Raw genomic sequence first — 61,403 nt, 5'->3', positions numbered from 1 at the left:
GTAAACTAGTTCAACCATTATGGAAAACAGTATGGCGATTCCTCAAGAATCTAGAACTAGATGTACCATATGACCCAGCCATCCCATTACTGGGGATATACCCAAAGGATTATAAATTATGCTGCTATAAAGACACATGCACACGTATGTTTATTGCAGCACTATTCACAATAGCAAAGACTTGGAATCAACCCAAATGTCCATCAGTGACAGATTGGATTAAGAAAATGTGGCACATATACCCCATGGAATACTATGCAGCCATAAAAAAGGATGAGTTTGTGTCCTTTGTAGGGACATGGATGCAGCTGGAAACCATCATTCTTAGCAAACTATCACAAGAACAGAAAACCAAACACCGCATGTTCTCACTCATAGGTGGGAACTGAACAATGAGATCACTTGGACTCAGGAAGGGGAACATCACACACCGGGGCCTATCATGGGGAGGGGGCAGGGGGGAGGGATTGCATTGGGAGTTATACCTGATGTAAATGACGAGTTGATGGGTGCAGCAGACCAACATGGCACAAGTATACATATGTAACAAACCTGCACGTTATGCACATGTACCCTACAACTTAAAGTATGATAATAATAAATAAATTTAAAAAAAATAATAATAATAATAATAAAGTTAACTTATACATAGCAACATGTATAAATTTTAAGATACAGCATTGATAAAAAAGAATAACATTAGATTTATAACCCAGTGACATTTGTATAAATTCAGTTTTAAAAGAATTTTTCCATAAATAAATATAGCCCTGTATAAGCATACCAAAAGTTAATTAGATAGATATATTTTAAATCCACTGGAGTTTTCACTTTTCTAAAGGGAAGAGAAATAGGAAGAATGTTGGAAAATACAGGAAAAAAAAATAAAACAAAAGAACGGCCTTGAAGAAACTTATGATGTTTGTTTCCATTAGTTGATAAGTGTGAATAATTCATATAAGGTTCAAAATGAGAATAAAGCCTAAAGGAAAAACATGGTTCCTAACTAACGTCGGATTATTTATAAATTCCATTTTTAAACCTCTCACCACAACAAAAATTAGTATAGATCTTTTCTCTCTGAATATCACATTGCATTTTCTCAGTAAGATTTTGTTCAGTTTTCTCTTGCATTTTTATCATAATACCTTGATAAAAGCCATGATAGATTAACACCAATCCATTCAATAGCATGGTTTGGGCAATGCCTATCAAACAAAACAAGCAGGAAGCCCACTAAAATTTCTATTCACTTATTGGATCCACAGAAGGTGTTCAGTGTGCATAGGCAAGTGAATATGAACACAGACGGATGTGGACATCAGATCCCTGTACCCAGGAGATGTACTTACTGCCTACAGGACATGCAGTCAATATAGCACTGGATTACCAGGGGTTCTTTGTCATGGGAAGAAAGAAAATCGTTTTCTTCTCCCATCTAACTGCCTGTTTATCCCAGGAGGACCTTTTGGTCCCAAGGGAAAAGGGATTAAGAAGTTCCCAGAGGTCAGAATTTCTGAGGCACTACAATTATAACTGCCCCAGATACTTCTGGAACTAACAAGAGCTCCAATATTAATGGAGTCAAACCCCATGCTTCACATTTTTTGTGAGTCTGGTTAGAGGATGTTAAAGGTGGCTATACCAAGATTAGCCAGAAGACTGGAGAGATCTCTGTCTTCAGTCCCTATCTGTGCTCTTTTCCATTCCTGGGTCAATACTGCTGAAGTAGTCTGTAAAGGGAATAGGTAACAACTGCAACCTGTCTCAGGTAAAGAGGCTTATATGCTCTGGGACCTTCTCTCTTTTGCCATCCTCTGGGTGCTTGGTGGTAGCAGAAATGCAGGAGAGTTGCAATTTGTCTGTAGAATATTAGCAGGAAGTATGAGAGCTAAAAAGTGCATATTTTGGAGCCAAGTTAAGAAAATTTGGAGTTTTCAACTCTGAATACAGAAATTTAGTGACTTTAAAACAAAGAATATGCCTACAATGCCTGAATTATAAAGTAAGAATGACATTAGTTTCTGTAACTTCAGAGGTTGAAGACAAAGACCACAGCTCAGGACCAGTGGAAGTCAGGAAGTAGTCTAAAAGATTTCGGATCAAAATTGCTAAAATCTACTTCTGATGAGAACAGAAAACTATGCCCAGAAGAGCAGCTAGCTATCTGTCACTGGATGCACTGAATAATATCTGAAACTACACCTGAGAGAGGTATCTTACAGGCTTGCCTGAATTTTATCAAGATAGAACCCTGGCAACTCTTTTACTTTTTAAAACAGGGCTTCTTTGGTACTATTCTGTGGGCCTATCTTGCAACCTGGGAAAGCCTAGGCTGATGGTCTCTCCTTTAGTATTTGAGCTTCAAGTTCTCTGGCTTTCTCATCTCATTCCTGGCTGGAACTGGAGACCATTAGCTCCAGTTCCTAAGCCCTAGTGTGCCACTGGCAAGTTTTGATTACAAACCAAGATAGAATGATGAAAGGAGAAAAGGAGCAAATGTGTTCCCAGATGCTTTACTTCTAGGGATGAGTACTTTATCGATGCTTGTTGAATGATTGAAAAACATGCAGAAATATTAGAGAAAATAGAAGGAAAAGGGAAGAGTCAGTGAGTTAGGAAAAAAAATAATCCTCCTATGTGATCCTCAGAAATTTCATCTTAAGGGTAAAAATAATTATCCCAAAGCTCTTAAAGAAACAGAAAATGTACTTTTTCCTCTAGGCTTCTCTACGATACTCATGCCTGAGTCACCAGATCTTCCATTTGGCTCTACTCTGCAAAGGTCATTTCGAGATTTTTTCTGCTTCCAAGCACAAAACATTTAATTCCCTATAGGAGTCCTTTGTGATCCCCGGAGAAGAAAAGCTACTTGGAAAGGTGAGATTTGGGGCTGTGATTTTTCTTTAAAAAAAAAACACCTTATTTGCTTCAGGTTTTTAAAAATAAAATAAGACATTACTGAAGTTTAAGTCCCCTTCATACTCTGCAAAAGGCTCCTAGAACAGATAAAGGACTTCAGTAAAGATCCAGGATATAAAATCAATGTACAAAACGGAGTAGCATTTCTGCACACCAATAAAGTTCAAGCTAAGAGCCAAATCAAGGAGGCAATCCCAGTTACAAGTGCCACAAAAAGAATAAAATACCTGAGAATACAACTAATCAAGAGGCTGTGATTTTTTCCTGAAAAAATTTTGCAGAAGGTAGGATCAGAGGATGCAATAAGCAAAGGAATAAATAACAAGAAAGTAATGCAGAAAATAGTGTTTAAAGGGAATATGTGGAATTTAATAGCCTGTAGTTGTACTTGCTATGGGTGTAAAGTTAATTGGGGTTGGGCCAATTGTGCCAAATTCTAGGCTTAGCAGGTCTTACTAGCTTTTGTTCCACACTTACAAGCTAATATATTCAAAGGCAAAGAGAGAAGGAAAGGCAGAAGTGAATGAAGATAGTGCCCAGGGCATGAAGAACGGTCGTTAGTCACCAACTCAAGGCTGGAAGTTTTGTTCTAAGGGTTATTATCTTGAGGACCTCCTGTAATTCCAGTATGTCTTATTCTCACTGAGCCAGTCTATCACGGAAAATGGCAAAAATATTAGAAAAGCGAAAGTAAGATTGGAGGGTGGCAGGTATGAAGTGCATAGAGAATGAATTTATAATCTTTATTTAACTGTGAAGGGGTTGTTCCTTAGGAGTCAAAACCAGGAATACAATAAAAGACACAATACAGAAGGGGAATAAGGAGGGAATTGGAGCCTAAGAGCTCTGGGAAGCAGGAGTCAGAGTTGCAAGAGGAAGGAAGAGGGAGAAGCTCCAGACTGCTGAAAAACAGCCCTTAGGAGAGCATGTGTATGCATGAGAGTGTGGGTGGATAAGAAAAACCTACAAAATATATAAAACAAAATCCCAAATAACATAGACAATTTATGCATCACTATGGTGACACAGGGCACAGGCGTATTCCTATTTTCACTGGCTTGGACCTGAATGAATTATTTAGACTTTTAATTTCTCCACAGTTGAACCCTGACAAACTGTAGGAAGACATGTAAAACCACAAAATTTGATTTGCCTATGTGACAGATAAATTGCTAAAATAATCAACTTACCTTACCTACTTCAAAGTATTATGAGTCACAGATAAAACTGTATGTTTAAAATTCATTTTGAACTTACCAAGGTCATTACTAATATACCCTATTATTTGTAGGAGAAAAGAATTGGAAGAATATCTAAATCTCTTCTTATATAAAGTGAAGGGCCATGCCTGGCAGACTACATGGGGAATCAGAGGATCAAGAGGAGTGAAGAGAGGATCCCTGGAGGGAATGCCTGTCCTCCCTCCACTGACAGCAGCCGCAGTTACTAACACGGTCTTTCTGATGAGGAGAATCTGACAGGACCCAGTTGAGCAAGGACTGGAACTGCATTTGGGGAATAGGAAGGACAACTGAAAACAAAAATACTATCTGAACCTCTTCCAAAAATATGTTTCCATCAATAGGAAAATATCATACAGTTTAGAGTTCACAGTTTTATTGTAACTTCCTTCTTTGTCACCCTGTCCCCACCCCCAAACCTTTTCTCCTCTGACAGATTCAGTTCTTAAAACTATCAATTGTATTTTGGGTAAAGTTTGTTTACTTTTTATAGGATCGATGGGGCAAATATGTATCATAGAACTATTTATTGGGTTTGGCCGGGCACGGTGGCTCACGCCTGTAATCCCAGCACTTTAGGAGGCTGAGGTAGGCAGGTCACCAGGTCAGGAGATCGAGACCATCCTGGCCAATATGGTGAAATCCTATCTCTACTAAAACCACAAAAACAAACAAAATTAACTAGGTGTGGTGGCGGATGCCTGCAATCCCAGCTACTCTGGAGGCTGAGGCAGGAGAATCACTTGAACCTGGGAGGCGGAGGTTGCAGTGAGCAGAGATTGCGCCACTGCACTCCAGCCTGGCAACAGAGCTAGACTCCATCTAAAAGACAAAACAAAACAAAACAAAGAATTATTTATTGGGTCTGAATGAACCCTAGAAATTAATCCAACCCAACCTCTATATTAGGTAAGATTATGGGTGGTTAAGAACCTGGATTTTGAGATATCACTTCCCTTGTTTGTAAGTGGTGATAATGAAACATATTTTACAGAACGTTGAATAACTAAATGGGAAGAAGTGCTAAAACATTAGAGCATAATTCCCAGTAAGTAGAAAGAATTGCAAAAATAACCATGTAATTTTGTTATATTAGTGAGCCAAAGTGGGAGAAACAGGACATTTCTTAAACATTTGATGAACAGGAATTTCACACACTTGATCTTAGCCAAAAGGCCAAGAAGCGACGAAAAGGAATTTTTAAATTTTTAAACTCACAAAATAACATCTGAACAGAAACCTCTGTCCCAGTAGACAGAAATATGCACAATAAAACTGCATGATTTGAAGAGCCCCCAAAAGACCTGACCTTCACCTTTGCCAAGCTACATATGTTCTTTCTATGGGCTGTCTTTCACAATGCAGGGGAGGGGAATCTTAGAATCCTTTACCTTTAATGTAAATGTGGGTACCACATCACTCTATTTATAATAGTTTTTTTCCAGCCTATCTCCTGTGTCACAGTCAACTCTCCTCTGCAGCCTCCTAATAATTTGTGTATATCTCTGACATTGCTAATATCTTTCATTCTTACTACACCCAACATCTCCCAGAGTGGTTATAGGTTTATTTTTGTAAAAGTAAGGACAGTTTCTTATTAAATTTTGTGATACTGGTACCTAACAGAATGCCAGGGAAAAGGGTTAAATGATAATGGATATTAGCCCTTTGTCAGATGAGTAGATTGCAAAAATTTTCTCCCATTCTGTAGGTTGCCTGTTCACTCTGATGGGAGTTTCTTTTGCTGTGCAGAAGCTCTTTAGTTTAAAGAGATCCCATTTGTCAATTCTGGCTTTTGCTGCTGTTGCTTTTGGTGTTTTAGACATGAAGTCTTTGCCCATGCCTATGTCCTGAATGGTACTACCTAGGTTTTCCTCTAGGGTTTTTATGGTATTAGGTCTAACATTTAAGTCTCTAATCCATCTTGAATTAATTTTCGTATAAGGAGTAAGGAAAGGATCCAGTTTCAGCTTTCTACTTATGGCTAGCCAATTTTCCCAGCATCATTTATTAAATAGGGAATCCTTTCCCCATTTCTTGTTTCTCTCAGGTTTATCAGATGGCTGTAGATGTGTGGTATTATTTCTGAGGACTCTGTTCTGTTCCATTGGTCTATATCTCTGTTTTGGTACCAGTACCATGCTGTTTTGGTTACTGTAGCCTTGTAGTACAGTTTGAAGTCAGGTAGCATGATGCCTCCAGCTTTGTTCTTTTGACTTAGGATTGTCTTGGCGATGCGGGCTCTTTTTTGGTTCCATATGAACTTTAAAGCAGTTTTTTCCAATTCTGTGAAGAAACTCATTGGTAGCCTGATGGGGATGGCATTGAATCTATAAATTACCTTGGGCAGTATGGCCATTTTCATGATATTGATTTTTCCTATCCATGAGCATGGTATGTTCTTCCATTTGTTTGTGTCCTCTTTTATTTCACTGAGCAGTGGTTTGTAGTTCTCCTTGAAGAGGTCCTTTACATCCCTTGTAAGTTGGATTCCTAGATATTTTATTCTCTTTGAAGCGATTGTGAATGGAAGTTCATTCATGATTTGGCTCTCTGTTTGTCTGTTACTGGTGTATAAGAATGCTTGTGATTTTTGCACATTAATTTTGTATCCTGAGACTTTGCTGAAGTTGCTTATCAGCTTAAGGAGATTTTGGGCTGAGACAATGGGGTTTTCTAAATATACAATCATGTCATCTGCAAAGAGGGACAATTTGACTTCTTCTTTTCCTAACTGAGTACCCTTGATTTCTTTCTCTTGCCTGATTGCCCTAGCCAGAACTTCCGACACTATGTTGAATAGGAGTGGTGAGAGAGGGCATCCCTGTCTTGTGCCAGTTTTCAAAGGGAATTTTTCCAGTTTTTGCCCATTCAGTATGATATTGTCTGTGGGTTTGTCATAAATAGCTCTTATTATTTTGAGGTATGTTCCATCAATACCAAATTTATTGAGCGTTTTTAGCATGAAGGCTGTTGAATTTTGTCAAAAGCCTTTTCTGCATCTATTGAGATAATCATGTGGTTCTTGTCTTTGGTTCTGTTTATATGCTGGATTATGTTTATTGATTTGCGAATGTTGAACCAGTCTTGCATCCCAGGGATGAAGCCCACTTGATCATGGTGGATAAGCTTTTGGATGTGCTGCTGAATCCGGTTTGCTAGTATTTTATTGAGGATTTTTGCACTGATGTTCATCAGGGATATTGGTCTAAAATTCTCTTTTTTTGTTGTGTCTCTGCCAGGCTTTGGTATCAGGATGATGTTGGCCTCATAAAATGAGTTAGGGAGGATTCCCTCTTTTCCTATTGATTGGAATAGTTTCAGAAGGAATGGTACCAGCTCCTCCTTGTACCTCTGGTAGAATTCGGCTGTGAATTCGTCTGGTCATGGACTTTTTTTGGTTGGTAGACTTATAATTATTGCCTTAATTTCGGGGGAGATGCGCTCTGATTTTTTGAATTTCCAGCTTTTCTGCACTGCTTTTTCCCCATCTTCGTGGTTTTATCTGCCTTTGGTCTTTGATGATGGTGATGTATTGATGGGGTTTTGGTGTGGGTGTCCTTTCTGTTTGTTAGTTTTCCTTCTAACAGTCAGGACCCTCAGCTGTAGGTCTGTTAGGGTTTGCTTGAGGTTCACTCCAGACCCTGTTTGCCTGAGTATCAGCAGCGGAGGCTGCAGAAGATAGAATATTGCTGAACAGAGAGTGTTGCTCTCTCTGATTCTTGCTCTGGAAGCTTCGTCTCAGGGGTGTACCCTGCCGTGTGAGATGTGAGGTGTCAGTCTGCATCTAGTGGAGGGTATCTCCCAGTTAGGCTACTCAGGGGTCAGGGACTCACTTAAGCAGGCAGTCTGTCCATTCTTAGATCTCAACCTTCATGCTGGGAGATCCACTGCTCTCTTCAAAGCTATCAGACAGGGGCATTTACCTCTGCTGAGGTTTCTGCTGCTTTTTGTTTAGCTATGCCCTGTCCCCAGAGGAATAGTCTACAGAGGGAGGCAGGTCTGCCTGAGCTGCGGTGGGCTCCACCCAGTTTGAGCTTCCCCAGTGGCTTTGTTTACCTACATTAGCCTCAGCAATGGTGGGCACCCCTCCCCCCCAGCCTCGCTGCCGCCTTGCAGTTAGATCTCTGACAGCTGTGCTAGCAATGAGGGAGGCTCCATGGGCAGGGCCCTTCGGGCCTGGTGTGGGATATAATCTCCTTGTGTGCCGTTTGCTAAGACCCTTGGTAAAGCACAGTATTAGGGTGGGAGTTACCCAATTTTCCAGGTGTTGTGTGTCTCAGTTTCCCTTGGCTAGGAAAAGGGATTCCCTTCTCCCTTGTGCTTCCCAGGTGAGGTGATGCCTCACCCTGCTTTAGCTCTCCCTGGTCGGGCTGCACCAGCTGACCAGTACCGATTGTCCAGCACTCCCCAGTGAGATGAACCTGGTACCTCAGTTGAAAATGCAGAAATCACCCGTCTTCTGTGTCACTCACGCTGGGAGATGGAGGCTGGAGCTGTTCCTATTTGGCCATTTTAGGTGCCACCTCCTGAGTATATTATTCTGCTTTCTCCTGGCCTGTAAGATTTTTGCTGAGAAGTCTTGCTAGACATATTGGAGCTTCTTTATATGTTATTTGTTTATTTATTTTCTCTTGCTGCTTTCAAGATCCCCTTTTTGTCTGAGCTTTGACAGTTTTATTATAATATGTCTTGGAGTAGTCTTAGGTGTATTGAATCTCATTCGTGATCTTGATCTTCTTTAACCTAGATATTTATATCTTTCCCTGGGTTTGGAAAGTATTTTGCTATTATTTCTTTAAATAATATTTCTACTCCCTTATCTTTCTCTACTCACTCTTGAATGCCAATAACTTGTGCATTGTACATTTTATCTTTTGATGCTATCCCCTAAATCCCATAAGCTTTCTCTATTCTTTTTAGTTCTTTTTTTCTCCTCTGTCTATGTATTTTTCAATAACCTGTCTTTCTGTCTACATATTCTTTCTTCTGCTTCAGCAATTCTGCTGTGGATGCTCTATTATATTTTTCATTTTATTCATTGTAATATTCAGCTCAGCATTTCTGTTTGATTTTTATATTATTCTTTCAATTTCTTTGTAATAGTTTTTATTTTGGTTAGTTATTATTTTCCTTATTTACTTGAATTGTTTCTGTGCATTTTATTAAAGTTTGTTAAGCTTCTTTAAAATAGTTGTTTTGTATTTGTTATCACTCAATTTATACATCTCCATCTCTTCAGGGGCAATTGCCAGCACCTTACTTTGTCCACTTGGTGATGTCATGCTTCCCTGATTGTTCTTGACCTTTATGGTTATAAGTTGACGTCTGCCCATTGAAAAGGTAGGTACTTATATCAGTCTTCACAGTATTGCTTTGTCTGGGAATATTTTTCAACAATAATCCTGTCCAGAAATTTTGAACCAGTCATCTGGTGTGTTTCCTAAACCTGTCGTTTTTAGGGGTTTCCTAACCCCTGCAGTCATTGAAGACCTGAGGGTACTCTAAGCCTATGACTTCTGTGGCCAGTGCAGCAGTGGGTTGGAATTCTATGGCTTCTGAGACTGGTATAGGGCCAGGCTAGAATTCAGTGATCCCTTCTGAGGCTGGCACAGCAGTGGGGTGCACCCAAAGCTCATGGCCATTGAGATCTGCATGTAGTTATGGGTTATTTGGAGTCCAAAGCTGCTATAGTCAGCCAGTGGTGATGCAGGCCAGAATTCAAGTCCATCTCATACATGTCTATGAGTTTCCATCTGGCACTGAGGCAGATCTAGAGGTTCAGCTTAGAGATATTGGCATGTAGGTCTGTCTGGTGCTGGGTTTTACTATGGCATGGCCCAGGATTGAGGTCCAAGCAAAGTCCAATGCTTACTTCTCTGTCTTTCCCTAAGATAGTATCTCTCTCTTTGCACTGTTCCCTGATGTTGGGGGATGGATAACATGTGTAAGGTAAAATTGTCCTTCCTACCCCCTTCAATGTCTCTTTTCTTATCATTATGTTATAACCAGAGGCTGTGATCACTCACCTGGTTTTCTTAGCTCTTGTAAAGATATTTAATGCACAGATAATTATTCAAATTATCCATTTCCTATGGGAGGAAAAAGTTATCCATTTCCCATGTTCTTATGGGAGAACGGTCATTGGAGAATCCTATTCCAATATTTTGCTCCACTTTCCTCCCAAATAAAAAGAAGACATTTGAGAAATCAATGTACATAAGAAAATAATAAAATGAGTTTCCACTTGTAAGTTAATAGCATGTTTTAGGCTCTGGTTAAAAAATGTTTTATAAATTAAGTCATCCAGTTTATCCAGCAAACAGAAAAATCAAATAGTAAGAGGGTAATTAATTATTACTCATCTTAAATGAGAAAATTAGAACTCATACTGAGATTGGTGAGTCAAAAGTCACACATCTTATCAGTGGCCAAATTAGTGTGCCTGGAACATAAATAAAAATCAGTCTCATCCCAATAAGCAGGCTTAAGTTCTATGGTAGATAAGATTACATTGAACTGTGAGTTATATAAGGCTTTTTGTAGGTATATTTGGAGAATACATTATATTAATAATTTGATTCTTTCCCTAAGAAGGGAAAATAAGAAAAAAAAAGAATCATAATGTGCACATAATGTTCACTTTTATTCCCCAAAATAACTAAATATGTAAAGCATCATATTAAAGCTATAGAATATATAAAGTTGAAAAGATGAATAAAACTCTTCACCAGACTCAAAGGAGTTTGTAATCTACTACCAAAGGGAGATATACACATGACTCAAGAAAGTCATATTAATTCCACTGGGGTAAATAAAGGAAGGGTTTGTGGAGTAGGTAGAGTTTAAACTGAGACTCACAAGATGGACATAGTTTTTCAAATGAAAAGAGTGGTGTTGTTTTTTATGTGGAAGAGGATACTGGAACACAGACTTTAAGAAAAACATATAGGAGGGGCATAATGTGAAAAAAAATGAGCTAGGAGCTGACTTGCATGATAGGTAAATAGAAGAGTGAAAACAATTGTATTTTGATTGGGATCAGTCTTTGAAGTTCAGAAGGAGGGAAGATAGAAATCAAAACTATTGTTTTGGTGAAATACAATACTATAGAAATAATAAATTGGGCCAGGCATGGTGACTCACACCTGTAATCACAGCATTCTGGGAGGCTGAGGAGGGTGGATGTCTTGAGCCCAGGAGTTCAAGACCAACCTCAGCAACATGGTGAAACCCCGTCTCTAAAAAAAAAAAAAAAAAAAAAAAAAACTAACCAGGCATAGTAGTGCACACCTGTAGTCCCAGCTACTTGGGAGGCTGAGGTGGGAGAATCACTTAAACCTGGGAGGCAGAGGTTGCAGTGAGCCAATATTGTGGCACTGCACTCCAGCCTGGGCTATAGAGTAAGACCCTATCTCTCTACATCAAAAAAAGAAAAAAGAAAAGAAAAGATAAACTGACTTATAAGTCTTCCAAGAATAATTTGATTATTATAGATTAGGAGACACTCTGAAATGATTCAAAAATAATATCTATGAAGTGCTATATTACTAAACAAAAAGGGGACTAGCTACTAAATGTCAATTAATCCCAGGAAATACTGGTCAGTATATAGGTCCCACCATTTTCAGAGCATGATGAGGATAAAAATTGCAAAGTGTAAAACATACTTATCCTTGTTCTAAAAGCTCACTAATTCAGATGTCTGGATCCTATGGGAAGCTATGCTGGCCCAGGGACAGGACATGAAGATTGAGACAAGAGGACTGAAAGTAGGATGAGAAAGACAGTTTAACTGTATGTCTAAGACAAGTAGGAAAGGGTAGGAATACAGATGGTGTCAGAAATATGATGGAAAATCAGGTAGGATAGTATGAAGTCAGAAGTTGGTAAAACATATCTTAAAAAAAGGTCACACAGATTCACTTAAAACACACACACACACACACACACACACACATAAATATGAGTCATCTTAAGATGTAAAAATCACTAGGAAAAAAACATAAGAAATTCGCACTCCAAATAAGTAGCATTAGATAAAAGTATCGACAAGATCTGTCAAGGATAGAGGAGGCAGTGAATGTCACATGTTATTCACTCTACATAAGAATCAAAGTTCTTGAGTCAACATCTATATGTCCATGAGAGATCCATTCATGGCAAAAAAAAAAAAAATTATTCATGTTGAGCTGAGTCAGGGAAAACCAAGACATCTAACACATATATATGTATTAAACAATATAGGAATTGAGAAACATTTAAAATAATTAGAATTATATTTCTCATTTATTTGAAAACCATACCATTCTATGCTCCAGTGATTATGGCTTGTCAATTTGTACTCACATAGATGAAGTCAGGAAAAACTTCCAAACAATTCTAGAATGCCAAAACACTAAGATTCCAGTCAGTGAAACAGAAAGCAGGAGCCAATGAGTAGATATCCCTATAATCAATTGAAACACTAAAGAAAGTCAACTCTAAACTTACTCTTACAGTAACAATTTAAATTTTCTATGTATCATAACAATTATTCTTCAATATCAATTTCTGTTTTCAAGATCAGGTCGCATTCATTTTATTTTTTATAACCTCCTCAGTAGGTTCTGGATTCCCTGCTTGATCTCCTTCGTTCTCACACCATAAACAATGGGGTTCAGAGCTGGGGGAATGAGGTGGTGCAGGATGTTGAGCAGGATGGGGACATCCAGAGGAATTGTCTTCCTGGCCAGGTTAGTGATGACCAGAACCAGCAGGACTGTGCTGAAGAAGAGGATTAGGATGAAGTGGGAACCACACGTGCTCAAGGCCTTGGCCATAGCACCCTCGGCCTTGATACTTAGCACAGTTTTCAAGATAAAAAAAAATAAGAGAACAATAAGGATGAGGTCAGAGCCCAGGAGGGTCCAACATGTAACAAACTGGTAGCGCTGATTCAAGTTGATGTAATCACAAGAGAGTTTAGAAACAGACACGTTAGTACAGATGCAGTTCTTGATGATGTGTCCTGCACAGTATCTGAATCGAGAAGAAAGTATGGGGATAGGCATAGTAAGAAGGCCATTCCTGACCACAACAAAGATGGCAGCCCTGGCGACAAATTGATCAGTGATGATGGATGAGTACTGTAGGGGCTTGCAGATGGACACATAGCAGTCATAGGCCATGATTATGAATGTACAGGACTCCATAGTCAGAAAATTGTTCATGATGAACATCTGAAGGAAGCAGGCAGGGAAGCTGATTGACCTGAGGTCAAACCAGAAGATGGCCAGAACCTTGGGGATGACGGTGAGGCAGAGTACAATGTCCAGCAGGGAGAGGAGGTTGAGCAGGTAGTATAGGGGCTGGTGCAGAGAGGTTTCCATACAGATAGTGGTCAGAAGGGTGGTATTGGCCCCCATGGCCAGGCGGAAGAGGAGGCTGAGGGGCAGAGACAGCCAGTGCTGCCAGCTCTGGAAACTGCGGAAACAAATGAGGAAGAATTCAAAGACTGGGGAAGTGGAGTTGTTGCTGGGTAATGTCATGAAATAAATTCTCAGCTGAGAAAATTTCACCTGAAATTGTGTTTGATAAGACATAGGAATTAGAAATAGAAAACAAAGCTGTTAAAATATTTGCTAACACTTTCTAATTTATAAAATGTATGAGATGCAGACGACCAATCCCAAATGAAGGCAAACTTTAGTAAATATTAACATAAGTAGTGAAAGGTTTAGTAAATTATTTCTGAAGTTAATTTAGAAAAAGCAAATAAAACAGACTAGATAAAGGTTTAGAAGGAAAATGATTTTTAAAAAGTCATTAAAACATGCTGTAAAATACAAAAAAAAATCAAAATTATACTGGCAAAGCAAACTGAATAGTTTATATATCCCGCGGGCTAGAAACACCCAAAAGTTTACAGAGTAATCTAGAATTAATAAATACGTCATAAAATAATTTAATTACAGGGTCCTTTCAGTAAGTAATGCATAATTTGTTAGATAGGGGGAAAATAATTATTCCTCTCTGTTTATTATACACCAAAGTACATTTGAGATGGAAAAGATGTATGATATACTCCCAACCCTATTATAAACTAGAGGAAAATAAAAGTAAATATTGATTAAATATATAGAGGAACTCCCAAGCTCCCTATCACTCTGACATATTGTACTGTGTCACAACCCATCCTAGACATACTTAATCCAAGCCTGCACAGGTGCAATTCAATGTTCCTATAGAAAGTTAGACTCAAAGGTTATGCTGTTTTCATTAACATTTATAACCACTAACCTAAAATGAGAACTTAGTACAAGTATTGATGACAATAACTTTCTCTGGTTAGTTCATTCCTCTGCCCACTTCAAGCAATTTTTCATATTTTCTGTTATTTTCAAATACTAAATCTCCTCTTCTCTCAGATAATCTCTCTAACTGCTTCGTAAAGGCAGTAGAAACATCAGATGCAAGTCCTCTACTTCCCATGATAGATTCATAAACTCATCAACATCTACATCCTTGCTCTCCTTATTGCATCAGCAGAATCAAGGATCTAGCCTTCCTCTGAATGGCAATCCTTGACCTCACAATTTGGTTCTATTCACCTTGACCTTCTTAGGAACCCTGACTTACGAATTATCCAGCCCATTCCCTATGTATTCAACTCTTCCTAAATCCTTCCCATGGATATTCAAAATGTTCAAGTCTCTCGTATCTTAATTATTTTCTTCATCTATCTCACATCCTCATTTGGATAAAGACCATGATTTCATTTTTTTGAGAAAAATACCAATCTCTTTCTTCTTCCTATTTCACACCCAAACTTAAAGGACCAAAGGAGGCAAAGGACATGAAAAAGCAGAAAAGCAACTGTTGGCTTCAGTAGTCCAATTGAGAAGTAGTCAGTGGGTGAATAAATGGCTTTGAGGATGAGGAAAATGGGCATGTTTTAGAAGTATAAATATAATGATAGTGATATAAAAACAGTGATTAGACTAGTTGCATAGAAGAAGAAAAGGTAGAATTCTAAGACTGCACTGTCTTTTCTGACTCAAATGACTAAGAAAGTTTCACAAAACAAAAATATAGGCTCTCAAAAGATTTCATATATGTTGTGGAGGCAGATTATGGATCCAATTTTGATTTGTTGAGTTTATTGGATCTGTAAACTATCAAAATATATATGAAATGAAATGTTAGAGAAAGCAGTTTAAATTCACTTGAAGGTTAAAGAATTGGAAATCAACACATAACATATAGCTCAAACCATAGGACTTAAATAGATATACTTATGGAGAATATATAAATTAAAGACAAAAAGGGCATAAAATAGAACCCTAAGAAATGCCTACCCTTAATCTTAGGACCAAAAGAGGTAAAGAGATTGCAAGGAGACCTAAAAGGAGTGAACAGAGACATAATTGAAAATCAAATGGAGTGAACAGATATGCTCACATGAAGAATTTCAGTAATGTGAGAAAGAGATTATCCATTGTATTTGGCAATTAGGTAATCATTGGTGGTCCAAGCAAACAGTTTCATTTGAAGAGAGAAATAGAATGCGGGAAAACAGAGAGACAGCAGGGCTGGAGTGAATGGACACAGAGAGGACTGATCACCTCATCGGAGATCTTCACTTCAACAAACAGTTTCACAAGGAGGCAAAAATGAATGCACAGGTAGAACAGCATGTATTAATACATACACTTTTTTTTAAACAAAAAACAATGTGAATACATTTAAACTGAGGGGCAAAAGACTAGGAAGAAAAATATTGGTGATAAAAATGGGGAAAAAAAGATAAAGCCACAGCTTTGGGGAGACAACTACTATTTCCATTTAAATACTGCACAAAACACACCACTGCCTAACTTTCTCTCTTCTCTCTCCCCAATCCACCATAAAATCTCTGAAGTACATAGAACGTATTTTCTCTTTTTTTATTTCATGTTGTTTTTACAGCACCCAGAACTTAATAAATTGTTAACAAATGCTTGTGAGGTAAATGTCTTAATTGTGGGAAGGGTGTTGACTTTTAAAGACTGAAATAAGGAGAAAAAAAAAGGAAAATATTAACCAAAGAAACCAAGGGACCTAGTTTCTTTGTGGAAACTGAGGCAAGCCACAGGGAGAAGCTCAGGATAATAGGAGCTGAGTGAGCTGTGGGCCAGAGGTAGGGACAGTGACAGCACAAATCTCTTGTGGAAGCTTGGGGGATCTTAAACAAGTCATTCAATTTTAGTGCTCTCTGGCCCCGAAAGCCTGACAGTTGGTGGGGGGATACCCCTGATTCACCCCACTGACCTACTAGGTCATTACCTTCATACCTACAGTGCCACCAAACTACCTGGTAGTTCCTCCAAATGAAGAGAATGTCTGAGAGATCTTGCAATCCACCACTGCAGAAAATATCCCATCACCTTAAAATGTTCTCATTTCTCGCCCTCTGCTCATTCTCTCTTCCTTAGTCCACTGTCTCTGAATCCTTTCCTTAACTTGTGCTTTTTCCCACCTCTTATGTGTAGTCCCCATTTACAATTGTGCTTTACAGTTCCCAGACTCTGATTCATCCTCTTCAAGTCCTCATTCCTCTCTCACATTGTGGAGAATTATTCTAACTGAATTCCTCCTCTGCTACCTGGATTTTACTAAGAAGACTGTACTTAGTATAAAGGATAAGAGAGGAGAGTATGAAAAGGAATGGCAGTAGAGAAAAAGTGGCTAGATACATGAACATACTGTCAGATGGAGTTATAGACATAAATATGAATCAGATTTTTGATATATTCTGTTAATAACTATTATAAAGGAACACTGCACTAACAGAAGTAACAGTGATCAGAGAGAAGTGGATAACTTTTATTCTGCTTTGCTTTTGTTCAACTATGCTTTGAATATTGTGTCCAATTCAATGCACCCTGATTTAGGGACCACTTCTGAAACTGTACCACACAGAAAAAAGTACTCAGGATAAAGAAAATACTAAAAACTCATTTTAAGAAATAGATATTTTAACTAAGTGCAGTCTTCCAAAACATATGACTGACCTTCAAGGGGAAGAAGAGAAAACTAGGGCTATTAGGAAAAAAATCACAATGAAGTCTGTTTCTGCTGGCTATAAATCATGTCTAATAATGAGAGGAACCTTTTTCTCTCATTAACACTGGAACATGTTGGGAGAAGGCAATGAGCACATTTCCTTACCAGCTCTTGCCCTGAGCCTCTTGGACTTGTGTCATATTTAACTCAAAATGCTGTCCCAGAACCATTCTTTTCCTCTTTTAATTCCCTAGATTGCTATTTCTGGGCACACATGCATGAAGTTCTCAGCCACAGAACACATGGGATCCCTTGTATGGAATAATATGAGATTGCTGAGACTATAGAAGAGCCTTCCATGAAGCAACTGGGATTCCTAAATCTTCATGCAATCTGTATCAGAGCCCATGGACTTTTTCTTCTTTTTTCATGGGGATCAATATAAGCATGAGGAGAAAGTCTACTGTTGAGTACTCTGATGACCCAGGGTCTCCTGGCCCAACACAGCATTGCTCCCCTCCCTTATCCCTGAAACTCACAGAGGATACAATAGAGTAGGTCCTGCTTGAGGAATTGACTGCCTGCATCCAGTAACCAGAGCTGAAACTGCTTCCGAATCTAGAGGGTTTTATGATCTACAGTCACTTCCTCACACTGTCCCATCCCCTTCTCCAAGCCAGCTGGGAGCAGTAGTTTGGGATACTGGGTCCCAGTAGTTAAGTTAAAGGCTCCCATGGGAGCCAGGCTGGGGTGGCACAATCTCAGCTCACTGCCATCTCTGCCTCCCAGGTTCAAGCGATTCTCCTGCCTCAGCCTCCCGAATAGGTGGGATTACAGGCACCTGCCACCACTCCTGGCTAATTTTTGTATTTTTAGTAGAGACAGGGTTTTATGTCAAGTGATCCACCTGCCCCTGCCTCTGAAAATGCTGGGATTACAGGCGTGAGCCACCATGCCCAGCAGGGAACAGTATTTAAATATGAGTGAGAATTCAATTCTGCATCTGTCTACTTAACTACACAGACAATCCTCCTAAACATTCTCTTATGCTACATTCAACATCATAAGATGTTGTATTGACAGATTTCCTTGTACTGAAACTTTTCAGAATTTCCTAACACACATACAATTTTTTTTCTTTTTATGGTAACTGAAATTCAACTCCACTATTTGATATCTGTATGAATTTTCACAGCTAATTTACTGTACGTAATCTCAATCATTAATAAATATTTATTTATAATTATCAACTATATGTCCAGAATGAGATTAGTCACAGGGATAAGAGATTACGGTCCTTGCTCTCATCAAAATTTTATTATGGTTATTGCATTACATTATAGTATCAGTAGCTTCCCATCGTTCATAAAATAAAACCAATTTTCCTAATATGGACTAGTGAGAAATACGTATGAACTGGACTGTAAGCTTCATGAGGACTAAATTCATGTTAATTTTGTTCCTTATTAATATGACGTCTAGTATAGTGTTTACAATGTGGTAGAATCAACATATTTTTGTTTTTTATTTTTTATTTATTATTATAATACTTTAAGTTCTAGGGTACATGTGCATAACGTGCAGGTTTGTTACATATGTATATTTGTGCCATGTTGGTGTGCTGCACCCATCAACTCGTCAGCACCCATCAACTCGTCATTTACATCAGGTATAACTCCCAATGCAATCCCTCCCCCCTCCCCCCTCGCCATGAGAGGCCCCGGTGTGTGATGTTCCCCTTCCCGAGTCCAAGTGATCTCATTGTTCAGTTCCCACCTATGAGTGAGAACATGCGGTGTTTGGTTTTCTGGTCTTGTGATAGTTTGCTAAGAATGATGGTTTCCAGCTGCATCCATGTCCCTACAAAGGACACAAACTCATCCTTTTTTATGGCTGCATAGTATTCCATGGTGTATATGTGCCACATTTTCTTCATCTAGTCTGTCACTGATGGACATTTGGGTTGATTCCAAGTCTTTGCTATTGTGAATAGTGCCGCAATAAACATACGTGTGCATGGGTCTTTATAGCAGCATGATTTATAATCCTTTGGGTATATCCCCAGTAATGGGATGGCTGGGTCATATGGTACTTCTAGTTCTAGATCCTTGAGGAATCGCCATACTGTTTTCCATAATGGTTGAACTAGTTTACAATCCCACCAACAGTGTAAAAGTGTTCCTATTTCTCCACATCCTCTCCAGCACCTGTTGTTTCCTGACTTTTGAATGATTGCCATTCTAACTGGTGTGAGATGGTATCTCATTGTGGTTTTGATTTGCATTTCTCTGATGGCCAGTGATGATGAGCATTTTTTCATGTGTCTGTTGGCTGTATGAATGTCTTCTTTTGAGAAATGTCTGTTTATATCCTTTGCCCACTTTTTGATGGGGTTGTTTGTTTTTTTCTTGTAAATTTGTTTGAGTTCTTTGTAGGTTCTGGATATTTAGCCCTTTGTCTGATGAGTAGGTTGCAAAAATTTTCTCCCATACTGTAGTTTGCGTGTTCACTCTGATGGTAGTTTCTTTTGCTGTGCAGAAGCTCTTTAGTTTAATTAGATCCCATTTGTCAATTTTGGCTTTTGCTGCTGTTGCTTTTGGTATTTTAGACATGAAGTCTTTGCCCATGCCTATGTCCTGAATGGTACTACCTAGGTTTTCTTCCAGGATTTTTATGGTATTAGGTCTAACATTTAAGTCTCTAATCCATCTTGAATTAATTTTCATACAAGGAGTAAGGAAAGGATCCAGTTTCAGCTTTCTACTTATGGCTAACCAATTTTCCCAGCATCATTTATTAAATAGGGAATCCTTTCCCCATTTCTTGTTTCTCTCAGGTTTGTCAAAGATCAGTTGGCTGTAGATGTGTGGTATTATTTCTGAGGACTCTGTTCTGTTCCATTGGTCTATATCTCTGTTTTGGTACCAGTACCATGCTGTTTTGGTTACTGTAGCCTTGTAGTACAGTTTGAAGTCAGGTAGCATGATGCCTCCAGCTTTGTTCTTTTGACTTAGGATTGTCTTGGAGATGCAGGCTCTTTTTTGGTTCCATATGAACTTTAAAGCAGTTCTTTCCAATTCTGTGAAGAAACTCATTGGTAGCTTGATGGGGATGGCATTGAATCTATAACTAACCTTGGGCAGTATGGCCATTTTCACGATATTGATTCTTCCTATCCATGAGCATGGTATGTTCTTCCATTTGTTTGTGTCCTCTTTTATTTCATTGAGCAGTGGTTTGTAGTTCTCCTTGAAGAGGTCCTTTACATCCCTTGTAAGTTGGATTCCTAGATATTTTATTCTCTTTGAAGCAATTGTGAATGGAAGTTCATTCATGATTTGGCTCTCTGTTTGTCTGTTACTGGTGTATAAGAATGCTTGTGATTTTTGCACATTAATTTTGTATCCTGAGACTTTGCTGAAGTTGCTTATCAGCTTAAGGAGATTTTGGGCTGAGACAATGGGGTTTTCTAAATATACAATCATGTCATCTGCAAACAGGGACAATTTGACTTCTTCTTTTCCTAACTGAGTACCCTTGATTTCTTTCTCTTGCCTGATTACCCTAGCCAGAAACACCTCTATGCAAATAAACTAGAAAATCTAGAAATAATGGATAATTTCCTGGACACTTACACTCTTCCAAGACTAAACCAGGAAGAAGTTGAATCCCTGAATAGACCAATAGCAGGCTCTGAAATTCAGGCAATAATTAATAGCCTACCAACCAAAAAAAGTCCAGGACCAGATGGATTCACAGCTGAATTCTACCAGAGATACAAGGAGGAGCTGGTACCATTCCTTCTGAAACTATTCCAATCAATAGAAAAAGAGGGAATCCTCCCTAACTCATTTTATGAGGCCAACATCATCCTGATACCAAAGCCTGGCAGAGACACAACAAAAAAAGAATTTTAGACCAATATCCCTGATGAACATCGATGCAAAAATCCTCAATAAAATACTGGCAAACCGGATTCAGCAGCACATCAAAAAGCTTATCCACCATGATCAAGTGGGTTTCATCCCTGGGATGCAAGGCTGGTTCAACATTCGCAAATCAATAAGAATCAACATATTTTTATCGAATTAATTCAAGATCATATATTCTCCGTCTCCTCCTTACTTCTCCAGTGTATTTAGAACCACTTTTTTTCAGTGAATGATTATTCCTGCCATAGTCATTGTTGAATGTCTCTTGGGGTGGTGATTATGAAGTTAAAGTGAAACCAGTCAGTTGATTTTTTTTTTCCTTCACCTCCTAGGTCCAACCACAGAGAAGGCAAACAGTTGGGTTTAATACAGTATGTTCTTAATTTTCTACCTCACCACAAATCTCTTGTGTTCTTTGACCTATTTTGTGGTTGAGCAGGCTGATCTCTATGGCCTAGTTCAACTGAGCTTTCTGAAATGACTTCCTGGCTTCCAGTTCAGATAATAGTAGCCACCTGAAGGAGATCAAAATATGGAAGGACAAGGTTGGGCATTTATTATTATTCCTAACTTTTGCTTTGATACGGTTCTGTTAGTGGCTGTTTCTTTGTAGCCAGAGGTCCTATTGGGAGGCATCTCTTCCAAAGCTCCAGTGCTTATTAAGTTTGAGGAAAGTTACTGCCTCTCCTTGCCCTTCAGGGCTGGGGCTGGTAGTGAGTTCCTGCTGTTGCTATCTCCTACATGCTTCTCATTGATTCTCTGGACCCTGCCAAGACCCCTATAAATAGTCTCTTTATTACACTCTTTTTTTTTTTTTTTTTTTTTTTGAGACTGAGTCTTGCTGTGTCACCCAGGCTGGTGTGCAGTGGCATGATCTCAGCTTACTACATCCACCATCTCCTGGTTTCAAGCAATTCTCCTGCCTCAGCCTCCCAAGTAGCTGGGATTACAGGCACCCACCACCATGCCTGGCTAATTTTTGCATTTTTAGTAGAAACGGGGTTTCACCATGTTGGCCAGGCTGGTCTCTAACTCCTGACCTCTTGATCCGCCTGCCTCGGCCTCTCAGAGTGCTAGGATTACAGGCATGAGACACCACACCCAGCCTCTTTATTAAACTCTTGTCAGTGAAATCCTTTTCTTATGCTGTTTCCTGCTCATATTGTAAACAGTACAGTAGTTAGTACCAGAAGGGTACTCAAGAATAGACACTTAACATGAGATGCTAGGATTCAGTTATTCATATATTGATGAGAATGTGGATAACTAACTTTCCAAGGCAAAATGGAACATTAAACGTAGCATGGAATGGCATCCCAATAATGCAAATTACCAGCAGTTTGTGTAGAATGACAGACAGGTGGAGAACAAGGATCTATGGTGAGGACTGTAGGCTGTCTGGGTGAAAATCCTAGCACCATCACTTACTAGCCATGGTACTTTGGACAAATCACTTTACCTCTCTGGGTCTCAGTTTTCACATTTAACATGACGATAGTAATAGGACCTATTTTGTAGAATGTTTGTGAAGATTAAAACAGTCAACATATAAATAGCACTTAGAACAGTGCTGAGCTTATAGTAAACACTATATGAGTTAGTTATTATCAGTTGCACTATTTTATATGAAACTGATTCCTTGGTGTCCTCATCTTTTCTTTAGGGTGATTACTCCTCATATACTCCTCAGACTTTTCTCCTACTGGGCACCAACTGTAAAATATAAAATTCTACCTCTAATGCCTGTTTACTCCACTAATATGTATTTTTTTTCTCAGTATACTGTTATCAGTATAAAGAAAGAGTCCAGATCATATATTCTGGAGATAAAATACAAAGTCTGGGGCCTGGGCCTACTAACAGTTCATATCAGACAGCCTCTTAAGGCCAGCACTTGTGAAAGAAGACATTCTTAGTGAGTGGGAAGGGGGCAGTTCCAGAAAGGAAGGCGGTAGAGATAGCTGTTGTCTTGGACTTGGCTCTAGGAGCAGGAGGAAAGGAACTTGGAGAGGGAGAGGAAAAGGGAGAGAAGGAAGGAGCAAGGGAGAAAGAAAAGAGGGAAAGAATGAAAACAGGGAAGGAAGAAGGAAAAAGGATTAGAAGAAAAAAGAAAAGAAACTGTAAGGAAAGAGAAGGAATAGGAAGTAAAGGGAAGAGAACAGAAGGGAAATAGGAAGGGGTAAAAGAAAAGAGGGAAAATGAAAGACGAAGGGAAAGGGAAAATGGGAGGAAAAGTTATCTTTTGAGAATTTCCAGTCACAACTCTTTCCTTGTGGTGTTTGGTGGCTGGAATTCACATACCTTTTGCATCCTAAAATCTACAAAATAAATCGGTATTTTATTGGCTTGGAGTTATTTGTAACACTTATTTTACTATCCTTCTAATATCTAGTATAATCTGTAGTAGTAACACTTGTTCAATCATCATTTTGATTATTTGTGATTCTTTTTCCTTCATAGCTCTTACTCAGGCCTTATTAATTTTATCAATCTTTTCAAAAAAAAACCAGTACCAAGATTGGTTAACTTTTCTCTATTGTTTCTGTTTTCTATTTTATTGACTCTTCTCTTGTCTTTTTTTTTTTTCACCTTATATTTTAGGCTCATGGGGTATACATATGCAAGTTTCTTATGTGGATAAATTGCATGTTGTAGGGGTTTGGTGTATGGATAATTTAGTCATCCAGGTAATGAGCATAAGACCCTGTAGATAGTTTTTTGACCCTCACCCTTCTCCCACCCACCACCGTCAAGTAGGCCCCAGTGTCTATTTTTCCCTTCTTTGTGTTCATCTGTATTCAATATTCATTCCTGCTTGTACATGTGGTATTTGGTTTTCTGTTCCTGCATTCACTCATTAAGGACAATGGTCTCCTACTGCATCCATGTTGCTGCAAAGGACATGATTTCACATTTATGGTTGTGTAGTATTCCATGGTGTATATGTAACACATTTTCCTTATCCAGCCCACCACTGATGGGCATGTAAGTTGATTCCATGTCATTGCTGTTGTGAATAGTGCTCCAATGAACATTCAAATGCATGTGTCTTTGTCATAGAACTATACATATTCATTTGGATATATACCCAGTAACAGGATTTCTGAGTCAAATTGTAGTTCCATAGTTAGTTCTTTGAGAAATCTCCAGACTGCTTTCCACAGTGGCTGAACTAATTTACATTACCACCAGCAGTGTATAAGTGTTCCTGTTGCTCTGGTATCTTGCCAGCATCTGTTACTTTTTGGCTTTTTAATAATAGCCATTTGACTGCTATAAAATGGTATCTCCTTGTGGTTTTGATTTTCACTTCTTTAATGGTTAGTGGTGTTGAGTATTTTTTCATATGCTTGCTGACCACAGGCATGTCTTCTTTTGAGAAGTGTCTGTTCATGCCATTTGCTCATTTTTTAATAGGGTTGTTTGGGGTTTTCTTGTTGATTCATTTAAGTTTCTTATGGATTCTTGATATTAGACCTTAGTCAGATGCATAGTTTGCAAATATCTTATCCTATTGTATAAGTTATCTGTTTACTGTATTGATAATTTATTTTGCTGTGCAAAGTTCTTTTGTTTAACAAGGTCCCACTTGTCTATCTTTGTTTTTGTTGCAATTTCTTTTGGAGTCTTCATCATAAAATATTTTTCAGGGCCTATATCCAGAATGATATTTCCTAGATTTTCTTATAGGCTTTTATAGATTTAAGTTTTACATTTAAGTCTTTAATTCATCTTGAGTTGATGTTTTTTATGGTGATAGGAAGGTGTCCAGTTTCAATCTTCTGCATATGGCAGCCAGATATCCCAGCATCATTTATTGAATAGGGAGTCTTTTCCCCATTGCTTGTTATTGTTGACTTTGTTGAAGATAAAATATTGCAGGTGTGCAGCATTATTTCTGGGTTCTGTAATCTTTTCCATAGGTTTGTGTGTCTGTTTTTGTACCAGTACTATGTTTTTTGGTTGCCATAGCCCTGTAGTACAGTTTGAAGTTGGGTAATGTATTGTTTACAGCTTTGTTCTTTGTGCCTTGGCTATTCAGGCTCTTTTTGGTTCCATATGAATTTTACAATAATTTTTTCTAATTCTGTGAAAAATGTCATTAGTAGCTTGATAGGAATAGTATTGAATCTCTAAATTGCTTTGGGCAGTATGGGGAATATTTTAACAATATTAATTCTTTCTATCCATGAGCATGGAATGTTTTCCCATTTTTTTATATTGTCTCTAATTTCTTTCAGCAGTGTTTTGTAATTCTGGTTATAGAGATATTTTATCTCCCTGGTTATCTGTATTTCTAGGTTTTTAATTTTTTGTGGCTATTGTAATGGGATTGCATTGTTGACTTGGTTCTCAGCTTGGATAGTATTGGTGTGTATAGGAATGCTACTGATTTTTGTACACTGATTTTGTGTCCTGGAATTTGCTGAAGTTTTTTTAAAATCAGATTTAGGGGCCTTTAGGCAGAAAGCATGGGGTTTTCTAGATTTAGAAGAATATCTTCTGTGGAGAGAGATACTTTCACTTCGTCTCTTCCTATTTGGATGCCTTTTCTTTCTTTTTCTTGCCTGATTGCTCTGTCCAGGAATTCGAGTAGTATGCTGAATAGGAGTGTTGAGAGTGGGCATTCTTTTCTTGTTCCAGTTGTCAAGGGGAGTGCTTCCAGCTTTTGCTCATTCAGTATGATGTCGGGTGTGGGTTAGTCATAGGCGGCTTTTATTATTGTGAAGGATGTTCCTTGGATGCCTAGTTTGTTGTGGGTTTTTAACATGAAGGGATGTTGAATGTTATCAGAAGACTTTTCTGTGTCTATTCAGATGATTACATAGTTTTGGTTTTCGTTCTGTTTATGAGATGAACCCCATTTATTGATTTGTATATGCTGAACCAACTTTGCATCACAGAAATAAACCCTATCTGATCATGGTGGATTAGCTTTTTGATGTGCTACTGGATTTAGTTTGCTAGTTTTGTTTGTTTGTTTGTTTGTTTGTTTTTTAGGATTTTTACGTCTATGTTCATTAGGGATATTGGCCTGAAGTTTTCTTTTTTAATTGTGTCTCTGCCAGATTTTGGTATCAAAATGATGCTGGTCTCATAGAATAAATTGGGAAGTCCCTCCTTCTCAATTCTTTGGAATAGTTTCAGTGGGATTGGTACCAACTCTTCTTTACACATCTTGAAGAATTCACTTGTGAATCCATATGATCCAGGGCTTTTTCTGATTGTTAGGGTATTTTTATGACTGAGTCAAATTTGGAACTCAATACTGGTCTGTACAGGGTTTCAATTTCTTCCTCATTTAATCTTGGAAGGTCGTATGTTCCAGGAATTTATCCATTTTTTCTAGATTTTATCATTTGTGTCTGTAGAGATGTTCATAATAGTCTCTGAAGATTTTCTGTATTTTTGTGGAGTCAGTAGTAGCGTCCTCTTTGTCATTTCTGATTGTGTTTATTTGGATACTCCCTTTTGTTATTATTAGCCTAGCTAGTGATTTATCAATCTTAATTTTTCCTTCACAGAACAACGTTTTGGTTTCATTGATCTTTTGTATAGTTTTTTGCATCTCAAATTCATTCAGTTTACCTCTGGTTTGGGTTATTTCTTTTCTTCTACTAGTTTTGGAGTTTTCTTCTTGTTTTTCTAGTTCCTCTAGGTGTGAAGTTAGGTTGTTAAACTTTTGATGTGATCATTTGGCACTATATGCCTTCCTCTTGACATTGCTTTAGCTGTGTCCCAGAGATTCTCATATGTTGTATCTCTGTTCTCATCAGTTTCAAATAATTTATTGATTTCTGCCTTAATTGCATTATTTACCCCAAATCATTTGGGAACAGACTGTTTACTTTCCATGTAATTGTATGGTTTTGAGAGATTTTCTTGGTATTGACTTCTATTTTTGTTGTGCTGTTATCTGAGAATGTAGTTGGTATAATTTCAATTTTGTTGAATTTATTGAGAATTGGTTATAGGTGAGCATGTTATTGATTTTAGATTAGTACCCTGTGCAGAGTGGCAGAATGTATACTCTGTGGATGTTGGGTGGAGTGTTCTGTAGATGTCTCTTAGGTCCATTTATTCAAGTGCTGAGTTTAGGTCCTGAAGATCTTTGCTAGTTTTCTGCCTCAATCATCTGTATGATACTATCAACGAGGTATTGAAGTCTCCCATTACTATTATGTGATTATCTAAGTCTCTTTGTAGGACTCTAAGGACTTCTTTTATGAATGCTCAGTGTTGGCTGCCTACATATTTAGGATAGTTGAGTCTTCTCAATGAATTGAACTCTTTATCATTATGTAATGCCCATCTTTGTCCTCATTGATCCCTGTTGGTTTAAAGTCAGTTCTGTGTGAAATAAAAATAGCAACACTTGCCCTTTTTGTGTTCCATTTGCTTGGCAGATTTTTCTCCATTCCTTTGCTTTGAGCCTATGGATGTCATTGCATGTGAGACAGGCTCTTGAAGACAGCATGGAGTTGGGTCTTGCTTCTTTATCCAATTTACAAATTTGAACATTTTAAGTAGGGTTTTTACCCCATTTATTCTCAAGGTTAATATTAATATATGCAGATTTGATCCTGTCGTGTTTTTAGTTGGTTGTTATGTAGACTTGATTGTGTACTTGCTTTATAGTGCCAATAGTATACGTACTTAAGTGTGTTTTAGTGGTGGTCAGCAACAGTCTTTCATTTCCATGCTTAGCACTTCCTTAAGGACCTCTTGTAAGGCAGGTCTGCTGCTAAAAAATTTCCTTATCATTTGCTTGTCTTAAAAGGATTTTATTTCTTCTTCACTTATGAAGCTTAGTTTAGCTGGATGTGAAGTTCTTGATTGGAATTTCTTTTCTTTAAGGATAGTGATAATAGGTCCCCAGTCTCTTTTGGTTTGTGATGTTTTTGCTGAAAGGTTCATGGTTAATCTGGTGGGCTTCCTTTTGTAAGTGGTCTGCCCCTTCTTTCTAGCTGCCTTTAATACATTTTATTTCATGAAAACCTTGGAGAATCTGATGACTGTGTGTCTTGAGGATAGTCATCTTGTAGATGGGGTTCTCTGCATTTCCTGAATTTGAATGTCAACCTCTCTACTGAAGTAGGAGAAATTTTCATGGAGAATATTTTCAAATGTGTTTTCCAAGTTGCTTGCTCCCTCTCCCTCTCTTCCAGGCATGTAAATCAGTCATAGGTTTGGTCTCTTAACATAATTGCATATTTAATAAAAGTTGTGTTTATTCTTTTTATTCTTTTTTCTTATTTTTGTCTGAATGAATTGATTCAAAGAGTAATCTTCAAGCTCTGAGATTATTTCCTTAGTTTGTCTATTCTGCTGTTAGTATTTCTAATTGTATTACAAAATTCCTGTAGTGAGTTTTTCAGCTCTATCAAAACAGTTTGGTTATTTCTTAAAATGGCTATTTGTCTTTCAGCTCTTCTATCATTTTACTGGATTCCTTAGATTCCTTGGAGTGGGTTTCAACTTTCTCCTGAATCTCTATCATTTTTGTTGCCATCCAGATTCTGAATTCTATGTCTGAGATTTCAGCCATCTCAGCCTGGTTGAGAACCATTGCTGGGAACCAGGTGGTCATTTGGAGGTAAGAAGATACTCTGTCTTTTTGAGTTGACAGAGTTCTTATGCTGGTTTTTCCTCATCTGTGTTGGCGATGTTCCTTTAATATTTGAATTTGTCCTTAGGATGAGGCTTTTTGCTTTTATATTCTTTGGTGCCCCTAAGGGCTTCACTGTGGTGCAAATTGGATTCAATCAACTGTCTTCATGTATAGATATTTTCAGGGGGCCACAGCTCAACTCAGCACTCCTGGGTTGTGTGCTGTAACCCAGAGGGGCTGCAACAAGGCCCATGGCTTTGTTCTCTGGCCCCTCTAAGTTAAGCACCTACTGCACTAGAGGACCCAAAGTGTTCACAGTCCAATGGAGGGTGCTGCCAAAAGTGCTTCATCAGGGAAGAGGCAGGAGAGTTCTCACTTGCATGTTTGCTAAGGCAGTGTCAGGGCAGCACATGTGCTGGCAGTGGCAGAGTGGTGGCATGGTGGCAGTGACAATGCAATGACAGTGGTAGTTTAATGGCATGGTGGGGTCCATGCATACGTGTGCATTGGCAGGGGTAGGGTGACATTGAGGTTTGTGTATATGTGTGTGCATTGGTGATGGTAGGGTGTCAATGTCTTCATGACTCTAGCAAAGCAGTGGGGGCAGGGGGCAGGTGAGTACATGCCAGCAGGGGTGGGGGGGCTTCTGCCAAAGCTCTCTGACAATTAGGTGGAGTCTGCTAGTGAAGGAGCTATGGCAGTTGCCACTGGGAAGCTCCTTGGTTTGGCAACTGAGGCTGTGATGCAAGCACGTGCAGCCATGCTGGGACCCTGAAAGAGGCTGGCAGACAGCACAGCACTCAGACCAGACTTGCCTGGTCCCACAGGCAAGATATCCCTGTTCTGTACAGGTCCAACAGTCAACAAGGTCGAAGCCACCTAGAGGAGCATGGCAAGTCTTGGGGGATGGGTGTCTCTGACTGTGCTCTACTGCAGCCAGTCCCATGCCAAACCCTCTGGTCTCCACATGGACTGGAGTCCTGTTCCTTCCATGTCTCCAAACAGTTCTCCCTGATAGTTCAAATACTCATGGGAGTTGTGGGGTCCCTTGCAGCTAGGATTCCAGAGGTACATGGAGAGTGGTCCACATCATGCCTATTCAATTCACCCCTTCCCCAGGAGCCACTCAAGGCCAGAAATGAGACCTGGTGCATGATTTCCAGCTTCCTCCTCTTTCAGCCCAGCGTCTGTGTCCTCCCTCAGTCCGCTCTCAATTTCTCCATTCCAAAGATCTGCTCACAGTGTTGTGAGTATTCTTGATGGTTTTGTCTCTTGGTGGGAGAAGCTCTTTCTGGCTGTCTAGTCGGCCATTTTGGCCCTTCTCTATTCTGCCCTCATCACTATGAATACCTTACTCTTGTTTACCTTGGAATTAATTTATTGTTCCTTTTCTAAATTCTTAAGTTGTCAACTTAGGTAGTTGATTTTACAACTTTACTCTTTTCTAATATAGGCATTTAAAGTATAAATTTTTCTCTGTTTTCTCTTTGGTTGCATCTCACAACTTTTGCCATACGTACTTTTCCATCAGTTTGAAATATTTTCTAACTTTCTCTGTGATTTCCTACTTGATCCATGGGTTATTGAGATGTATTTAGTTTAGTTTCCAATTATTTAACTATTTTCATGCTATCTTATTGTTAATGTTTTCCAATTTAATTCTGTATTGATAAGAGACTATGACCCTGCACACACACCAAAAAAAAAAAAAAATTTCCTGCCCCTGCTCCCCATGACTTTTTGCCCCCATGTGACATTAGCAATAAGCCTAAAGTTCCCTCACTCAAAAGATAAGAAGCCTCCCTCATACCGCCTATTAGAACAAAACTCATTCCCTGCACTTTATACTTCCACAGAGGAAGGCTCTTCTTCCTCTCACCACACGGGGGACATACGGGAGTAAATACATCTCTCTTCTCTCCGGTTTCTCCTCTCCTTTGCTTTGCTTTTCCATATGGGAAGAAGGGTCACTAATACAGTTAGGCAGAGATTGTTGGGAGCAATGGATGCAATGGATGGGGTTATTGTGTTTCAAAAGTAGAAAACATGTTCTAATCTGTTTCAGGACCTGCCTCATGGATATGTAAGGATGGTAGTAAATGCTCTCTTTTTTTGTATTTAAATACCATAGCCTAACCTGTATAAGAGACTATGACCTGCTTTTTAGAGAGAAACCTGGAAAACAGTCACTCATTCTTTTTGCATTTTATATTCCACAAACGTTCCATTTATGAGATTTTGTGATGTCTTTCAGATGGCTGGATAATTGTGCTTGGAGTTTAATTTTCAAATTAAATTGCCTCATGTCCAGGTGAAATAAGGTAGTAGGAAGAGTTGCAAAGATTTAGAATTAACAGAAGGTAATTAAGAGTCTCTTCTTTGTCCTCTGGTTCCCTTTATATTTCCTAATTATGACGTACCAGAGAACCCTGCATTAAAGACATTTTAAAACAAAAAAAACCTGCAAACCTTTACAACAGGAATTCTAAAAGATATACTTCAGGCAAAAGAATACATATCCCACTTGGAAGATCTGAGATAAAAAACGTATACTTTTTAGGCTGTAGGTTGGTCTGTTGCAACAAAGATTCCCATATGGTAGGTTAACCCAGATACAGGTTTATTTCCGTTTCAGGTTCAAGTCATGGTTGGTGGCCCAGACAGTGTCAGGAACAAAGCTTTTCTGTATTGTTATCCTTCCATCTTCAGTTCACATTTCTGTCTTGTGGTCCAAGAAAGCTGCCTGAGATCCTATTATCATATCCACTCCGCAAGCATCAGCAAGTGGTCTAAATGGAAAGATAAGCAAATGACTTCCTATTATAGCCTACCAAAATGAAGCTTAGACTCTCTAGGGTTAAGAGAGTTTGTACAATAGATGTCACACATCATAGCCTGAGTTTCTCTAGGACAATTTACCAGAGTTTCAGCCCTACACTGGGAATCAAGCTGATTAGAATGCGTAATTCCTCCTGCAATAAAAACAGCTCATATCAGTCCTCCCTAATTCATCTACTTGCAACGGCCAAGTTAAAGGCCTAATACTAAGCCTCTAAGACAGAGTATTAGTTATGAGTAAAATTTACTATGAAAAGAGAAACTAGAAAAACCAACTATTAACTCTATCCCTCCTACCAATATGAAATCCCAAAATAAATCTTATCACCTGAGCATCTTACCTCAAGGTAGCAATGACTTGACTTCTTCCATGACTAAACAAAATGTGTCACCTTCTAGGAACAGAAATAATTAAGCTAGATCTTAGGGAAACATCAACAAACAGGTTGCAATATATCAATTGTAGCAGTCGTCTTTTAACTTTTCACCCAGTTCCTATTAACAGAAATGGAAGATCTAATTGACACTACTCCACATGCCCTATTTCCAAAAGAGAAACTAATTTTTAAGTGTCCATAACTGCTACTATACTTATTGCTTTATTTATTATAGCTATGTTTACCTACACTGGAATCCAGCACATTTTATAATTATTAGATGCTAATAATTATATGGTTATTTTTGGGGTTTTAAATGAATATTTATAAAACAAACATATATGCAGTACTTGGTCTCATTCCTTCTTTATCCAAAGCACTGATATAAATAAGTTAAAAATACAAAATACAAAGAGACATCTTTTAAAATAAATTTACTAGACAGATTTCTTCCTTGAAAATGGAAATTGTATTTTATTATTCCTAGAACCTATTACCATAACTTCTCCACTTATGTTTATTTTAAATAAATAAGTAATATCCATATTGCAATAAATGCTATTTTCTTACATTGTGACCTTCTCAGCTGCTTTGAAGAGACCCTATTGGTAAACAGGAGCCAATGATCTGGGAGTCCCAGCACTAACTTAGAGGTTTTGAAGAAACTCTAAACCTAAAAACAACCAAAGGGTGGAACTGCACAATTCCAGACAGTGTACCACAGCCTACCACTGGGCAAAGGTGAGAAAGATGACACATTCAGAGCTATCATCTATTTCTCCTATCCCCAAGTCCTACTGACACAAGGAGTAGAGAAATGTTGAAATTGAGAACAAAAGAAAACACAGCAAAAATATTCACAAATCCAGGTGTCCAGGTACACCCCAATAAGCCAAGTATCTGTAGGTGTTCTTTAGCATGGCACTAGTAAGACTAGAAGGACTACTCACTGCAAATGGTCTGTATTCATGTAATCTACACAAGTCGTAGGCTCCCGGCTATGTCCTCAGAAGGAGCCTCTGAAGGACACAATGAGAATATGTTCAGATCAATCCTTTTGTGTAAACACCCTGAGCACTCACTGGCGGATCTGCTGAGTCTTCACCCCATAGACAAGAGGATTGAGTGCAGGTGGCATGAGGAGATACAGTGTGGCCAGAAGAACATGGACATGATGGGGTACATGGTGACCAAAGTGGTGAGTGAGGAAGGAGAAAATTCCAGGGACATAGAAGACCAGGATGACACAAACATGAGATCCACATGTGCTAAAGGCCTTAAGGCGGGCCTCACTCCCTGGTACCTTCAGCACTGCCTGGAGGATGTGGGCATAGGAAACACCAATGGCCAGGACATCCAGCCCAATCACAAGCAAGGCCACAGTCAGCCCATAAGCTCGGTTGACTGTGGTTTCTGAGCAGGCAAGTTTTACAATAGCCATATGTTCACAATAAGCATGGCCTATGACGGTGGTTTGGCAGAAGATAAGTTTTTGCAACAGAATGGGGAAGGGGATGAGGACTAGTAATCCCTGCACCAGCACCGCCATTCCGATGCACCCTATGACTCCTGGATGCAGGATCGTGGAATGGTGCAAGGGGTGACAAATGGCTACATAGTGATCCAGAGCCATGGCCACAAGTACCCCTGACTCCATGGAGGAGAATGCATGGATGAAGAACATCTGGATCAGGCAGACGGTGTACACAATCTCATGGGCATGAACTAGGAGCACTGCAAGGGCTTTGGGTGCAGTGGACGAGGCCAGAACCAGGTCAATGGCAGCTAGCATGGACAGGAAGAGGTACATTGGTTGCTGTAAGGATGGGTCCATCAAGATGATGAAGAGAATGGTAACATTGCCCACTAGAGCAAGGAGGTAAAAGATGCCCAGGGGCAGTGTGATCCAGTGCTGGCTTTCCTCTAAACCCGGAATCCCTACCAGGAAAAAAGAAGGCTGGGGTAGCCTCCAGCTTGAATTGATAAGGAGTATTTTCAACGGTTTGGAGAGGAAAGAGAAAAAAGAAACCAAAGTCATGATTTCTGCATTCCTGCTACATTATCACATTGTCCAAATTGGGCAGCCACCATCATGAGAAGAATAAAGTGACTTTACCTGCAACCGAAGGGAATAAAGTTAGCTACAGGGAAGAAAATCTCCTTTGGTGGAGATGATTGTTTTACAGGTGAGACATCCACATGTCTGAATTAATACAAGCTTAGTTTTGTTTAGAGATAAGAGTAAACATAAGTTGCTTTTGGAGAGATACTTAAACTCTACTAATCAGTTGCTTATATTTTGGAACTGTCAACTTCAAAGAGTTATTTTTATTAGCCTCTTGGCATTAACGACCACTGTAAATCAATCTGTTGTTTTTGAAATAGTCTTCCTCTGTTTCCATGACATGGCACTCTAGAGTTATTCTCCCCGTAGCCTCAGTCCCACCATTTTCTCTATGTTATTATGTCATTGATTCCAGGGATCCATCCTCTCCTTTCTTCCCTACTCTGTAATTATCTCTTAATTGACTTCATTTATTCCCATGGTTTTAACTGTTTATATACTTTTATTTCTTCCAAATTTATGTTTCTTTACCCAAATATCCTTCTGAAATATAAATTCATTTTTCCATTTGCTTTATGAATATCTGTACACCACATCCTCAATGTATTCAACATTGGATTAATTCACCTATTTTTCCCAAATTTGTTTTACTTACTTTTTGGCAATAATTTTGAATTACATCCCTAGCTACCTACACAACCCTAGCCAAAAACTTGAAACCTGTCTTTGCTCATAATCCTCATCCCCTTTCATTCATTCACCAATTCGCATTGACTTCATTTTAACCCCTCTCATATCCACTCCTTCTTCTCAACCCTCAATATCACTGCCTTAGTTCACACCCAACTTCTCTCACCTGGACTATTTCATAACATCTCTCTGCCTTTGCCATAAATACCTTCCCAATTCACTCTCAACTCTGAAGTCATGGATTTTTTTCTAAAATGCAGATCTCACATATTACTCCTAAGATTAAAATCCTTTGGTGAATTTAATGCATGGAATAAAATCATACTTTGAGACTGGCATAAAAGTTTATCAAAAGTTATCTTTTGGGCATTACTTTTGTCTTACAGTTAATATATTTCTACATATATATTTTACTAATCATCCCTGCATTCTTGGAGTTATATGTATACACTAGGCTTACTTATGCCTTTTGTGGAATCTGTCTTCAAATTCCTTTATCTGAATTGGTCCTTCAAAATTCAAAGTGCACTGTCGCCCCTTAAAAGGACTCATTGCCTGTGTCAGATGAATACTGATTATGTTCAGAGCACTTTGTAATCTTCCTTTATTATCCATAACTTTCTGACATATCTCTAGAAATTCTATCATTGTCTTAACGGTTTGTTTTCTTAAAGAAACATATCTTATTATACTTTATAATTATAAGACAGCATGGTGAACATTTCACAATGTAGTGAGATAAATAAAGGCACTGGAGGAAAACAGACTTAGTTTAAATTTTGTCCATTTCATATTCTAGGAATAAAACCTTGGCAGGATACTAAAACTCTCTCAGTCGTGATTTCCTTATGTTATAAATAACATCAATCTTACAGGTTTATTGTAAATATTAATTAAGTAATGTATGTAAAGTCTTGATATGTAAATTAGTCTACAAATTATAGTTATAATTATTTTAATGATAGCAATAGAAGATGACTGAGAATTAGATCACAGGCTTCTTTCTTTTCTTCTTTGTCTCCATGACTCTCCTTCTCTTTTTCAAACTTTTGATATGTTTACCTCTCATCATGATAACAATTCAGTGTCTTTGACAACCCCATGTTAACATGAAGTAGCAAGATGTTGTGTTTAACTTTGTCCATAGGATTCACCCTTGAAATACTAAAAGAAAAAAACTTGAAACTGGATACGTGTATGTCTGTATGTTTGTCCTTAAAGGAGAGTAGTCGTCTGAAATAACTGTATTTTTCTCTATTGGGATGGTAGTGCACATGTGCGTGTAAAGATTAAAAAGTCAAGAATGACTTAGTTCTTGTGGATAATGCATCTATAGATTACTCAGAGTGCTTTTTGTACAAATTAATGATGACAATCATATTGCCCCAAAACTCTGAATATGATAGCTATAAAGTCTGAAATGCCACGTGGGCATATATCTCCCAGGCTTTTCTGTTTTTCTTCTAGAGTCAACTTGAAATAACAACGACATTTTTATTGAGACATCCAGGGGAATCTCATTATCTTACAAAAATTCACCTTTCAGTGCTTAACATTCCACGTAGAAAGTCCATTGTCTTTTTTGCCTACCTCCTTCTGTTGCACACTTCAGCCTATTTCTCATTTTTTAGCTAAGAAGTCAGAGAACAGTTGTGCATTTCTGGAAGGCACTCAAGACATGAATAGTAGTAGTGTGAGCAGAGCAGTGAGGCTAAAACCAAACTACAGAGGGTGAAGCAGAGAAGCAGAGACACATGTAACTGAGTATAACTTGCTTCTACTTTGTGTTGTATGACTCGTAAGCCTAGCGTAAAAGTCTACAACTGCTTAGTAAATGTTAATTTTTTTTACTTATTTTAACTTGATTTCTGACTCAGAGTAGGGGGGGATGGGAGGTGGATAAGGCATAAAGAAAATCACCTATTGAGCACAATGTACACTATTCAGGTGATGGGTACACTAAAAGCCCAGACTTCATCACTATACAATTCATCCATGTAACCAAAACCACTTGTACTCTTAAAGCTCTCGAATTTTTTTTAAATAAATTGTAATTAATTATTATTAAACAGGAGGTCCCTCTATGATTCTTAGAGGAAAAGCAGAAAGGACTTTATTCCCAGGAACCTAAAGGCAATATTCCCAGGAACCTAAAGGCAAAGCTGTATTTAGTTCTTCAACCACAAAGCAGAGGACAATTACCAAAGAGTAGATGTTGTTCAATTGGTACTTATTCATCTAATTCAATCCAAGCAAACTTTCTTTTGTGAAGTTGTGCTCAGATTCTGTAAGGTAGTATGACATATCTCCTTTTCTTTCCTATTATAACGCCTTTACCACTTTGTCCCTGCATTAAGACCTCACACTCTAAGCCAGGCATCATGTCAGTCTTTAAAGAGCAGGGACTCTGCATTACTTATTTCAGCAACCCCCGGGTGAGCTCCAGAAGCACCCTCAATCTAGTCGGTAATCAGTAATGTTGGCTGAATAAGTAAACACTCATATGATTAGATTAAAACATAAATAAGTGTATTAGTGTCTTAAAAGACTGAGAAATACAGGAAGGTGATAAGGCAGAGGCTAAATGTGAGCATAGGAATCATGTAGCAAACAGTGGCGTGTCTTTTGAGGGGGTCACTGATTGAGCCTCAATATTCCTCACCTTAAGTGATGCTCTGGGTGCTTCATGGCAGAAAGAGATCTGCTGAATCTCTGCCATAAGAGAAGGTGGTGAAATCCTGGATGTGTTCAGTAATAAGAGGGTTCCTTTGGTCCCTAGTAATCACTCTGCACTGCTTCTAGCAGGAAGAGAATCTCCATCTATGGGATATGATCAGGCCCTCTCTCCTCAATCTCCTTCTTAACAGTGTCCTGAACTCTATGATAGTGGGAGAAAAACAAGAGGCAAGAACTTACAGAAACTGTAGGGGAGGGAGGGCACAGAAAGAGTGGGTCCATGATAATGACCTAATAAAAGAGGAAGATACAGAAATCAAACACTAGGAGGCAGAGCTCCACTCACAACATGGATAATAAAGTAAGCCTGGCACAGGGCAGTGTCCTCCTGGTCTCTGGGCTCTCTTTGATGATGTGCCCTTTAAAGTCTTGGATCAGCCTGGAGGGAGACTCCACAACACAGAAAGAACTAGGAAAGGGAGAAAATTTTCAGACTCTGGAAGGTCTGGGAATTTTCATGAAGAGTTTTCTGGAAAATTCAAGAAGGTTCCACTACAGCCCTCCCTGCTCAGCCCCAGGAACTCCCTAAGTCTTCAGTTCAATCACCATGACGACCTCCTGCCCTAGTTTGTGGGTAACAATGATGAAGAGGATTTTCTATTCAGAATGGCTGCACAGCGGTCTCTGAATGTCAAAGGGACATCAAATGCATCCCTTGAGGTCTGTGCAGCTAAAATTTTCCAAAGTTATGAAACGTGAGTACTGGCTCCGGCAAGACTTGGGTAGAGGTAGCAAATCAGCTGTATCTACATGCACAATACATATGGTGAGGATGCCACCTAGGACCATTCCAAATGGCCCTGTGAATGCCTCAGGCTGACCATGAAGGCTTAAAGACATTGGTAGGTGTCTGTAGGCTCACAGATTAACTCTCAACCCTCCCCTAATCCTTTTCCATCTATATTCTTTTCTCTCCCTTTCCCCCACTCTCATAGAGTCCAGACCACTGTTAAGAAGGAGATTAAAGAGAAAGGGACAGGTCACATTTCACAGAAAAGCCTCCATATCCACTAGCATCTAAATGGTAGAAGCCAAGAGGAGAAAGTTTATTTGAGGAGTCAGGCCGGGAGAGAACAACTATTCTAAGTCAGAGGGAAATAAGCTTAAGACTACTAAGACGTGTCAGACCAGAGGTATTGGGAGAGCCACACTAGACAAGCCGAGAAATAACCCCTGTCACAAGGGCTCTGAGAAGGGCAGAATTCAGCTGGCAATAGTCTTCCCCCAACTATAGACCCAGAAACTGACCTCATTTTCCACTGCTGAATTCCTGTGAACCAACTTGTCACTGTTTCTGTCATCTTCATCTGAAAAGAAAGTTTATTCTTGATATTTTCCCAGGGCTGTGATGGTGACTGTGAGCACCACTGGGCAAGCAGGATGTTATTACCAATTGGCAGGTCCCAGAGGACTCATAGACAACCTGGACAAAGCCCAAGTTAGTCCCCAGATTGGCTGGAAAGGCACAGAGCTAAGTATACATACAGCTCACAGGGATGGGTGATTGGGCAGAGAGGCCAAGTAGGGAGTGGCTCCTGCACGTAACCACATGGATCATGTCTGTGCAGTGTTGGTCATTACCCGTAAGCCTGTACATCCTGACAGTGTGCTAGGAAACCTCATGCAGTGAGCTGGGAAATTTTTACATTGCTCTGTGAGCTCAGACTTCTCATTCTCACAGAACAATCTTGGATCCCAGTAAATTATTTAGAGGATGCTGTTGTTCAAAGTGCTCATTCTTTCAGATGCTGGGGGTGTCAGCTACTGGAAGTTCATAACTAAGTCACTCCCCTTTGGCCAAAGAGAGAGCCTTCGCCAAAGGTTACTTTTCCTTCTCCAGCTCAGTTCACACCCAGTGACGGCTGATATAAGAATACAAAATCTTGACTCTCTTTCTTTAATCTTAAACAACACTGAAGAGTCATCCTAGCTCGAGAGGTCCCATTGGGTTGACTGAGTCATTTGAGACAACTAAATCATAGTTTAATTTCTTCTTCTGCCCCATTTTGCTCCTCTCACTCCCGGACAATCATTGTTCTCCTGTATGTTTCTCGATAAACTTCCTGCATGCAAATCTCTGCTTCAGAGTCTGCTTCTGAAAAAAGACAAATGCTGCCTGCCTCAGGTGAGTTGAGAATTTTGCCTCTCTTCTGTAGGATTGTGACAAACCCAGGGGCCTCAACCCCATTGCCATGGTGCCTGTGGGACAAATAGGGCTTCTCCAACAGTCCATCCCAGGAAGTTCCCAATGAGATGGGCTGAGGCCTTCTCGATCTTATTTTTCCATCACCAAGCAGATCTTTTCCTTGGTCCCATCTCTGTTAACCAGTAACAGCTTCCCACTGAAGTAACAGAGCTTCTCCACTACGTGGAGCGATGCTTCCCACTCCACCTAGTAGCCACATTCTCCTTGGGAATAAATAAGTAGATGGCAGATTGGTAGATTAGGTATCTACCAATTCCAGATAGTCTATTAGATGTTTATAAATATCTATATGATAAAATGGTTTTCACTAGTCATGGGATGACATATATTAAGTACATAGGACCTCCCCAGTCTGGGGAGTTCAGAAAAGCCCACCCTATTCAAGTTAGTGCCCATAAGAATTGGTTAAAAGTGAAGGGAGGTGTGGGGATAGGCTGAGGATACAAACCTGTGAAGCAGGAGGAAAGGGACCCTGGTATTTTTGAAGACCTGAAAGGATTGTTAAAATTTGCAATTTTAGTACTCAGGAACTGAGCCTAGAGTTTAAGCAGGAACCAGAGCATGCTGGGTCTTTTAGGCCGTGTTAAAAGGCCATGGAACACCATAAAGAATTTTAAGCAGAGGATTGACACATGATCAAAGTCTCATTAACAAAATATCATCCTATGAGAATGGATGAGAAGAGGTCAAGAGTAGACGGTGGGAGACCTGTTAAAAAGCAAATGCAGCCATCTCTGGAAAGATGATACTCTTTTTTACACTCTGAGGAAGTCCACCCTCACCCATTTTTTTCATCAACAATGGTAGTTGTCCTAAAGAGTGTTGGACCTTCCTAGACTCAGCTTTCCTCTGTTTTCTGAGAAAGTAAAAACCTGTTTCCCAAAGGTGAGAATTAAGTGTAAATATATGAAGGTACATTTATAAGTTGGAAGACACAAACTGGCCCTTCCATTTTGCCTAATATGTTATAACTTTCCCTATACTCTATAGCAGCCCTATAATGACTATAAGAGAAATATTAATATAATGCAAACCACATGTCATTTTAAATTTTTAGTAGCTATCTTTAAAAAGTGAAAGAAAACATGTAAAATTGAATTTAATATGTTATTTTACTTAGCATATCTGAAATAGTATCACTTTAACATGTAACCAATATATTTTTTTAAACTCTGAACTTTTTATTGGCCTCCTGCTCCCTAAACGGTAATCTGCCTCTGCTGGCTTAATGTCTCAGAACTTTGGTGTCATTGGTCTCAGACACCACTTTGCCGTCCACTATCTGGCGGGTGGTAGTCTTTTGGATGGTTTGCATGGAGTTGGGGCTGTCCAAGGCAACAACCAAGATTGAAGTCTTCATTGTCTTCCAGCAGGTGGCGGTAGGTGGCCATCTCAGCCTCCAGCTTGACCTTGATGTTCAGCAGGGCTTACTACTCCTGGGCCTAGCGCTGCCTCTCTGCTCAGGTCTGTGCCAGCTCTGACTCCAGGTGCAGCAGGATCCCGTTGAGCTGCTCCATCTGCAGGGCATACCAGGCCTCCAACTCCCTCAGGCTGTTCTCTAAGCTGGCTTTCAGATTTCTCATCCAGTCCAGGTCTATCTCCAAAGACTGGACTGTATGTCTCAGTTCCATGAGCATCATCTCAGCAGCTCCGACCTTAGCGGACTGCGTGTGACCACTGTGGTGCTCCCCTCAACCTGCGAAACCAGTACTTGTCCAGCTTCTCTCAGTTCTTCCCAGCCAGCTCGTCGTATTGCACCTAATGTCTGCCATGATCTTGGCGCGGTCCTGAGATTTGGGAGCATCTATCTCCATGGTCAACCCAGATCTGGCAATCTGGGCTTGTAGGCCTTTTACTTCCTCTTCGTGGTTCTTCATGAAGAGCAACTCCTCCTTGACAGCCTCGATCTCTGTCTCCAACTGCAGCTGAGTGACATTGGTGTTATCAACGACCTTGTGGAGCCCATGGAAGTCACTCTCCGCAGACTGGCACATGACCAGCTCTGTCTCATACTTGATTCTAAAGTCAGCAGCTGCAAGATGGGCATTTTTGATCTGCAGAATTATGCGGGCATAGTCCACAGTATTTGCGAAGATCTGAGCCCTTAGGTACTCAAAGGTCTTGAAGTAACACCCCCAGTCTCTGACCCAGGGTCCCTTCCTCTCCAGATGCTCCTGGATTTTGCTCTCCAGCTTCCAATTCTCAGTCTCCAGGCTCCTCACTCTGTCCACCTAGGAGGCCCGGCAGTCATTCAGGCCTTGCATGGTCTCCTTCTCATCTTGGATGCCTCCCATTCCTGCCAGACCCCTGGCCATCCCTGTGGCCAGGCCCCCAGACTTCAAGCCACCTAGAAGCTGATGGACCAGAACGTAGAGATCAGGGAACCCGAGCCCCCCCACCCCCGCCCCCAGCACCTGCATAGACGCTGGCTGCACTGCTGATCTGCCGGGTGCTGTAGCTGGGCAGTTGGACTCACCCCAGGGACCGGTAGTTGGTGGAGAAGGTGGAGTGAGAGGTGAAACTCCTGCTATGCAGGTAGGAGAGTGAGAGAACAGGACTCAGGCTTTGCTGACAACCACTTTAACATGTAATCAATATTTTAAAGTATGAAAGAGGTATTTTGTATTATTCATTCTTTTTGTACTAAGCCTTCAAAATCAGTTGTGCACTTTACAATTATAGTATGTTGCAATTTGAACTGGCCACTTCTCAAGGGCTCAATAGCCACATATGGCTCTTAACTACTGTATTGAACAGCAGAGGTCTAGAGTTATGGGAAACTAAACTCTCCTTTTATTTTCCTTAGGATACAAGTTTAATCTTGGTGTTGGTCACATGGCACCATGTCTCTTGAGTTGGATTGGATGCAGGAATTTTTTTAATTTGTTCAATCTCTGGGTCAGGTCAAAATTACAGTTTTCATTTTCTTTTGCAATACTACCCATCAAAGTTTTTGGGGATTTCTTTTATTATGTTTTTAATTGACAGATTAAATTTCAAGTGTTTATTGTGTACAACATGTTTTAAAGTATATATACAGTGTGGAATAGTTAAATCTAGCTAATTAGCATATGCACTACCTCACATAGCTATCATTTGTGTAGGGAGAACACCACTAAATGTTCACTATCTTTTCATTTTTCAAGAATACAATATGTCATCATTAACTATAGTCACCATGCTGTGCAATAGATTTCTCGAACAGCCTCCTCTAATCTAACTGTAATTATTTATCTTTTGACAAACATCTCTCAATCCCTCCCTCCCACTTAACTATCCAGACTCTGGTAACCACCATTCTACTGTTTAAGACTTTATAGAAAACTTTTTCATATTCTTCATTTGAGTGAGATCATGTGGTATTTGTTTTTTTTTTTTTTTGTCTTAATATTTCACTTAATATAATGTCCTCCAGACTCATCCATACCATACCACATGACAGGATTTTGTTTCCCTTTATAGCAGAAAATTAAATCAGTATGTCAAAGAGATAACTATACTCCCATGTTTACTGCAGCACTGTTTCCAATAGCAACATATGGAATCAACCTAATGCTATCAATAGATGAATGGGAGAAAGAATATATATATATATATTCTATATACATACACACACACACACACACACACACACACACATATATATATATATATATATATATATATATATATATATACATACACATTAGACTGGTCTTTCTGATTTCACAATGGGAAGACCTCATTTAGAACAGGGGTGATCAACAAATCCACAGTTAGCTTAGCTTAGCTCCTCACAGAATCTCTACCAGGGATTAGGACTTTTCAGCAACCTATAGCCCAGCTTCTTTGTCTTAAAGTAGACATTACTCTTCCCCTACCTCTACCTTAAACCAGTGAAGTTTTTATTTCATTTTTTTTTTTAAGAACCAATGTGGCTATTCAGTAAAGAACTCCAAAATTTCTAGATACTTCCAAATGTGGTAATAGGAGCACCATTCTTTCATATAAGATTTATTTGGAAACTACAACTAGATGTTGTTAACAAAGGATGACGAAAGGTAGAATTGGAATTAGAAACAACTACAGCTTCAGATATACATCCAAATAAAAGCCTATTTATTCTGTTAGTCAGACTATACAGACTTACTTGTGGCCAGATTCCAAAGAAATAAGTCTATTTCTCTAGAGGCATTGGCTTTGTTTCCTGTTAGATATTATATTCCTTTTGCTGGGGCAACGAACAAAAGATTAAAATTGACCCCATGCCCAGTCTGAAGTTTTCTGAGGAGTATTGTGGCTTGAGCAGTGGAAAAGGTTTTCTGTCCCAGACAGAGAAGCAGGAAAGAACACTGAGAGCAAGGGCACTGAGATGGGAAGCCCAGCAGGGAGAAATCAAGGCAGTTGGGATTAATGGCCCTATCTTTTCTGGTGCTTCCATGGCAATCTTCTCTAGGAGGGGTGAATTATAGTTGATAACATAAACTCACTGAGTCTCCTAGTCTACAGCTGTCATAGACAATAATGAAGGTATAGATGTAATTCAAGAACCTGCATTCTGGAAATCTCAGTTTTGTTTAAATGGGTAGTGTACAGTTCACATTAAGAAAAACTTTTCCCCATGGAAAAGCAGGGATACAGCAGATTTTGGGATATTGGCGATATTGGCAGAATCTGAATCTTCAGCCCCAGATCTGCTGCATTTCTACCAGAAGAATTACTTCTTCATGCTTATATGGAACACCTGGGTCCCTACAAGACTCTGATCCTCATAATTTTCCTGGTTCCAAAGTAGACCTAGCAGCTCAAGGATGCTGTACTGTAATTACTACTTGTGACTGTTTAATGCACCATCAGACCTCCCCACTCTGAGGTTCCAGAAGCTATTTTCCTGTCCAGAGCTCCACTCTGCCACTTCTCTCCCCACAGCCCACCAGGGCTAAGGCTATTTTAGGCATCTGAACCCAGAGCATAGGCCTATTCTTCAGGGAGGCATGGGCAGAAAACCCAGAAGATAAAATCCAATATTGGGATAGTGGTGAACAGAAAGAAAGTTGAGGAAACATCCAGGAGACTTGAGGCATTATAAATAAAAACCATATATATTTGAAAAACAAATATTTCTAGACTTAGGAGAGAGAGAACTTCATTTCAGACTTTAGGTATACTCTTAGAAAAATTATGTTTAAATGAGAATTACATAGTATCCATAAACCGGGGCCATTTTATTATAGCCAGTATATAAGAATGGGCTATAAAGCATAACATATTGCAGACATATCATTTCCCTAATACCTACATCACAGTGGCTTCAAAATTGGAATGAGCAAGTGGAATATTTGTTATTAATAAGAGCATGAAAATCCAACTCACTCACTGGACAGGTATAAGATTTGTCCAAATATGTGTGACAGTGAAGGAAAAATGCCTTGGAAAGCCTCTTGGTACCAGCAGTAGGAATGAGGAAGCTGGAGAGGATGCTGAGACATAATCCTTTCTCTTTCTCACCTCACAAGGCTGGGCTCCAAGAATGAGATGGTGGGAAGACAATTGTGTTGCAGACAATGGTGCATAACTGGGTGAGATTTTACCTATGTCACTTTGAACTTCTCTCTCTGTCCTCCAAAGGAAACCTTGGGTTGGGTATCAGCCTCACCTCCTCTGGCCAAGCTAGGACTGACCATAAATAATGCCTGAGGATAGAGATGGTTTCGTTACACACTACCTATTACCTTCCAACCCTACTCCTCTTCCTAGAGAAAAGAAAAGATCCCAGGGAGATTCCTGCTGCGGTCTGATTTGTGTATTGTCTGTGTGCCTGAACCAGAGGCCCTCATTTGGGAAGAGTCTGAATTAGGAAGGATAATAAAGCAAAGAAAGGGGAAATTATGATAGAAAGGAGAGTGGCAGACGAAAGTGACAACACCAAGGAAAGAGACTATCACTCTTTTCTATTAAAAATGCTTCAGAAGCAGCGAGTAATAACCAAACAACTTTTCTCAGATGAAGTGCCAAGTGATACCTGATTTTGAGAGAAGTTGCAGAAGTTGTTCTACCCCAAGAAGAAAAGTTGTACTAAAATAAGAACCCAATAGGACACTCTGGAGAAAATTTGTAATACAGCATTTGTGGACTCTGTTTATTTCATTTGATATTTTATAGGTAAACTGAGAATGAGGATTCTTCACACTGCTTTGAGCAGGGATTGCAAAGCAGTGAAGCCTCTGCACACTGTGTGGTCATGAATCACGAAGATAATTTACCAAGACAGCTGCTTGGACATGGTGAAAAGTTTCCTAGTTTATAATTATTGTGTCGTCTCTCTCAAACATACCAGATGGGATTGTTGCTACAATTTGGAGGGACAAGTGGCATTGGAAGCCTGGTAACCTTAAAGAATGTGATCACTGGAGTGGTATAGCCACGTATCTTCAATGGCTGTCCCTACGTGTTTCAGAAGGAAAGCTTGTGGAGAGCCTCGTGGTGCACCCAGACTGAAATGGATATAAATCGGCTATGTTCAACTAAAAGTCCTATGGGGCACCCAATTGCTTGGAGTTCCTACATGATAACCCCATGTAAGCAATAGAACTTCTCAAGAAAATAAACTAGTGACAAAAACAACTAGAGAGACAGAAGAGGATTCAAATTCCATGGATACCTTATACACCAAGGTAAATAAGGTATGCAATAATGGCCAGCCTATTATTCAGAGCGCAGCAGGGGAAGCAGCATGCTTGGGGAAATAATAATAATAAATAATTCAACGCATATAATTTAATGTGTATATACTCATTATACAAAAACTTTTATTAGTTAATTCGCTCTTCGAAAAAACAATAAAAAATAAATTAACACCATTTTCAAGGTAATAAAGCCAGAATCTATGAGTTTAGCCAAAGTTCATGAAATCTGAGTACACAAATTTAGCCAAATTATTTTATCTGAGAATACAATTTCCATTGTCCAGACTGTCTCAATCCTAATGGTCTTCACTGTATAGAGGTTCATTTTGTGCTGGCTCAAAATAAGGCTCTGTGTTAGGTACTATAAGGACACATAATAGTATAAGATTTTATTGCTGTTTCCAATTAGTTATCAAAGAAAATGAGAGATAAGAGATCATTTATAAAATGTTCTACACATTTTGTTCAATATATTTTTATTTTAAATTTATCTGTATAAGGGACAGTAAAAGTAGCCATGCCGAATTTTAAAGATGAATAAAATACTCTCAACCTAAAAGAAGCTTATGACAGTGTCAGAGAAAGAAATACAGCCACACAAGATGCAAGAATAATGATTCCAGTCAGGAGGATCAGGAAAGGAAGACCTACTGTGGGAGGTGGCATTTGAATTAAACCTGGTAGGAAAGACGGGGTTTGGCAAATGGTGATAATGGTAAAAGAAGGCTTATCTGAGAAGCATCAAATGATTGAAAAGAGAGAGAGCAAAATGGGAATAAGTAATTTTCAAGAAATAATGAGCAGTTCATTTGGGCTACAGTGGCAGAGAAAACAAAGTTTAAGATAAGTCAAAAGTATGTTAGGGCTATTGTATAGGAGGCCTGTAATAAAAGAAGTGCTGTAACATAAAATTTTTTAAACACTGTAGAGATATTAATTTTAATACAAGTCATTCAGCAAAGATAAGCTTCAGTACAAATGAAAGCAGGATAGTCCAGTTGGGACAGTTGTCAAACAATGCTTGGACAAATGACGAACTTGAAATCTTAACTTACATCCCCAAAACAGACAGATTAAGACTGTTTAATATTCCTTGAATATACTGAACTGTGTGGCGTCATTAAGAAGGAAATGCCAAAATAGTAGAATACACTATTCTGTGAAAAACAAACCCTAGAACTTTCAGGTCTGGGAAACTGTTGGCAGCTTTGCCAGCCACAGCTCAGGAGGGAGGCTGCAGCAAACAGCAACAGAGGGAATGAACAGGATGGCTCATTCGCGCCTATGATGGGCAGTTCAAGGTGAGATAGGAACTATGATTATAACGACATGAAGATGAAGATGATGAATACAAGAACATAAAGCACTTCAAACAATACAACTCCCCCGCCCCCAACCTAAAAATCCTAAAACTTTGTCAACCTCATTTACAAACCAAAAACTGAAGAGAGAAAATCTAAGTAGAGAGAAAGAATGGAAATGCTGCCCTCAGAGAGGTATGGGAGAATTTTAGGAGCCAGGGAATAGCACATCTGTCTCAGGCGCCATGGAAGAGAGTCGGGGTGTTCAGGGCAAGGCACTCAACCCCAAGTTGTTCCAGGGTCAACATCTGTACCTAACCCAAGCCATGCCTTCATGGCACCCAAGCCAGGCAGCCGTCTGCCAGGCTGAATCAGAGACAGGAAAGGAATCCGTGTCATTTGCAGTTCAGAAGACAGGCTGATCTTTTTAAGGGCATTTTATAAAGTTTGTTTCTTTAGTGGTCAAACACTTCCATTCTAATACAGCTCCATTTGTCAAAGTCTTGGCAAGATTCTTCATTGCAGATTAGTTCAGGAAAAATTCCGAAGTAACCATAGAATCCAGAAAAGGGAGGTTTCCTTTCAAGCAACAGAAAACAAAGATTCACAAATAAATGTGTTCATTATTGCCTGAGATATTGAGAACAGAAGAATCAGAACTCAGGCCAGGATTTAAAAGTGAAATTTCCTTTCCAACATAAAAATAATTCCTCATTTCCCAATTTTAATTAACAACTCTAAAGGTGGATCTAATCCTTTTTACTCTTCTAACCTCTTCAGCAGGTTCTGGATTCCCTGCTTGATCTCCTTGGTTCTCATACCATAAACAATGGGGTTCAGAGCTGGGGGGATGAGGTGGTGCAGGATATTGAGCAGGATGGGGACATCCGGAGGAATTGTCTTCCTGGCCAGGTTAGTGATGACCAGAACCAGCAGGACTGTGCTGAAAAGAAGATGAGGATGAAGTGGGAACCACACGTGCTCAAGGCCTTGGCCACAGCACCCTCGGCCTTGATCCTCAGCACAACTTTCAATATAAAAGAATAGGAGATAATAATAAGGATAAGGTCAGAGCCCAACAGAGTCCAGCCTGCCACAAACTGGTAGAGCTGATTGAAAGTGATGTCATCACAAGAGAGTTTGGACACAGACAGGTTAGTGCAGATGCAGTTCTTGATTATGTTTCCCACACAGTATCTGAGCCTGGCAGAAAGCATGGGAACAGGAAGAGAAACAAAGGCATTCCGGGCTATAACAAAGACCACAGCCCTAGCCACAAACTGGTCAGTGATGATAGATGGGTATCTCAGTGGATGGCAGATGGCCACATAATGGTCATAGGCCATGACCATGAATGTGCAGGACTCCATGGTCAAAAAACTGTTCATGATGAACATCTGGAGGAAGCAGGCTGGAAAGCTGATTGACCTGAGGTCAAACCAGAAGATGGCCAGGACCTTGGGGATGACAGTGAGGCAGAGCACGATGTCCAGCAGGGAGAAGAGGCTGAGCAGGTAGTACAGGGGCTGGTGCAGAGAGGACTCCAGCTGGATGGTGATCAGGAGGGTGGTGTTAGTCCCCATGGCCAGGAGGAAGAGAAGGCTGAGGGGCAGGGACAGCCAGTGCTGCCAACTCTGGAAGTCGGGGAAGCAGATGAGGAGGAATTCAGAGACTGGAGCAGCGGAGTCATTGCTGGGTGATGCCATGTAAAGTTTCCTGATCAATCTGGAGACCCAGGGTACCTTAAAATGTAGGAGAGAAGTACAGAAACATAAAAAGTATGTGTTCTAAACATAGTAGAGTGTGGGTTTCCACTGAGGCCCTGTATCTGTCCCAATAAAGTTTTTAAAATCACTGTCTTCATCTTCCCTTATATTTAACCAAGTATGTATCATATGTTTTATATTCTTAATCTTAATTAATCATATGTTTTATATTCTTAATTCTTAATCAGCCACAATGTTTTATATTCTTTATCTCATTTCATCCTTTTAAAAAATACTAAGGAGTAATTAATATTGTTATCTTAATGTTACAGGTAACAAAATAGAGATAAAGGAAAATTGTAAGAAGAATCTTCTACCACCACACAGTTTAAAAACCAGCAATCACAAGTATCATCTATTGTCATGCATTTATATGATTTCAGTACACTTTACTAATTTTTACTTTACAATGATTTTCATTCATTCATTCATACATTTCCCAACCCACTTATTCCAGTTCAGGGTTACAGGTGGTCCAAGCTTATCCCGGCAGCTTTGGGTTGGTTCCCAAAAGCTCAGGGAACCAGAACGCCATTGCATTACAGGGAGCACTCACACACACAACCATTCAGTCACACTGGGACAATTTAGACTTCAGCTGTACATCACTGGGATGTAGAAGGAAACTATTTGGGTCCCTGGAAAAAGTCCAGTCTGACATGGAGAGAATATGCAAACACCACACAGACAGCGGCCCCCGCCGGAAACCCATTTTTTTTCTTATCAATGTTATAATGACACAACGTTGTGTGAAATGACATTACATGAGGACCTGCTCTCATCAAATGAGCTGAAGTTCACCAAAGATGGAATAGAAGTCAGGGAGTGAGTTTTAGGCAAGTAAATTTATACAGGAATCCACTTACCTGGTAAGTAAAATTACCTGTTCTTCCTTGTGACCAGGATCCAATTATCCTTAGCATATGTAATTTACATTCTGTAAACTCATCTACTTTGATTATAGCTGTTTCTTTTGTGGGGTATCATTTGTTTTCCCTGACTACTAAGCAAAGAGAAAGAGTCCAGGTACTAAGAAGAGTAACAGCAATGACTGTCACAGCCAAAGAGATCGAAAGTAGCCAGGGAGTCATGGCAGGATAAGAGAGGGAGCCTAGCTTTGGAAGGCCAAGGCAGGCAGATCATGAGGTCAGGAGTTCAAGACCAGCCTGGCCAACACCGTGAAACCCTGTCTCTACTAAAAATACAGAAATTAGCTGGGTGTGGTGGTGCATGCCTGTAATCCTAGCTACTTGGGAGGCTGAGGCAGAATTGCTTGAACCAGACCCGGTGGGTGGAGGTTGCAGTGAGCCCACTGTACTCCAGCCCAGAGACAGAGCGAGGCTCCGTCTCAAAAAAAGAGAAAAAAGAAAAACGAGAGGGAGCCTAGGAAGCATGTAATCAGCATAGCTACAATGACTGATCTTTCACCCCTGTCCCATTTGATAGGTCTTCTCTAAGAGGATTGAGGTGTCCATGAGAAGATATTAGAAGACTCTAGCTGCCAGAGAAGATAATGGAAGTATTTATTTAATCCAAGAACTTTCACCTTGAATATTCCAGATTTTCTAAACATAAATTATACAATATATATTTTTAAAAATCTACCCATTGTAGGGCTTTGAAACAAACCAAGAATTCAGGAGTTAAAACTGGAGTAGGCAAAATTATGTATCAGATCTGCCCTGCATTTCAATATCTGATTAGGAAAATGACTCAGTGTGAATTTGAGAAATAAGATTGAACTAATTCACCTTATCTGTAAAGCCTTCTCCTTTCCAATAATCTCAAGTATAGTTACTCTGAATGGCTTGATCTATTTGAACAAGTGAGAAAATAGTGTTTTCTTAGTTCCTGGTCAGAATGCTAAAGACAGCAGTACATCACATAGATTAAGCAAAAATCATTATCTTTTGAGAACTTACCTAATTAATAGAGAAAATTGACTTGCAAACATTTATAATGCAGTACAGTTGTGGCTCTAATAATGACAATCATAAAATAAGGAGGCAATATTTCAGATAATGAAGCAGGGTAATATGGTCTGAAAGTTAGCCTCAAGCAGAAACAAATGACAATTCTGGCTCTTATACTGATTGTGTAAACCTAAAAGCTATTTCAATTCCATATTGTTTTCTCACAAATGAAATAGAATAAATGATATGTAACTTTAGGTGCTATTGTGGGAAGGAAAAGGGGCTGTCATATTCTGAAGTTCTGTTAGGTCAAAAGATGCAACAAGCTAAGAGCATCAAAGGACAAAAAAATAAAATGAGGTAACATTTCCTGGGTGAGAATAAGGACTGTCCTTTTAGGCAAAGGTAAAAACAAGAAAATCCTGCCTCCATAGATGTTAAGTAATGACTAGTAATGAGGCACTAGGGGCTGCTGGATCCCAAGTTCTTTGGGGAAAAGGAGGCAGGAGAGTAGAGTATCAAAAGATGTTTAAAGGGAAGCAGTGGCAGCCTTGAGAGGATCCTTAGAAGTCTGTCTGATAGTAGGCATTGTCACGTACACTGTAGGGAATCAGAATATTTGAAAAGGAACGTGATATGCAATAGATGGTGTCTTAGACCACTTTAACTGCTAAAACAAAATACCATAAACTGGGTGGCTTATAAACAACTAGCATTCAAACCTCATAGTTCTGGAAGCTAAGAAGTGTAAGATCAAAGTGCCAGCAGATTCAGTGTCTGGCTAGAGCTCATTTCTTAGTTCAGAAGTGGCACCTTCTCATTGTGTCCCAACATGGTGGAAGGGGCTAGTTAGCTCTTTACCATCTCTTTTATAGAGGTACCATTCTCAACCATGAGCCCTCATAACCTAATTACCTCACAAAGGTTCCAATTTCTAATACCATCACCTTGGAGGTGGGAGGGAGGTTAGGATTTCAACACTAGAATTTTCTGAGGACACAAACATTGAGACCATAGCAGATAGGTCAAAGGGGAATCACAGAAGGTAGGGAGGCTTTTTGGAGAGTCCCAAATAGTTCAAAGGACAAGTGATTAAGATCTGAACAAAAGTAATAACCATGTAAATGGAGAAGAAAGGATAATTTTGAGGGGTGAGGAGTGCTACAAGAAAATTTAATGTAAGAAAGGTTAAGGGGACAGAGAAAGGCTGGAGTCAGGTATGCCTCCCAGATTTTTAAACAAATACAGGAAGACATATGTTCTTTTTGAGCTTCTTGTAGCACTGATAGATTCTTCCAGGTAATAATGTACTTTTAGCTTTCATAGTTACTTTGTAATTCCTTAATAGCTGGAATGATTTTTCCTCCCTCTGAATTTTCCTCAGTGAAACTGAGAACTCCTAATCTGAGAAATGAAGAATTGTTGGCCATCTGGGGCATTGTTTTGGCTCTTCAGTATGCCAACTCAATCAGTCCAAACTCATAGACTGATTATTCACAAAGGAGTGGTCATTGTGGTTATTCATTCTAGGTGTCAATGAGCAAAACATGGTCTCTGACCATGAGTCATTAACAGTTTGGAAAAGTCAGACAGATTCTGAACTAACCAAAATGGTAATGGAAGATTTGAGCCCAGCTATGATTGCCTAGAAGGAGCAGTCACCTAGGTTCATAGATGAATTCAGACTAGGGAAGAAAAAAATATTATGACCTAGCTAGGCAAGAGGCTTGGCCTCATAGCTATGATGTAGTTAGGGGTCTTTGAGCCTACAGAAGTTTTGATTCTACAAGCCATAAAATGACTTAGCCTCAGTTCTGAGGGAAATCACAGCCATTGGTCTGTAACGCTTGTGCCAGAACTTAAGTACTGTGGCAAGGTTGTCATCTACTACACTAGGCCTTATTGAAAGAGTTCTATCTCATTTTCATACCAGGCTCCTGGATTCCCCCTCCACTCATCAGCTTCCTCTTCCTCATAATTTCCTTGGCCTCACCTTGAGACTCACCAGTTTCAGAAGGCTGTACTGCTGCTATTTCTTGCTGTTTTCTACAAGAGCTGCAGAGGCTGATTTTATGGACCCTGACTCCACTAGTCCCTTCCCTCCACACTGCTCACAAGAGTTAGTACCATTATTAGGCGCCTGGGTCCTAGGGCCCTATGGTCCATGTCCCAGGAGAGTATGTTGTGAAAGGTGTTCAGCATTGGGAATAGAGTGAGGATGAAAGAGTTCAAAGGCACTTGGGAAGTCTAATTAACGAAAATGGCATTATCTAGGTAAAATAAGCCAGACACAGAAAGAAAAATATTGCATAATCTCACATTATGTGTGAAATCTTAAAAAGTCAAATTCATAGAAGCAAAGAGTAGATTGGTGGTTTCCAAGGGGCAGGGAGAGAGGGAAATGGAGAGATGTCTGTCAAAGGGTATAAAATTTCTGTTAAAAGTATGAATAAGTTCTAGAGATCTAATGTGAAGTGTGGGGATAGGAATAATATTTTATCATATGCTTAAAATTTGCTAAGACAATAGATCTTAAGAGTTCCCACCACAAAAAAGGTAACCATGTGAAGCAATGGATGTGTTAATTAGTGTAACTGTAGTATTCAGTGTGATACACTCTATGTGTATCAAAACATCACTTTGTACACTTTATATATAATTTTATTTTAAAAATAAGACAGGAAAGATAGGAAGAAAGGAGGGAAGAGAAAGAAAAAGAAATCCTAGGAAAAGAAAAACGTAAGGTAACTGAGTGATGGGAATTCTTCTCTGAATACACCAGTAACAAAGAAACTGAATCAGGCTATTGTCAGCACTATAACTCTAGAGGGAAGTACTAGAGGAACATTCCCACCAATGAAAGGAGCATGAACCATGGCCAATTGAGGGGAACAGAGAGTGCTTTTCCTGTGAACCTTTCTCATGCAGTGGGAGCACCAGTGGTCTGGACCCCACAAATCCCTGGGAGTGGCCCTCTTCATGCTCATGGTGTCATGACCAAGATTTTATCTTCATGGCTTTTCTGTGTCTAAATTTTTTGTTTCCTAAGTGTGGTTTCAGACAATGCAATTGTTAACAATACTCACTTTCCATAGAGCAATGCCTAGCATTGCTTCCTTGAAGAAACAAATGGAATGGTCACAAGAACAGTCACCACTCATGCACAATAGGATCTAGAATATAGGCTCTCCTGAAGAATATTTAGGGTCATGTGGGCTTTGGGCACAAGAATCTTGGAGAGAGAAGAATAAGTAAAGTCTTTTTCTAGGACTCACGGTTTCCTCCCCACAACTGCTGAAAAGGAGACATTCAGGCAGAAATGTAGATGGAATATAATCCCACTCCTTACATACAGTAACTCTGGCCCCATTTCTATCTTGCTATGTAGATGTCTGAGGTAAAGCTACAAGGACAATGGAAGCATCAAATAAAGTTAGTAGACATGCGAAATGAAGAAAACTATTTCATGAGTGAATAACCACTCAAGGAAATATATATTGCTAAGAGCATACAGTTTAAACTGTGCAAAATATTCTTATCCTCAGAATTTCTTATAAATAAATAATTCCCCTCTACTCTCAGATCATGGGAATGTTGGGAAGAGAAAATGTGACGGTTTTGTTTGAATGTTTGTTTTACACTTGTTTTACCACTTTCTGGCCGCTTCTGCTCGGGCAATGTTAGAGACTCTAAGAACCACAATTTCCTCATCTGAAATATGGGGATAATGAATCTTCCAATACGTGGTAGTTGCAAGGATAAAATTAAATTTACTTTTTCATTTAACAAACATTAATCTTGACTCTATAATCCACTAAGCCCTATACTACATGTTATAAATGCGGTACAACAAAGAATCATTCCTGCCATCTTAGAGAGGGAGACCAAAAGGTAACATATAATTACACCAAGGATTGCATTATCCTGTATTTATATCCTGTATATATCCTGTATGTATTTATGATCATAAATCTTCATTGAGATATTGATGGGTCATGTTATTCTGATTATTACCTGTTATTTCATCTAATCCTAATATTAACCAAATGAGAGATATATTATTATAATCCACAATTTACTGACGTAGAATCTAAGTAAGGCATGCTGTGAGTTGAATTGTACTCCTAATAAAGATATGTTGAAGTCCTAACCCCTAGTATCTGTTAATGTAACCTTATTTGGAAACAGGGTCTTTGCAGATGTAATAAAGTTGAAAGTCACCAGTTAACACAAAGACTGATACATTTCCAGTTCAACCACATCTTGAGAGTACATACCAAGATCCTATCAGACTCTACCTTTGATTTTTCTTTCCTCATGCCAGGAAATTGCCAAATTTTTGCTCCATTTCAGACTAATTTCTTCTAGATTGGCAAAAGTCTTCAGAACAAATGAAGCTATAAATCCAGGGTTTCTCTCTCTTGGTTTTTACCTGCTTCTAAATTTTGATTTTTTGCTTCTTAACTCTTCAGTGCTTTTACAAATATGTTTATGCTTGATTAATTCAAGCACCTTTTTAGTGACAATTTAGCTGGATAAAAATCTGATTATTGACACGTAGTTTATACACACACACACACACACACACACAAAATACATTATATATTTCCACAGACTTCTGATGTCTTCTGCTGTTAAGAAGTATATTGTCTGTCAAATTGCCGCTTCTCTGTAGTTAATGTATTATTTATCCGGCTCTATTCAGAACTTTTTGTCTTTGGGGTTTTGAATGCTAGTAAATGAGTCTAGATTTATTTTAAAAGTTATTCTCTTTATGATTGATTAAGCTCTCTGAATCTGAAGATAATTCAGCCATTATCCCTTTGAATGTTTCTCCTCCTCCCTATTTTCTACATTATTCTATGCAAATCCAGTTCCATCTATATTGAATCTTCTTTTTAAATTCTCTTTATCTTTTAATCTCCATTTCACATTTCATTCTCTTCCAAGCTGTATTGGTTTCAGATTAAGTTCTTCAACTTTAGCTCCATTTATCGGTTCTAAACTAAACTACACCAATCTTTTGTAATTTGTCTTAATGTCAGTGCCTACATTTTTTTAGGTATTCTAGAAGGCATAGTTGCTTTTTTTTTTTTTTCAAAAATACCTGGTTTTCCAATAAATTAGGACTTCTTTCTCATGCTTTTTTACTCCATCTTAAATTTATTTAACCATTTTAAACATAGCTATGTTATAACTTGTGACTGATAATCCTGTCTTCCAAAATTCTGATATCTAATTCTACTGACTCTTGCTCATGCTGACTGTAATTTTGAAATGCTAGTTCATGATCAACAAAGCTATTTCTGTTAGGTCTCTTAGGATCACCCTAAATACACTGCTATGGTTTGAACATTTGGGTCCTCTTCAAATGTACATTGAAACTTAATCCTTACCTAATACAATAGTATAAGAGGTATAGCCTTTGGGAGGTGATTAGGGCATGAGAGATATTCCCTCATTAGGATTTGTGTTTTTACAAAAGAGCTAGAGGAGACTAGCTAGGTCCTTTTTGCCTCCTTTTGCAGTTTCACCATGTTAGAACAGTGATAAAATTATTGTCTTAAAAGCAGAGACCAGGCTCTCATTAGACATTGAATTTGCCAGTATCTGGATCTTGGACTTCCCACCCTTCAGAAGTGAGAGAAAGAAATTTTTATTCTTTGTAGATTACCCAGCCTCAGGTAGTTTGTTATAGCAGCATGAACAATCTAAGACAGGCATTTCATATTAATTTCTCCCCTTGGGATTCCCCAGACCATATATTATAAATACCAAATCATACCTACCTGAGGGATTTTTTTATTCTTTCTAATGCCTAGTTCAAGACAGAAATGTGTGTTTGTGTGTGTGCGTGTGAATGTGTGTGTGGTTTCTTTTGTCTCCCCTTCACTAAAAGTACAGACCTTCAAGATCCCTGGTACTATGGGTATCTGGGTGCCTTAATTTCATCTCCTCCCCTTGTGAGTATTCAAATTCTTATTTTCTGTATGTGTATAACCACTTAAAATGTGTTTGTGTTTTAAGCTGTGTTACTATAAAAGATTCAAAAAGTCAAAATGCAAACCCCTTTGTGTAGAAACCAATAAATGCTCCTATCACTGCCATAAATTCAAAGTCTATCAGTCTTATTACATCTCTCATCAATTTTTGATCACTGACTAGCAAATTACTTTCTTGCAAACATAATTGTGTTTCTGAGAGATTTTATATATATATATATTTTATATATATACATATATATGTGTATATATATATTTATATGTGTGTGTGTGTATATATATACACACACACATATATAAATCTATGTATATATATATATATTTTTTAACAGCTGGGGAATTTTTCATGCTTCTTAGTCTGCCATGAAAAGGAAGTCAGGAATGCTCTTTATATGGAGAACAGCAGTCATATACTAATGTGATGGATGGAATAAACCTTCAGTTTGAGACATTAGAAAATGTTCATAAATAATAAATTTTTGCATTTTACATCCTTGTTAGCTCTGTTCATGTAATTTTTCTCTCTTTCTCTGAATCAAGCTGGACAGGCAATGAATCTAGATACCTGTACTTTATCTGCCTTAGTTCAAAAACATGTCCTGAGATTATCCAGAGCATTCAGTTTATCCTGAAAGTACAATCATGTGGCAAATGACACATGATGGCATTTTAATCAATGACAACGTTATGGGATCTTTGGGATGTTGCTTTTACGGCTAGAAACTTGTGACCAGTGGTGTCTTTGTCTGTGTTTTGCTTGCACCCACTCGGCTCGTTCTGCCCATTTGGCCTGGCAGGTTACACTCAACTCATGCTACTGGCCTGGATTCCACACCTCCAAGGGAGACTGGAGTCAGGCATGGAGCAGTGAGGGGTGGGTATGAACGAGTGCGGGGTCTGGCCACAGCATTCAGACATGCTGACTGCTGCCACGGGCAGACAGATCTAGGTGCCAGGATGGGCACCAGCTCTCTGTGTGGCTGCAGCTGGACTAGGCACACTGCAAGCAGTTTCCCTGGCTGGCACCAAAGAACGTGGTGGTGCCCAGAAGCTTGGAGATACCAGCAACCACAGGGTCCCAAAGAGGGAGTCACAGCCCTGCCCAAGGAGCTCCGAGGTCTGGGCTCCCCAAAGGGCTATAGCTCTTCTCTTCGCCTGCAATGTGGTGAGCAAGGAGCATGTTTCAGCCCTGCTTCTGTTACAGCAACTCTTTTAGTCTTGCCATTCAGCAGGTCCCGAGATCTTGTCCTGTGACAAGGAAGAATGAAGTATACAGACAAGTGGAGGGTGAGCAAAAGGAAGAGGAGCTTTATTGAGCAATAGAACAGCTCAGAGAAGACCTGGGTAGTTCCTGTCTGTAACCAGGGTGTCCTCACAGGTGTTTAGCTCCTAGCAGATGGGGTAGCTCCTTTCTGCACACAGGTCATGCCAACAAATTGTCAGTTGTCAGCAGAGAAAGTAGTTCCTCTCTGCACCTGGTCGTCCCAGCAAGTGTTCAGCTATCAGCAGAGAGGGTAGCTCCTCAGCTGGTCATCTTGTTGTCTGCAGCTGTCAGCAGAGAGGAGGCCCTAGAGTGGGTGGCTCCCCTCTGCAGGCAGGTCATCCCATTGTCTGCCGTTCTTAGGGGAGTGGGTAGCTCCTCCCTGCAGCTGGTCATCCCATCATCTCTCGATCCTCTTCTCTGCTCTGGCTGAACCAGGGACTTTTATGGGCCTTAGAGGAGAGGAAGTGTGCATGACTGGTCCATGGGCAGCTAGGGGCAAGCCCAGAAAAGGCACTGCAAGTCCTCACTCCAGTCCATCTGCCTCCTGCCGCTGTCCATGACACTCAGGCTGATTGCACCAAGGGGCACCTTCAGGCCTGTGCCGAGCCACCCTCAGCACCTCCTTCAGCTTTCCCCCAACACTTCTCAGTGCCCAAAGTCCAGGGGAGCCAAGGTGGCAGGGCCTGTGCATGCACACACCAGCTGGGCTGTGATAGCACCCAAGCTCAGCCCTAACTCTGCTCTGAGATCTGAGTGGGTGCTGGGAGTATGGAGAGGCCATGCAGCAGAAGCAGGCACCTCTGAGCCTGCAAGGGCAGAGGGTAACCTTCCTCAACCCCCAAGAGTGCAGAGAGGCCCAGGTCTACAGCCCCAACTTGGGTGACTGCATCTGTGCCCGGGGGTGTGGGACTCCTGCCCAAGAGAACAGGGAGGTCCAAGTCCACAACCCTGATTTGGGTGACTGCAGCCACACCTGGGAGGGTGGGGCTACTGCCTGCTTCTGGCTTCCATCAGCTCTGTGGAGAATGCAGCCCCAGCCACATCCCCTCACAGCCTGTGGCAGGGGCTCCAGGTCCTTGCTGGGCTCAGACTGGCATTGGAGGCAGGGGTGACACCTCCACAAGCTCCTGCTGTGGTCCTGGTGGTCATGGGCAGCCCAGAACTCCCTCTTGTCAAGCTCATGGCCCTGCAGGGAGAGGGAGTTGTGGGGGGATTCTCCAGGAGCAGATCATGGGCCCCAGGCCCAGCTGTTGGGAGTGTCAGACCTGGCAGTCACCCTGACATGGGGTGGAATCTGGGGACACTGCCCCAGGTGGCCCTGCATAGAGCCTCTTCCTGAGGTGCAAGAACCCAGTGCCCTCAGCAGGGTGGGCATGGCACCCCGTGTTTTGCTTGGGCCCACTTGGCTGTGCAGTCCAGGAACCTAGGGATCAACTCACTTTGTCTTCTGCTTCTGGCACATGTGTGCACCATCAGAGAGCGTAATAATGAAACAAAACACCTGTGGCTGATGCCCAAGCACATTGTGTGGGAGTTTGGAAATCACTCCTCCCCACTCATCATAGCTTGTGCCCATGTGCACCATCAGAGAGCCTAAAGACAGGCCAGCATTGTCTGTCACCACTGGCACCCACCTATATGTGCTACCTGGGGACCTGAGGACTTGCCTTCCCAGCCTCTCACCAACACTCCCAGCACCCTGTGCATGCCACCTGGAAGCAGAGGGATGCCCTGCAATCACTGCTACCACTGCCAACACAATGTATGCTACCCAGAAGCCCAAGGATCAGCACAAACAACTGGATCAGCACAAACATCAGCACAGCACTGCGACTATCAGTACCAAAACAAGCTGCCTGAAGGTTTAAGAATCAGCCCATCTCAACTTGCTAACACCAGAGTCCATGTATGCTGCCTACTAGCCCAAAGACAGGAAAACTCAGCCCACTACTGCCAACACTGATGTTCAAAGCCCAGCACATCTGACATCATTGTCCTCAGCAAAGCCTGAAGTCTACAATAACAACCACAGCCTAAGCCACTAAGAAGAACCACAAAAACTAATGACACTATGATACAGTTTGGATCTGTGTCCCCCACCCGCCCCAAATCTCATGTTGAATTGTAATCCTTAATGTTAAAGGTAGGGCCTGGTGGGAGGTGATTGACGCATGGGGGTGCTTTCCATGAATGGTTTAACACCATCCTTCGGGTGCTGTTCTCATGATAGTCAATAGTTATCTTAAGATACGTTTGTTTAAAAGTATGTAGCACCTTCTCCCTCTTTCTTGGTCATGCTCCTGTCATGCAAGATACCTGCTCCTTCTTTGCCTTCCTCCATAAGTAAAAGCTCCCTGAGTCCTCACCCGAAGCAGATGCTGTTATGCTTCCTGTACAGCCTGTGTAACTATGAGCTAATTGGTACCAAAGAGTGAGGCCTTTTGATAAAGATACCTGAAAATGTGGAAGCAACATTGGAACTGGGTAATGGGCAGATGTTGGAAGAGTATGGAGGGCTCAAGGAGACAAGAAGATGAGGAAAGTTTGGACCTTCCTAGAGATTTGTTAAATTTTTGTGAGCAAAATGCTGATAGTGCTATGGATAATGAAGGCCAGGCTGAGGAGGTCTCAGATGGAAAACAGGAGTTTATTGGGAACTGGAGTAAAGGTCACCTTTGTTACCCTCTGGCAAAGAGCTTTGTTGGATTGTGCTCCTGCCCAGCAATCTGTGGAAATTTGGTCTTGAGAGAGATGACTTAAGGTATGTGGCAGAAAAATTTCTAAGCAGCAAAGCAAAGATGCAGCCTATGCTCATATTCATGGGCAAAAAAAAAACAAAAAACAAAA

The 61,403-nt window shown here is 39.8% G+C and overlaps 3 protein-coding genes and 1 pseudogene across 3 annotated transcripts; all 4 read right to left on the bottom strand.

Annotated features, from left to right (window-relative positions):
- Window positions 1-12,751: 12,751 nt before the first annotated feature.
- LOC112607159 (olfactory receptor 56A5) lies at window positions 12,752-13,693 on the bottom strand. The gene has a single exon (XM_025358265.1). The coding sequence runs from the start codon at window positions 13,691-13,693 to the stop codon at window positions 12,752-12,754; it is 942 nt and encodes a 313-aa protein (XP_025214050.1).
- Window positions 13,694-33,026: 19,333 nt separating this feature from the next.
- LOC112605564 (olfactory receptor 52L1) lies at window positions 33,027-33,986 on the bottom strand. The gene has a single exon (XM_025355139.1). It carries the CDS (start codon window positions 33,984-33,986, stop codon window positions 33,027-33,029), a length of 960 nt encoding a protein of 319 aa, XP_025210924.1.
- Window positions 33,987-40,870: 6,884 nt separating this feature from the next.
- Window positions 40,871-42,065, bottom strand: LOC112605891 (annotated as a pseudogene).
- Window positions 42,066-48,370: 6,305 nt separating this feature from the next.
- On the bottom strand, window positions 48,371-49,475 carry LOC112605890 (olfactory receptor 56A4). The gene is given in 3 exon segments (XM_025355801.1): window positions 48,371-48,567; window positions 48,570-49,395; window positions 49,398-49,475. Coding segments are annotated over 3 exon segments (1,101 nt in total).
- Window positions 49,476-61,403: the final 11,928 nt, after the last annotated feature.

The sequence above is a fragment of the Theropithecus gelada genome, chromosome 14 (assembly GCF_003255815.1).
Source record: "Theropithecus gelada isolate Dixy chromosome 14, Tgel_1.0, whole genome shotgun sequence".
In the NCBI taxonomy this organism is placed as follows: Eukaryota; Metazoa; Chordata; class Mammalia; order Primates; family Cercopithecidae; genus Theropithecus; species Theropithecus gelada.
The sequence above is the reverse complement of the archived record's forward strand: the minus strand, read 5'-3'. Positions and strand labels throughout refer to the sequence as shown.

What these genes read in the sequence shown, in the direction of transcription:
- LOC112605564 (XM_025355139.1), bottom strand. Translation starts at nt 33,986, where the DNA reads ATGACTTTGGTTTCTTTTTTCTCTTTCCTCTCCAAACCGTTGAAAATA.
- LOC112607159 (XM_025358265.1), bottom strand. Translation starts at nt 13,693, where the DNA reads ATGACATTACCCAGCAACAACTCCACTTCCCCAGTCTTTGAATTCTTC.